This window comes from Phaseolus vulgaris, chromosome 10 (assembly GCF_000499845.2).
Source record: "Phaseolus vulgaris cultivar G19833 chromosome 10, P. vulgaris v2.0, whole genome shotgun sequence".
Lineage (NCBI taxonomy): Eukaryota > Viridiplantae > Streptophyta > Magnoliopsida > Fabales > Fabaceae > Phaseolus > Phaseolus vulgaris.
In genome coordinates this window covers 28955359-29027447 of record NC_023750.2, presented here as the reverse complement: position 1 = coordinate 29027447, position 72089 = coordinate 28955359, and the positions used below count along the sequence as shown (strand labels likewise).

General features: G+C 40.1%; 1 protein-coding gene and 1 long non-coding RNA gene across 10 annotated transcripts; both read right to left on the bottom strand.

Moving 5' to 3' along the window:
• Positions 1 to 47206: 47206 nt before the first annotated feature.
• Positions 47207 to 50715, bottom strand: LOC137819598 (uncharacterized). Of its 9 annotated transcripts, none has more exons than XR_011082350.1 (4): positions 49045 to 50153; positions 48781 to 48957; positions 48565 to 48663; positions 47207 to 48386 (listed from the first exon to the last, which is right to left on the bottom strand). It is a non-coding gene; the product is annotated as an uncharacterized lncRNA (long non-coding RNA). The 9 variants fall into 9 exon arrangements; XR_011082349.1 differs by having other exon boundaries at positions 47211 to 48390; positions 49045 to 50152; XR_011082344.1 differs by having other exon boundaries at positions 47219 to 48416; positions 48510 to 48957; positions 49045 to 50151.
• A 6919-nt stretch (positions 50716 to 57634) lies between these two features.
• On the bottom strand, positions 57635 to 59489 carry LOC137817854 (uncharacterized). Its single transcript, XM_068621080.1, has 3 exons — positions 58215 to 59489; positions 57936 to 58103; positions 57635 to 57763 (listed from the first exon to the last, which is right to left on the bottom strand). The coding sequence occupies exons 1-3, from the start codon at positions 59487 to 59489 to the stop codon at positions 57635 to 57637; spliced, it is 1572 nt and encodes a 523-aa protein (XP_068477181.1).
• Between the last annotated feature and the right edge of the window lie 12600 nt (positions 59490 to 72089).

Genomic DNA, 72089 nt, shown 5'->3' with positions numbered 1-72089 from the left:
GTGGTTAAAGAGTTTTACAAGAACAAGATGTCGGTCATCGAAGATATTGGAGTTAGGTTGGATAATGTGGAATTTAAGTAGATTTCTGAATCTGATAATAGACTCTTGACAGACCCGTTCGATGAAAAGGAAATAAAGGAAGCCACTTGGAATTGTGATAGTCATAAAAGTCTTGGCCCTGACGGAGTAACTTTTAGTTTCATTAAAAATAACTGGTGTCTACTAGAAAAGGATGTGTTGGGAGCAGTAAAATTCTTTCACAAAGAGGGGAAGATTCCGAAGGGTTGTAATGCTTCATTCTTAACGTTGATCCCGAAGTCTGAGAACCCTCAATCCCTTGAAGAATACAGACCTATATCACTCGTCGGTTGTCTGTACAAGATTTTGACAAAGGTGTTGTCTAATAGGATTAAAAAAGTAATTGAGAAGGTAATTGATGGTTCACAGTCAGCTTTTTTTGTCCAATAAAGGATTGTTAGACAGTGTTCTTGTTGTGAATGAGGTTGTGGATGATTTGAAAAGAAGGAAGTAAAGGGGGGTGATTGTGAAACTTGATTTTGAGAAGGCATACGATTCGATAAGTTGGGAGTTCTTATTTTACATGATGGGAAGACTAGGGTTTTGTGGAAAATGGGTTCAGTGGATTAGAGCTTGCCTTGAATCGGCTACTTTCTCGGTTTTGGTAAATGGTAGCCCGACAAAAGAATTCAAACCAACTAGAGGTCTTAGACAGGGGAATCCGATGGCACCGTTTTTGTTTCTGATTGTCGCACAAGGTTTATCCGGGCTTGTAAAACAAGCGACAAGAAAAAACTTGCTATCAGGAATTAAAATAGGGGATAAAAACGTGGAGGTGGATTTACTCCAATTTGCAGACGATACCCTCTTCTTATGTGAATCAAACGTGCAAAATATTAGGTGCATTAAGGCTATATTAAGATGTTTTGAATTAAGCTCGGGTCTCAGGGTAAACTTCTTTAAGAGTAAGATAGGCGCAATTGGAGTAGATAGTTACGAAGTGAATTTGTATTCAGAAATACTCCATTGTAGCATAATGGAGATACCTTTTTTCATACTTAGGTTTAACTATAGGTGGTAATCCATCTAGGTGTTCTATTTGGGAGCCTGTGGTATCAAAGATAAGGAATAAACTTTTTGTATGGAAGGGGAGGAACCTGTCATTCGCGGGAAGAGTGTGCCTTATAAAATCGGTTATCAAAGCTATACCACTATTCTACCTATCCTTTTTTAAAGCACCAATTGGAGTGTGCAAGGAGATTACAAAATTACAGAGAAAGTTCCTGTGGGGGTGGGGAACGGAAGGGAGGAAAATTGCTTGGACTAGTTGGGATAATATTTGTAAAGAGAAAGAGGAGGGAGGTCTTGCTATTAGACGTATTGAGCTGTTCAATAAGGCACTTTTGGCAAAATGGCTCTGGAGACTGGGTTCTACAGAATATGGTCTTTGGAAGGAGGTCTTAGAATCTAAGTATGGTTTGAGGTGGTTGTCAAATTCATATGTACCGAAAAAAAAACAGGCTTACGTCTAGATGGTGGTTAGATTTATTCAAAGCTAGTATTTCAAACCAAGGAGTTAATTGGTTCAATCAGAATATGGTCTGGAAAGTTGGATCAGGGGCAAAGGTCAAATTCTGGGAAGATGAATGGCTAACCAATGGTCAACTCAGAGTAAGATATGAAAGAATATACAATAACTCTGAGGTTAAATTCAAGACTATCGATAATTTTGGTAGTTGGAACGCAGATGGGTGGGAGTGGAAATTTAGTTGGAGAAGAGATTAGTTTGAATGGGAAAAAACTATGGTAGAGGATTTCATGTCAATAATATCATAGGTGTCACTACAACCTGATAAAGAGGATTCAAGGATATGGAACGATCCTCCATCTTATACTTTTTCGGTAAAATCCGCTTATAATAAGTTAGCTAACCACAGGTTTGGGGGGTATCTGTGTTTGGTTCTCTTTGGAATTTAAAGGTTATGCCCTCAGCCATGTTTTATGTGTGGAGGGCTTTCTCTAATAGGTTAGCGACAAAACAGAATCTGCACAAAAGGGGAGTGTTATTAAGAGATACTTTATGTGCATTATGTGGAACCGAAGAGGAGACAACTGCACACATCCTCCATTCATGTAGGGAATCAAGTAAGTTTGGAACATGTGCTTTAGTTGGTTGGGAATTAGTTTAGTGAACCACAAAGAATTGATTTATCATTTTGAACAATTCTCTTGTATCTGCTTTAACAAAGAAGGCAATAGGTTATGGAAAAGCCTTTGGGTCTCAATAGTATGGAGCATTTGGAAGCATAGAAACAGGGTTATCTTTAACCAAGCAAAGGTAGACGCAGAGGAGATTTTTATTATGACGTAAGTACAATCATGGGTATGGTTGAAACACAAAGAAAAGAAAGTTATCTTTTCCTTCTCTAATTGGATCTTATCATCATTAACCTTTGTTAACATGGTAACTAGGTAAGGGAATAAAAGTTTTTTTATTTTTTCATATGTTGATGCATGTATATTACAGGAGCTATCTTAACCCTCTTCATATTTTGCATGATTAGTTGTGTGTGGTAATAAATATGATATAATTTTTTCAAGAGCAAGGTTATGGTTTCGTATTGCTTCTTTGAGCCAGTTTGAGAGGTGGGAAAGGTTGTGTTGATGGTGCAGGTACAGCTGAAGGGGAGCAGAGTATTAATATTATAAAAGAAGAATGAAGTGTGAAAAGATGGTGGTCCGAAGATGCTTTTGTTTGATGAAGGTGGAGATTTAAACATGCTCAAAATCCCTCTGGAGCTAGATAAAACCAAGACAATCCTTGGTGGTCTTACGTATGGTTATTTCGCTGCTAATGATGGTGTTGTTCAAATAGGTGTTATGAGAGGTCTTGGTTATATATGGAAACTTTGGAGAATGTGTTCTGTTGTACAAAGCATGTCTTGTTGGAGTAAGTAAGAGCTAGAGCATATAGTAAATTACTTTTTGGCTATTAAAAGAAAGTTATAGCTGCTGGGATGTGAAAGTTTTTGTGACACTGTTTTAGAGTTTAGCTATTTTGCTGACATGATTCGATTTTGTTTAGAAGCATAGACTTTGTAAGGGATTTTAAACAGGTTTTTTTTACATGATGCCGTAAGGGGTATGTTTTTTATAGGTATCTTAGCCCAGCTTGGATGGGTTTGTATAAGGGTTGGGACACCCCTAAAGTGTCCCATTTAATTTAATTTTTTTAATTCTTTGCCGAAAAAAAAATTACAATATTAAAAAATAATATATATTATTATTATTATTATTGTTCTCTCTCTGGTGCTCAAATCACTTGTGCGTACAAGGTGTAAGCTAGCAAATGATTCAAGCGTGTGTAAAAATGTCAAAACGTACCTCACTAAGCTTTCAGAAAAGCTTATGTACCTTGGGTTTCAGTGCTACTGCCACGTGTCACTTATGACTTAAGCGCAACTCCACGTGGAAGGCCTTACAATGCTGTAACCCAACTTAGGGAAATCCTAGCGCATAAGTCTTCCCTCCTCGATGTGTATCCGGCACAGGGGATGACTACCTAGGTGCCAACTCATGCGCCCCAGCCTCTAGTCACTCGCCCTGTGAGTATCTCAGCCTTCCTCTCGCACCATGCATGTAGATTACCCCTGGGACGTGGCCCTCTCCCGGGTCGTGTCTGTCCCAGTGATTCTCCAAAGGTGGCGTGGATTGCCACGTCCCTACACCTCATGCAATGGTACTTCACGAGTCAGGTCACTCCCTACTGGTACCTGGAATATGGCCTTGAAGCCACCTTTCTCTTTTCTTTATTACTGTTCTGAGGTACCGAGGCCTGAGGCCTCCACGCCCGTACCGTGGCCTCTCACTGTGCCGCCCCCAACACGGTCTTCACTACCCGTGGGTATCGGGGGTGGCACCATCTGGGCCAAAGCACGCTCTGAGGACAACGGGTCACGCCTTTGAGGTGGTCGACGCCTAAACCTGGCGACGCATACCTGGCAACGCCTATACCTGGCGACGCCCACACCTGGCGACGCCCAAGGCGGTCAACACACTAACTTTCCTCCTTGGAGCCCCTTGGTGGGTCCCATCGTATGTTTGAATTTGGTCAACGTCCGAGGACGGGTCGGTACACAAGCCCCCCAGTCTTGAGCTGATAACTTGTTTTTAGTGAAAAGACTAAGGCCTCGCCCTACCGTCTACGTGGCACTCTGGTGATGGGACGTTCCTATGCTTGTGACGTGACAACTTAAGTGACGCATTAATCTCTCGACACGTGGCCCAATCCTGCGGCTGAGGCTGAGTGTCGCTAGCGCTTCTCAAGGTTTACGTTATACCTTTCAAAATCGCGCGCTCTGAGCACTGTTTCATCAATTACACCAATTTCTCCACTGTTCATCTTCTTGCGATTCCTTCCTTCTCGAAGCTTTTCTCTGCACTCTCTGCTCACACCCAAAATCTTCGTCACTTCGATCATCCAAAGGTATGATTTTTCTTCTTCGATAACTCTTTCTCTCGATTTTTTATACTGATATAACAGCTTGGGTCTGTTTATATTTCTCGCATTCGCGCTCTTCCTTCTCGTTTCTTCGTTCCCCTGTTTTCTGAACTTTCTTGCGTGGGGGTAGGGGTTTCTGGGTTTTCCTCCCATTTCGACACCATGGCCCTGACTAAGCCTTTACTCTTCTTTCTACTTCAGCTTTCTTTGTTGCACCATGGCGCGTACCAAAACCACCGCCAACCCTCCACCTGCCAGCGTCAACTACAAGTCTCAGTACCCTTGGGCTTTTGATGAGCTGCTTGCTGAGACTTCAACCTTAACCACCTTAGCTGATTGGAGGGCCCATGTAGGCGAACCAGGTGTTTACAAACACGGCGCCTTCTCCAAAAGGCATGATGCCTACATATCTGTGCGTCCTTGCACACCCGGGGAGCCCGTTTGTGTGGACGACCGGTCGAACAATGGGGAGGCTTTCTTCTTTTTCTACCAGACCGTGTTCAAACGCATAGGTCTGCGTCTGCCTTTCTCTGGGTTCGAGAGAGAGCTCCTGATTGAGATAAATGTTGCCCCTGCCCAGCTACACCCCAATAGTTGGGCCTTCATCAAAGCGTTTGGAATCCTCTATGGATATTTTGGCCAGCCCCCCTCTGTAGACATATTTCTTCATTTCTTCGAGGTCAAGAAACAAGGGAAAAGCCTCTGGGTCAACTTTAGCGGCATCGCCGGGAGGATCCTTCTGTCCTTGTTCCAACAATCCTACAAGGGATGGAGGGGTAAAATTTTCAGAGTGTGTTGTACTGATCATGACCGCACAGTGCTGGATGGCTTCCCCTTATACTGGGTGAAGAAACTGAAGTTGACCAAACCCAAGACCTTGGATGAACTACCCTCAACAAATCGAGAGGTGTGCTTGATTTTGGCCAGCGTGGGGGTCTTAGATACTGCTGAGATGATAGCACGTGAATACGACTCCACAGCCCTCACACAATACCTCAGTATGGGAACTACTCCCCACTCATCCTCTTTGATTCCTGTTTCTGCTAGTGTTTACCTTTGTTCATATGTGAATTGTCTGTTTGCTTTAAGTTTCCATAGTGTAGTTGATTATGCTTCATGCTTTGACATAGCTGGCGCCTAACCTCTGCTTTGTTTGCTTCCTTGGTGCAGATTCAAAAATGGATATGAACAAAAGGCTGAGGCTCGCCAAAGCTTTGGTAGCCCGACAAAACCACATCCAAAGGAGCTGACGCCTCCACGCACCCAGCCCATGAGCCTACTCCTCCAACCTCTCCATCATCTCACTCTCAAACCCTCCCAACAACAGCACCTACCCAAGACCTTCCTTCACCACTTGCCACCCACACCCCCAGCTCTCCACCTCCCATCGCGGTCGTGCCCCTCACTATGGTCGTCGAAACTGCAACCACACCAGCCCCCCTGGAGAAAGGCAAAGGGGTGGTGGTGATTCCTTCTGAGGATGATGAAGACACCGAGGATGGGCAAGTCTTCAAGAGGAGGAGGACCAACAAGGTCGTCACCTCCCACTATTCCTCCAACCATGGTGTTGAGTCCCTAAGGGAGCACCCTCCAAGTGCCACCTCACCACCCCATCAACTGGCTTTGGGGGCTGGGGTTGAGTCCGCGCCCACACCTGATCCTACGCCGGCCCCAGAGCTTCCCCAACCAGTCCAAGGCTTCATAAAAGGCTTTCTGCACCAGGCGACGCCGGGAGGTTCGATTGACACAACAACAGAAGAAGGTGTTGCCTACTGCATTGGGGAATACCTTTCCAACGCCCGCTCTTGGCGGGAGCAAGCTGAGGCCAAAGCCAACGATTGCCTAGCTCTTGAGAAAGAACTGGCCTTGCTGAAGGAGCAAACTCAGGCCCAAGAGCGTCGCTGGTTTCACCAAGAGGTCTCCTACAAAGAAACCCTGAAGGAAGCTCAACAAGCAAAGGATGCCGCCAACAAAAGACTCCACGAGGCTAGTCAAACCTACGCTGAGCTTCTTGGGCAAATTGTGCCTCTTCGTGTGAAGATCGATGAGCTCCAAGATGCTGCCGAAGCCTTCAAGATCCAAATGAAGAAACTTGAGGACCACTGTGTCTCTCGGGAGGTAAAACTGGGCGAGGTGGAGGGGGCACTCAATGCCAAAACTGAAGCCTTTGACCTGCTGCAAGCTGATTTCTCCAAACTGCAAGCGGAGAAGGACGAAGCTTTGGCAGCCAAAGGGAAAGAGATGGCCTCCCAAGCCGAGCGTTTGGAGAAGGCGGAGAAGGAGCTGGTTGAGGACGCCGTGGGCGCTTTTGCTGAGGGGTTCGCAGAGGCCCTAGCCCAGGCGGCATATGCAAATCTAGGGATCGACACCTCCAGCTGCGGCCCACTCAACCACATTGTTGAAGGAAAAATTGTTCCCTTAGTTATCCCTGAGGATTAGCCTCCCTTTTAATTTTGTACCTTCATAATTACCTATCACTTTGTACTGCCATACTCAATATAATCAATCATTTCATCTTCATATCTTTACTTATGCTTTTCTTCTTTTACTGCTTGGTAAACGTGTCTGCACTTTATCTTCGTATTGACCATTGTCTCCACTTGTTGTTCAAAGGCGTATCTTGTTACTTTACATTAGACTTACTTCGATCTTGTTCACTTACTTTGCAAACCATAGGCAGCATGTGCCTTTCTTTCTCGTCTTCTCAACCAAGGCGAGGTGCATACCTTTCTCCCCTTCTGCTTTCTAACTCGTGGGATTTTCTCAACCTTCGATCTCTGCTTCGACCTTCGTGGCCCTGAGGCATCCGTTTCTAAAGGTGTTTCTGGCCTCGACGTCGCTCAAAGGCGAAGGAGTGCTTATCTTGGCCGAAGCCTACTTGCTCGTACTGGGTGCCCAGACTCAAGGAGAGACCTGCTGAACACAAGGTCGTTTCGTCCTCAGCATGTCTAGACAGTTGGGACAAAGTTGCGCTTTGGTTCCCACGCCCAGCGCCATATCGTCCACGGGGTGTCTAAACACCAAGACAACTAGCCCTTATCTCTGCGCACTTGTTGCCCACGCCCGAGGAGAGGCCTGCCCGGAGGCAGCGCCGTTTCGTCATCGGTGTGTCTAAAAACACCAAGGCGATTAGTGCGCTTGGTGCCTACGCCCGGGGAGAGGCATGCTGAAAGCAGTGTCGTATCGTCCCCGGTGTATCTAAACACCAAGACGACCAGGGATTTGGTGATTACGCTTAAGGAGAAGGTTTCCCGAAGGATGGTGCTTCTCCTACCTGACGTGTATCTGCACCTAATCGCCTGGCTCTGCACTGCTCCAAACTACCTCACTGCCTGATGCCCACACCCGAAGGAGGTGCCCCCGCCACTTCCTTGCGAGGTGTCCAGACATCAGACACCGGGGCTAGCCGTTCTTACCTGGGGAGGGGCGACCCGAAGGAGTCCGTTAACCCCTACCTCAGGGACTAGACGCCCGGATTTTAACTACGTTGTACTTACCTCTTGCGCTCGTCGTCCACGCCCGTAGAGTGTGCTCCCGCCGCTCCCTTTAGGGTGTCTAAACGTCCGAGGCGGCTCACACTCTTGGTGTCCACGCCTAGAGGAGATATCCGCATCCCTCCTGCTGAGGTGTCTAAACACCATGGTGGTGGGTTCATTTCTTAATGAACCACGCCCTTTCTTTTAAACGTTTCCTTACATTGCAAGAAAAGAAAATTCAAGATAATGTATACTTAAACTGATTTTTTTACTTGGGTGACCTCATTAAAAAACCCCCGAAAGGGAAAAAGAGTGTCCCCTTTTAACTGTGTACTACATAAAGTCTTTAACTAAAGTAAAACTTCAAATTAGTTGCGTTCCAGGTGCGTGGAATGGGGCCTCCCTCCAGAGTTTCAAGACTGTACTACCCGTTCCCCTTAGCCTCGGTTATTCTAAAGTGCCCGGTCCACTTAGGAGACAGCTTGTTCTCCAACTCATACAGATGAGCCTTGCGAATGACGAGATCCGCCACCTGGAACTAGCGAGGCCTCACCTTGGAGCTGTACTGGTGCTCCACCCTTCTCTTCACTGCCTAAGCCTTTATTCTCGCCTCCTCCCTGGCCTCGTCCAACAGGTCCAAATTCACCCTCCTCTCCTTGTTGGACTCCTCTGCCACAAAGTTCTGGAAACGTGGTGATCTCTCATGAATCTCCATCGGGATCATCGCATCTGATCCGTACACGAGGCTGAAAGGCGTCTCCATGGTGGAGGTCTGGGGCGTGGTGTGATAAGCCCACACTATCCTTGGTACTTCCTCTGCCCAGATTCCTTTGGCTTTCTCAAGCCTCCTCTTCAATCCTCTCAACAAGATTCTATTTGCGGACTTCACCTGTCCGTTCGTCTAGGGGTGCTCGACTAATGCGAACACCTGTTTGATGCCTACCTCTGCACACAACTTCCTCAGTTGCTAGCTTGCAAACTGAGTACCGTTATCCGAGACCAGACGCCTCGGCACACCGAAACGACACACAATGTTCTTCCAAACAAAGTGATGTACCTTATGTGCAGTGATCTGTGCCACCGGTTCTGCTTCTATCCACTTTGTGAAGTACTCGATGGCTACTATCAAGTACTTCATCTGCCTTATCGCCAATGGAAAAGGCCCCAGAATGTCAATTCCCCAAGTATGGAAAGGCCACGGGCTGTAAATTGACCTCAGTTCTTCTGGCGGCGCCTGGTGCCAATCGGCGTGTTGTTAGCATTGCTTGCACCGCTGGGCGTACCCTACGCAATCTTGCCTTACGGTTGGCCAATAGAATCCTGCACTTACCACCTTGGATGTTAACGATCTCCCCCCCACATGGCTTCCACAAATTCCTTCGTGGAGTTCAGCCATTATCCTTGTGCACTCATCTCCACTTACACACGTCAAGATTGGGTGTGTGAACCCATGCCTGAATAACGTCCCGTCCACCAAGGTATACATTGCGGAATTTCTTCTCACCTTCTTGCCCTCTTCTGGCTCCGCTGGGAGGATCCCATCTGCAAGGTAGCGTCTGTAGGGGGTCATCCAGGTGTCTCCTTCTTCTAGGGTGCACACTTGCATGAGGTCCCCTTCTGTGGGTAAGGCTGAGTAGACACTTACGCTAGGGGTTCTTGCCGTCTCCTAAGTCAAAGACCGATGACTCTCCGGCTTTCCCTTGGATGAACTGATCTGGAGGACATCCACTCTGTTATCTGCCACGAACTTTCGCGACGCCTTGAGGGTCTCTTGGATGACCATCCTCTATCTTCCCCCCTTGCCTGAGCTGGCCAACTTGGCGAGCAGGTCAGCACGGGCATTTTGCTCTCTTGGAACGTGCACCAACTCAAACGCCGCGAATGCTCCCTTCAGCACCTGGACGTACCTTAAATACACAGCCATCTGCGGGTCCTTTGCTTGATACTCCCCGGTCACATGCCCCGTGACCAGCAGCGAGTCGCTCTTCGCCAAGAGGCTTTGCACGCCCATCTCCTTGGCTAAAAGCATTCCTGCGATCAGGGCCTCGTACTCTGCCTGGTTGTTGCTTGCCTTAAAGGCGAACCGCAGGGCTTGCTCAATCAATACCCTGTTGGGCCCCTCCAAGACTATCCCGGCGCCGCTTCCCTGCTGATTCGAGGATCCGTCCACTGACAACGACCACTGGGAATCAAACTCCACTTCCTGTGGGGCGTTTCCCGGTGAGAGTTCTGCGATGAAGTCTGCATAGATTTGTCCCTTGATGGATCCCCTGGGCTCGTATACTATATCAAACTCTGATAGCTCCACCGCCTAGCGAACCATCCTCCCAGCAACATCTGGCTTCTGCAACACCTTCTGGATGGGGAGATCCGTCATCACCACCACCGTAAAACTGTGGAAATAGTGGCGGAGCCTCCTGGCAGAGAATACCACTGCCAGGGCCACCTTCTCCAAAGATTGATACCTCGTCTCCGGGCCCTGCAAGGCCTTGCTCACGAAGTATATAGGCTTTTGCACCTGAGCTGATGGCCCACTCCGTCACTGCGAAATATAAGCGGAGGGGCACGCCCGTCTGTGGCTTGCATAACATAGGAGGCGTCGCCAGGTACTCCTCCAGCTTGAGGAAAGCTGTCTCACACTCCTCTGTCCACACGAAGCGACTGTTCCACTTTAGGCACTGGAAATATGGGTGACCCTTATCTCCACCAGCAGATACGAATCTCGACAAGGCCGCCATGCGCCCCGTCAACTGCTGCACTTCCTTTACCGAGGCTGGGCTCCTCATGGCGATGATTGATGCACACTTATCAGGGTTCGCCTCTATTTCCCGCTCAGTGAGCATGAATCCCAGGAACTTACCCTCCTCAACCCCAAAGACGCATTTCTCTAGGTTCAGCTTGAGGCGGTACTTGGCTATGGTGGCAAACAGCTCTTCCAGATCAGTTGTGTGTCGCTCCCTCTCATGCGAAGTCACCACCATGTCATCAACATAAGCCTGCACATTCCTGCCCAACATGGTCGCAGGGACCTTGTCAATCAGCCTTTGGTAGGTGGCGCCCGCGTTCTTCAGCCCAAACGGCACAACCTTATAGCAGTAACAGCATGTCTCGGTCATGAATGACGTTTTGCACTCGTCACAGGGATGCATCTTGCTCTGATTGTACCCTGAAAAAGGATCCAAGAAACTCAGCATTTTGCACCCCGAAGAACTATCGACCAACGCGTCGATGCTGGGTAAAGGATATGAGTCTTTAGGGCACGCCTTATTGAGGTCCGTGAAATCCACACACATCCTCCACTTCCCATTCGCCTTCTTCACCAGGACCACGTTGGCCAACCACTCAGGGTACTGGATCTCTCTGATGTGTCCGGTGTTCAACAACTTCCTCGTTTCCTCCTGCACAACGAGGCGCCTCTCCTCATTAAACTTTCTTCGTCTCTGTCGTATCGGACGAACCTTGGGGTCCATGGTCAGATGATGGCATATGAAATCCGGGTCGATACCGGGATGTCTGAGGCGGACCATGCAAAGGCGTCCAGGTGGCACGAGATGACGGCCGCCACCTGGTCCTGCTCCTCTTGGCTTAGGCATCGCCCTAAGCGAAAGGTTCTGCCACCTATCTGTCTCTCGACGACGTTCTCCACCGGCTCCGGTCGTCTCTCCCAGGCGTCCTCCGCACGGGCCACGCCACTCCCGGCATCTCTTCTCGCCACGCCACCTACCGGCGCCTCCTTCCCAGGCTCCGCCCCAGCGGGTGTCTCCTCTATCGGTTCCACCTCGATAGGCGTTCGCCCCACATGTATGTATTCCTTGGGCGACGCCTCCAAGGGTTCAACATCCATGGGCGTCTCTTCTTGGCCCGGGCATTCCGTCACCGCGAAGTCGCCCCTCTTTGTTTTTAAACTATTTTCATAGCACTTCCGGGCTTCCTCCTGATCCGACTTGATCACGATCACCCGGCCACTAAGATCTGGCAACTTCATCTTCATGTGGCGCGTGCAGGCCTTCCCAACAAGATGTTGTAGGCTGAATTGGCGTTTACCACCAAGTACCTGATGCTCTCGGTGCAAGATGCGGTGCCATCTGTGAACGTCGTTCTCAGGTCCAAGTACCACTAGTGCAGAAAAGTAAAATAAATGTGGCTATTTTACATTTACAAATGTGGCTATAGAACCGCATTTGATCAGCACGCATTCGTAAATCAGAGAGATACAAATGCGGCCATAGAGTCGCATTTGTAAATTAGATTTACAAATGCGGTTATTTAAAATAACCGCATTTGTATCTTCTTCTAAATGAGGGTTTAGGGTTTAGGGGTTTAAGATTTACGAATTCGGCTCTGGTAATAACCGCATTCATAAATCAAATTTACAAATGCAGCTTTGGTAATAGCCGCATTTGTAAATCTTAGTTTTTGATTTACAAATGCGGCTTTGGTAAATAACCGCATTTGTAAATAGTGTTTTTTTTTTAAAGTGCAATTTGTATTGTCCCTAAACCATATAAATTAACCTGCATAAATGATCAAACCCAGCCAGACAAATACAAAAATATAGATATAAATTGAGAGCATCAAAATGTACATTTACAAGTAATCAAATTACATATAATAAAACCACTATTGATTACCTATGCTAGAGTTATAAAAATTTATGAAATATGTGGACCAAGATTCTCTAACATATGAAATGCCTTCCGAATTCATTGGTGTTTCTTCTATGAATAACTACATTGCAAAATATAGTTGACATAAATTAGTTTTTAGATAGATATATATATATATATATGTTCAAGAATTATAAAAATAATTTAACATATAGTACCTCTTTCCAACCAGTTTTAACACCTAGTCTTATAATGGTAATCATCCATTGCATAATGTAATAGCCACTCTCATAGCTTCCTGGTTGTTTATTACACTATAATTCAATAAAAAGTAATATGTTAGTATATTGATAAACAATGATAATAGAGAAAGAAAAAAATTACAAACCTTTATTGTTATCCAATTCAAATTATTTGAACTAGATCGACCTTTTAGGATGTCATATCCACGCCATGAACTGGTTAATACAAAAAACCTCGTTAGTAGATGGTTAATTAGTAACATATACAAAGTTAAGTTTATAATGTACTTACATATTAATGATATCCTTAAATTTTGTGGGAATCTTCTTGTGTAGGGAACAGAACCACACAACAGTCTTATCAACCATTGATAAGACAAGTAACTGCCAATGATGCCTATATCATCCATGAAAAGAGTTAGTAAATATTTAAAACATGAAATAATAATAATTGATGACATATAATTAAACTTACTCATTAATATAAGGGCATAAATAAATTTGTTTTCCCTCTTTTTCCAGGGTGTTAGTGATGTATGCTTGAAACTCAGATGATTTTGGTCCAACGGGATTAGTATATGCAGGATCTAAGAATCCATACATATTTTCCTTCCCCTTAGTGATACAGACTCTATGCAAAAACCTACAAGTTTTTAGTTAAAGCATAATCAATAATAATTTAACATAAAGTAAATTGAATAATAGGTAAAGATACTTACATCATAAAAAATTGAATTATACTTATATTGAGCTCCTGATTCCCATATATAAATTCTGATAAATCTGTGTTGTACATCATCAGTGGCAGTTCAGTGTTTATTTTAAAAAATGTATCATCCCACGGAACTGGAAAAGGTTCATTGCCAATCTGACTAGCAATGAGATGTAAGGAAGCTATAGGATCGTCAACTGGAACCTCACGCTTCTTTTCCGGACTTGGTGGCCGAAAAGGTTTCTACAAGATAAACAACATTTGTATTAAATTATATGTAATATATAAATATAATTAAAAAATAATATAATGAAATGAAATTATTACATGAGGTTCGGGCATAAATTGAATGAGCTCTCTGGGCCAGGCAACGAATGTCTGAAATGCATCGGCCACAGTGGTTACCTCATCTGAAGGTAGTGGAACACGAGCATCAGGAAATCGTACTTTTTCAACTGTTACCTTTGCCACATCAAGGGAGAGAGGAACGTTATGTAAGGTGGTGGCGTCTTGATAGACTTTTCCAAGGGCCACCACCCGAGGAAGTTTCCCGCCCACTACCAGTAGCTCACAATCCTTCGTCTGCCCATTGATATCATCCCCTGATGTTGGAGGAGCCGCACAACTCCCCTTTGTTCTCTTGGGAGTGGGACTAACAAGGGTTTCAACACAAAGTTGTTGCGATAGAAACTCTTGTCGCATTAGATCATTCTCCTTTTTCATCTCTAGCCGCATCAAATCAGTCTCCTTTCTCATCTCCTCCATTAATTCTTCACGTATCTTAGTCTTCATTTGAGTTTCGTTCTCTTTGGAGGAGGAGGATGACTGTCGTTCTGAAACTCCAAAATATAGTTTAATTCCGACCCCTTGTCCAGTTGCACAAACACGACCAGAGTTCTCAAGTCGTCCAATTGCTTCAATCAGGATATCGTGACGACCTTCAACAACAAATTTACCGTCGGATTCCAAGGAATCCTGCAAGAGTACACAAAAATCATATTTTCAAGTATTAATATAATTAATGCTTAAAATAAATGAAAATAACAAAAATAACTTACAATTTTTTCGATGATAACCTCGGATTGCTCAGAACTTGGTGCACCCGACTTTTTAATTCGGGCCCTCTTCCATTTTACATGGCGAAAAGGTGGTGATGGAGGAGAAGTGACCCCTGTTTCCACTTTCTCAGACAACGTCCCCTGTTTAGATTTCTCCTTTTCCACCATCAGTGCTTGCTCAAGTTTTCGATACCCCGAACGAGACATAACGTGCGGGGTAAGATTCTTCAAAGCTGTCTCTTGAGCTTTCTTCCGACGATCCTGTCATAATTGAAATAAACAAACTGAAGTAAATAAGATAAACTTATTAATGTTATATAAACAAAAAAAGTTAAGTTACTTCACTTACCATCCAAGCCTCATTTTGACGGCTTTCTTTAAAAAGACGCCATGTCTCTTCATCAATATGTTTGTACTTTAAACATGGATTTTCGTCTTTAAGGTCGCCAAAAATGTATCTCGAAGTCAGTCTTGACTTAAAGGTACGAAATTTGAGTCCGATATTGGATATAATCTTTGATCGAAGTGGTTCCACATCAGGAATTTCAAAGTATGCCTGCAAAATAACATCAGCAAATTAAAATTAATCAATGAATATTAAAAAGCATTATATCAAAATGTAAAGCTTACCAGGACATCCTCCCAGATCATGTTCCGGTCGACTTCTGACACCTCATCCCATGAATTAATCAGAATGGAGAGCCTCTCACGAGAAACAACTCTAAGATAGCTCATAAACTCATCTGCTTTAGGACCAAAAGCCACTCCAGTGTTGACGTCAATGTCAACACGTGTCTTCTCACCAGCAGCACGTCTCAATGCGAGACGCTTCAATCTAGTAGGTCCTCTGCTACCTCGTCCGGATCGAGGTCTGAGTGGGGTATGATCGTCATCCATGTCTCTGTTAAAAAAAAAAGGTAACAAACATTAGTTAATCTGCATCGAATTAAAATCTTATAAAAATAATACATAAAAATCTAAATCTAAAATGCTTATTTACAGGTTGCATGGGGGTTGAAAGTTCATATGTAAATTCCTTTACTGTGGTCTTTACGGGTTGCATGTACATCATCAACTACATCGTCATCTTTATTAATTATCATTGGTGTGAATGAACAGGGGTCACCATTTTCAATATCATCTATGGTCTCCCCTTGTTCTTTGCCGTGTAAAACGACATACCAATGTTCTGACGTAGGATCTTTCACGTAGAAAACTTGAGATGCTTGTTGAACCATTATAAATGGCTCATCTCGATACCCTATCTTTCGAAAGTCCACTAGTGTGAATCCTGAATCATCAATTTTAACCCCACTTTTATTGTCAACCCATTTACACTTGAAAACTGGAACGGAAAACTTAGTGTAGTAAATCTCCCATATCTTTTCTATAAACCCATAGTATGCCATCTATCCAAGTACTGGATTTGTATCTTTCGAAGTCGAAAACTGCATTGACTCGGCTTCAAGAGTAACACCAGAATTTTGAACTGTACTCTTTTCATCCATGGACCTCGTGTAAAATATACAATTATTCACTTCGTACGCTGTACATGAGATGACATCAAACTTCAATCCAGCAGCCAACCAGGTCAAGGTCTCTGATGCCATTGAATCCTTGAACACCTTGTCTTTAAACCAAGGCATGAAAGTTCTATTATGTTCCATCAAGACCCATTTCTCTGCTTGTCTTGGGTTATTTTCCTTCACAATGGCTTTATGAGCTTCTATGTAAGGTACAACTTCATCTGTGTTAATCAATATGTACAAATGTGCTTGCAAGACTTCTGATCAAGATTTGCTTACAATATTCACACCACGTAAACATTTACTTGTAGAACGCCTGTGGTGCCATGAATTAGCTGGAACACCTATTGGATTTGCTTTTGTCATGTACTCTGAACAAAATTCAATACTTTCTTCAGCTATGTACCTTTCAATCATTGAAGCCTCTGGACGATAATGATTTTTCACATAACCTTTCAAAATTTTCATATACCGCTCAACAGGATACATCCATCTTAAGTACACTGGTCCACACAATCTAACCTCTCTTACCAGATGCACCACTAGATGAACCATGATGTCAAAAAAAGACGGAGGAAAAAACATCTCCAATTCACACAAGATAACAACAATTTCATTTTGAAGTTCATCTAGTTTTGAGGGATCAATGACTTTACAACAGATGGAAGAGAAGAATGAGCACAAACGGGTTATGGTATGTCTAACATTTTTTGGTAGGATCCCACGGATAGCTACCGGCAACAACTGTTGCATCAAGATGTGACAATCATGAGACTTCAACCCAATTAACTTCAAATCTTGCATTGACACTAGGCTCTTCACATTTGAGGAATGTCCTTGTGGCACTTTCACACCCTTTAGACATTGACAAAAACTAATTTTTTCATCTTTTGACATTGTGTAACAGGCTGGGGGCAAATATGTACGCTTACCCATTTCTATGGGTGCCAACTCGCCGCGTATGTTCATCTCAATCAAATCTAAACGAGCATTTAGACCATCCTTCGTCTTCCTGTTAATGTTAAGAAGTGTACCAATTAAGCTATCACACACATTCTTCTCAACATGCATTACATATATACAATGTCTGACTTCTAACCTCGACCAGTACAGAAGATCAAAGAAGATTGATTTCTTCTTCCAAATATTTGTCACAGATGACTTTTTTTTGGACTTACCGAAGGTGTGGTCTATGTTATTTACCTTTTCGTAAACCTCAACATCGGTTAATGGAGTTGGTGGACCACTACCCTCTTGGTGTCCATTAAAGACTTTTTTCAACCTCCGGTAAGGATGATGACTTCTAAGAAACCTCTGATGCCGAAGATATACTGTTTTCCTTCCATGTTTCAATTGTTGAGAAGCAGTGTCTTCTTCGAATATTGGACACGGTTTATGACCCTTAACACTAGAACCTGATAAGTTACCATATGCCGGAAAGTCATTGATGGTGCAAAATAACATGGCATGAAGCTTGAAAGTTTCATTAGCAAATCCGTCAAATACTTCAACACCCTGGTCCCACATTAACTTCAAATCTTCAATTAGGGGACTTCGATAAACATCAATATCATTCCCTGGCTGTTTCGGACAGGATATCATCATAGACAACATCATGTATTTTCGCTTCATGCACAATCCAGGAGGTAAGTTGTCAATAACTAGTAATACATGCCATGAACTGTGATTTGTACTCATATTACCAAACGGATTCATTCCGACTGTAGCTAAACCAAGTCGGATATTTCTTTATTCTTTACCAAACTCTGGAAAGTCATCATCAAATTTCTTCCACTGAATAGAATCAGCTGGATGTCGGTACATGCCATCGCATTTCCTCTCATTTGCATGCCATCTAAGATTCTTAGCATCGTCTGGGTTTGCAAACAAACGCTTCATCCTTGGAATGATGGGAAGATACCACATAACCTTCATTGGGGGTCCATGCTTTTCCATCTCATCAATAGAATCATCATCTTTTTGTTTCAACTTATAACGTGATAACCCACACCTCAGACAACTTTTCAAGAATTCAAAATCTTTCCAGTATAATATACAATCATTAGGACATGTATGTATCTTTTTGTACTCCATATCCATTGGACAAAGAATCTTTTTGGCCTCGTAATTACGATTAAGTAGAGTATTTCCCTTTGGAAGCATATCCTTCAATAGCCGGAGCAATTCCGTGAAGCTTTTATCAGTCCATCCGTTTATTGCCTTCAAATTCATCAATCTTAACACCGCCGACAACCGTGTGAAGTTAGTTGATCCAGGATACAAAGGAGTCTCTGCATCTCTTGACATACTTCCATATCCATGCGCTTTTGCAAAACACTCAGCTCCCACATCACGAATCATGTCCTCCAATCGATCATCATCTTCATCATCGTGTACTGCTTCATCCATGCTAGAACCCACACATTCTTCAGTTACGGAAACACGTGGTAAATTTAATAATTCACCATGCCATGTCCAAGTTGTATAAGATCGAAGAAACCCATCACATAGTAGGTGTTCCCTCAAGATATTCACATCCAGTATCCTTCCATTCAAACAGTTAACGCACGGACACCTGATCTTTGCTCCATCATGACCACTAATAATCGCGTTACGCTGCGCAAATTGTATAAATTCTTCTACTCCCCTTTCGTACTCATCACTTATACGAACAACATTAATCCAACCTCGATCCATTATATATTTTGGAATAGTTAGGATTTTCTAATAATTAGTATTCTATCTCACACATTTGCCGAGGGTCGAACACCCCCGGACTCAATCCAAACACGATAATTTTATTCTAAAAGTAACAACTAACATAACATAAAACTTTTATTAAAATGTAATTAACAACTAACTAAATATATAATATAAATTTAAGAAAATACAAATTATATAATACAAATTTATATATAATAATATATAAATTATAATACACAAAAATAAAAATTCAAAATATTAAATAAAAATTCAAAATTTTTTAAAGAGAACACCAACCTTTCCGTGAACCAAGGTTGCTGGTGATCAGAGTGGCAGAGGCACGCGACAACGGCGACGGCGGAAGCGGTGGCGGAGCAGCGACAGACCAGCGAAGAGCAAATATGAAGGAGCAATTCCAATGGAACAGTAACCTAAAATGCCAATGCCAACGAAAACTCGTAAGGAAAACGAAAAACATGCCAATGCCAATGAAGGGATTCGCGAAACTTACAATGGCAAAAAGGAACGAAGATGCAGAGAAGAGTTGAACTCAAACGCGAGCGCAAGAACAGTGAAAACGAAGGCCAGAGTGGAGAAGAAAGTGAAAGTGTGAAACTGGAGTGGCGCGCTTCAAATTTTTAGTGTAAAAAGCATTTACAAGTGCGGTTGTAAAGTAAAACCACACTTGTAAATCAATGCCCAATGATTTACAATTGCGGGTAAAGTAAAACCGCACTTGTAAATCAAATTAATTTCAAAAATGCCACCGAGTTTTTTACAAATGCGTTTAAGCGCGAACCCGCACTTAATAAGGAGTATTCTTTTAATCTTTTTGCACTAGTGTACCCCCGCACCTCGACCTGATCCCCAGCGAAACCATATAGGCACCCTGTATACGACCTCAGCAGATCAGGGGACAACTACAGCTTATTGAATGTGGATAGGAACATCACATCCGCAGAGCTCCCTTTGGTCCACAAGCACTCTGTGCACTTTCCTACCCGCAGTCACAACCGAAATCACTACGGGGTCGTTGTCGTGGGGGACGACGTCGTGAAGGTTAGCCCTCGTAAAGGTGAGGTCAACGTCCACCGGGTCGTCCCCCGCCACTTGCCCAGCCACGGACATCACGGAGCGTGCATACCTCTTACGCTGTGACGCTGTGCACCCCCCCCCCCCACCTGAGAATCCACTAGAGATGGTGAGGATTTCTCCGTGGATGGGCATCTCATGAGCCTGATCCTCTTTAGGTATCGCCAGTGTCGCGGCCGTAGAGGACCCGACCAGATAATCCTTCAGAAACCCACTTTTCACCAGCTCATCCAACTGATGGATCAGTGCCAAGCAGTTGTTGATGTGATGACCGAAGGCTTGGTGGAACTCACACCATGCGTCCTTGTGAGGTCCCAGCACTTTATCAGTCTTCACTGGGTGATGGAGATCACATTGGAGAGGCTTTTATTAATGAAGGAAGAGGTTATTCACCCACACATTTGAAGTTCTTCCTTCTAGTCTTCTCAAAATTCAAAGAAGACATAAAATAAAGAGAGGACCAAGCCTAAAGCCAAAGAAGTCTACAAGCTTTCAAGAATAGGCTTCAATTAATGTCTCTCTTTATAGTTTCTTTTTGTATAAATTTGTAAATAATATAGAATAGTGTTTAGGTAGGTGTTAAGAGGGAAACCTAAAGAAACCTCTTTTTGTAAAGCATTATTAGGCATTAGTTTAGAATTTTCTAGAAGGTGACTCTTCATGTCTCACTTGAGGCGCTAGAGTGGGTAGCATGCAAGGGACTTTTGGTTAGCTTGCTTTGTAAGTTTCATGACCGGTTCTCCACCTATAAAAGGAGGGCTTAGGTCCTTCAAATGGGAGAATTGATTTTTGAAGTAATGAAACTCTCCCAATTTGGTGATTGAGTGAGTGAGAACTTGCCTTCTCCTCTTCCTAGTCTCATCTTGAGTGCCTTGGTTCCTCAAGTGGCGGCAATTCACACTTATCTTGGAGCATTCACACTTCAAGTGGCGTGTTCATCAACCAAGTTCTTCAACCACATAAGTCTTCTCTCTTTTCCATCTTTTCCTTTCATCTCCATGTCCGTATGAACTCATAAACATGTCTTAGGTCCTTTCTTGCAAATTCTATTCAGTGTTTTAGCTTTAATTCATATTTTGTTCGGTTCATCTTCTTCCTTGCTAAGTTTAATCGGTTCATCTTCATTCTTTCTTGCTTTTGTTCGGTGCATTTCAATTGATAAGTATTTTAATCAGTTCATTTCAATTCTTATGTCTTTTAACCGATTCAATTGACAAGAAAAGGACTTCCATATGAGTTTTGGCTTGGTTACTTAAGTTTTGGTGAGTTCTTGAATGATAGAACATTGATCCAATTCTAGAAAAGTGCCTAATCATATTCCAGCTCAAGTTGATTCCATAAAATGTCAAAGGATCATCTATATCTTGCTATTGGAATCATATCATGTGGTATCTAGAGTTTAGGTTTCTTCTTGTTTGTGTTTTTAGTTGTTTGTAGGCTCTTTAATTCAAGAACTTTACATTCTTGTAATTTCCTTTCTGTTTTTAGGTTATTTTTTAGTTTTCTTGCTGTTTTCTTTTTGTTATTATATTATGTTTGTGTCATTTTAATTTTTGAATCCTTATAAGTTTTGTCATAGTCATGTTTTTCCAAGAATGTTATCAATTCTTTGTAGTCCTTTTGTTGTAATTTTTGTTTCTTGATTTTGTGTTAAGAACAGTGTTATGTGTTTGTTTCTTGATCCTTTGGTGCATTTTCATTTTAGTATTGAGTTCATACTTGTATTTTAGACCTATACAAGTTCTTACACATCATTTCCATTATGTCTTTGCTAGTTCTTAATTCTGTTTTTCATTCCTGTTAGGATTCCTCTGTTTTCCTACAAATGTGCTGACTGTTTCGCCTTATTGCAATTGATTTACTTACTGGAAATTTCTGAAATTCTGGATTTGTGTTCGTCAAAGTGTTGTAAAAAAGTAGAAAAAAGCAGTACTTTAAAATTCAAAGTACAAAAAAAATGATAAATAAAATACAAACAGTGTGTAATTCTGCCGAAAAAAATACGGTAATCTGGCAGTGATTTTAGAAAATTTATCACAATTAATTGGCTTACTGTTTTTGAGTAATTTCAATGCATTGTTGAGCTAAGATCTTGAACTTTCTGTGGTTACAATTTCATATTCCAGTTCGCTTTATATCATTCCAGATAAATCTGTAAACATTACGCACAGTTTGCACAAAAATATTTTCCAGTAGTTCTGTTTTTGTTTTCTTCATCTACTCTAGTACTTTTCTTTAGGTCTCTTTTGTGTGCCTTCTTTTTCATTGAGTACCTTATTTTCTTGCTTGTCTTTTATTCACTAATCTTTGAGTTTGTCATATATCTTGTATTCCTTTTGTTATAGCCGTTTCTTGTTTATACCTTTTTTTGATTGTCTTTCATTGTTTCTTTGGTTTTGTGGTGTTTAGCTTTGAGATTGTGTGCTATTGCTTTGACATCTTTCATTTGAGGTTACTAAAGGCCTCAAGATCAGTTTGGTAAAGGGGAGTATTCTTTCTTTGGAGTGCTTTGAGTGATTCTTCCCTTCGGCATTTTGTTCTAATTGTTGCTAACTTTGTTTTCTTAACATTGTTTGTTCTTGTGTTTGCTGTTTTTCTTTTCTAATGGATACCTATTCAAGTGCTGAATCTTCAAAGCCACGCTCTACTCATAGAGCTTATGTTCTTAATGAATTGAAAGAAGCAAGGAAGGCTCTTGCTCAAAAGGATGAAGAATTGCAAAAATTAGAAGCACGTTTGGCCAAAATTGAATTGAAGCAAGAAGGAGTTGCCCATTCTTTGCATAGTAGACACATTTCTCCTCGGCATTCTTCCAAGAGCTCTTCAAATGCTCACGGCAATGGAGAGGATACTAGAAGGAGGAGGCATCATCATCCTTCCAATGGGGGAGGCCACCACCGTGAACAAAGACATCAACAAGAGACCAAGCCCCAAGTTCCTTTTATGAAAATCCCTAGCTTTAATGGGGATAGTGATCCAAATATGTATTTAGATTGGGAGGCTAAATGTGAACAAATTTTTAACACCTTTGAGGTTGAGGAGGACCAAAAGGTGACGCTAGCCGTTCTAGAATTTGTTGATTATGCCATGAAATGGTGGCATGGCTATGTAACGGACATTTGTTATAACAAGAGACCTCCCATGATCTCTTGGAACAATTTGGTTGAGTGTATGCGCTTTAGATTTGTGCTACCACACTTTAGGAAAGACCTCGTGTTGAAGCTTCAACGGTTTCAACAAGGCACGCTAAGTGTGGATGCCTATTTTAAGGAGTTAGAAACGCTTTTACTTAAAGTTAATTTGAAAGAAAGTGAGGAAGCTATGATAGCTAGGTTTGTAAGTGGCCTAAGAAGGGATATTCAAGATGTTGTTGAACTTCAAGAGTATTCATCTTTGGGATCTTTGGTTCACCTTGCAATGAAGGTTGAAGCTCAAATTGCTAAGAAAAATGCTTTTAAAAACTCTCCCAATGATGGTTACTACAACAACTCTTGGAAAAATAAGAAGTCTTTTTCAAACCTTCCTTCTAAGGATTCTTCTTTCACACCTAAAGAGTCTAAGCCTTGTACTTCTACTCATATATCACCCATCAAATCGTCTAGTAAAAAATGTTTTAAATGTTTGGGATATGGTCACATAGCTTCTAATTGCCCTTCTAAAAGGAATATGTTTGTGCATAATAGGGTAGTAATTAGTGAGCATGATTCCAATTCATCTAGGCATTCTTCACCTTCTAAGCCATCAAGTGAGATTGAGAGAGAAAGTCCTTGTGAAGGTGACTTATTGATGATAAGGTGTATGTTGAGCACAATTCCAAAATCTTTGAATGATACCCAAAGGGAAAATATTTTTCACACCCGCTGTCTTATCAACAACAAGTTATGTTCCTTGATTATTGATGGGGTAGTTGCACTAATGTGGCTAGTACAAGAGTTGTGGAGAAGTTAGCCTTACCCACTATCTCTCATACCAAGCCTTATAAGTTGCAATGGTTAAGTAACGAAGGTGAAATAATGGTTAACAAACAAGTCCTTATTAACTTTGCAATAGGAAAGTATAAAGATGAGGTTTTATGTAATGTTGTACCCATGGAAGCAACTCATCTTCTTTTAGGAAGGCCTTGGCAATTTGATAGACATGTTTTACATGATGGCCTATCCAATACAATGTCTTTTTCCTTCCAAGGGCGCAAGGTTATCTTAAAACATTCTCTCCCAAAGAGGTTCATAAGGACCAAATAAAAATGAAAACTAAAAGAGAAAATGAGAAAGAAAAAGAAGTAAGTACTACACCGAGTCACACCACTTTATCCACAAAATCCATCATGTTGACTCGTGCTATGCCTCACATGGAACCTCCAAGGTCTTTTTCTTCTTTATCTTTTTCATCACCCAAGGTTCCTATTTCAACACCAACTTGGTTAAAAAATTTTAGGGATGATTTTTTCATACCTCCTAATGGGTTTCACCATTTAAGAGGTCTTTTTCCAAAACATATCATCCTTCCCAAACAAATTTTTCCAACTTGGTTTGTTTATAGAACCTCCTTTTCTGAACTCCCACTGTTTACTAATGCTAAGTCATGTTTGCATTTTTCTTCCACTTTTAATTGTAAAAATAAACTGACTTTGTTATATGCAAGGATTCAGAATTCGTGGTCGAATTCTCTCCAACTCGAGGAGTATGATGGAGATCACATAGGAGAGGCTTTTATTAATGAAGGAAGAGGTTATTCACCCACACATTTGAAGTTCTTCCTTCTAGTCTTCTCAAAATTCATAGAAGACATAAAATAAAGAGAGGACCAAGCCTAAAGCCAAAGAAGTCTACAAGCTTTCAAGAATAGGCTTCAATTAATGTCCCTCTTTATAGTTTCTTTTGTATAAATTTGTAAATAATATAGAATAGTGTTTAGGTAGGTGCTAAGAGGGAAACCTAAAGAAACCTCTTTTTGTAAAGCATTATTAGGCATTAGTTTAGAATTTTCTAGAAGGTGACTCTTCATGTCTCACTTTAGGCGCTAGAGTGGGTAGCATGCAAGGGACTTTTGGTTAGCTTGCTTTGTAAGTTTCCTGACCGGTTCTCCACCTATAAAAGGAGGGCTAAGGTCCTTCAAATGGGAGAATTGATTTTTGAAGTAATGAAACTCTCCCAATTTGGTGATTGAGTGAGTGAGAACTTGCCTTCTCCTCTTCCTAGTCTCATCTTGAGTGCCTTGGTTCCTCAAGTGGCGGCAATTCACACTTATCTTGGAGCATTCACACTTCAAGTGGCGTGTTCATCAACCAAGTTCTTCAACCACATAAGTCTTCTCTCTTTTCCATCTTTTCCTTTCATCTCCATGTCCGTATGAACTCATAAACTTGTCTTAGGTCCTTTCTTGCAAATTCTATACGGTGTTTTAGCTTTAATTCATGTTTTGTTCGGTTCATCTTCTTCCTTGCTGAGTTTAATCGGTTCATCTTCATTCTTTCTTGCTTTTGTTCGGTGCATTTCAATTGATAAGTATTTTAATCAGTTCATTTCAATTCTTATGTCTTTTAACCGATTCAATTGACAAGAAAAGGACTTCCATATGAGTTTTGGCTTGGTTACTTAAGTTTTGGTGAGTTCTTGAATGATAGAACATTGATCCAATTCTAGAAAAGTGCCTAATCATATTCCAGCTCAAGTTGATTCCATAAAATGTCAAAGAATCATCTATATCTTGCTATTGGAATCATATCATTGGGGCCCTCAGCCTGTCTGCAATGATAGGCACGACGATTAAGTCCTTCAACTCTACCACAAAGTTATGCCTCACCGGCTTGTTTCCTTTTGCGCGCCCCCTCGCCTGGGGCTTCCTCGCCTCGTAAGGGCGCCTTTTGTCCTGACCCCTCTTTCCAATCGTGGCCTCGTTCACCCTGGCGGGCTGGGCACGCGACTGCGCTCTTGGGCGTGCTGGTGCAACACTTGTACGCTTCTCGCACACCTCGCCCTCAATTGCTATGTGCTCCACCGCGCGACGCCTAATCTCTGCAAAGGTTCGGGGGCGGCTTCTGATGATTGATTCGCAGAAAGGTCTAGGACACATCCCCTTCCTAAACGCATAGACAATCGTCGATTCCTCGATGGTGCCAACCTTCACCACCTGTGCCCCGAACCGGTTGATATACTCTTTCAACGTCTCTCCTTGATACTGCTCCACATCAAAGAGATCGTACGACACCGGTGGAGGAGCTCGGTTCGCTATGTACTGCTCCCGGAACAGCTGTGCAAAGGAGGTTATGTGGCCATCTGTGATGGAAGAGGGCCAAGCTCAACCTCCCATGAAAGACAAGAGCCAAGCCAAAAGCGTCTAGAGCCAAGACGTGAGCATCCAAAAGCAAACGAAGAACGTCTAGTGCAAAGGGAAGAGCGTTTAGGACCAATTACTAGGTCCATGGCCAAGCGAATCCATGAAGACTTGGACCAAGCTACGGATGGAAGAGAGAGCTATTTGTATATGCTACATGAAGACCCATCAAGAGTAGCTTAGTATTAGTTGTAGTGTAAATAGCACAAACTTGATTCCATGAGGATTTGACCTAGATTTGCTAGATTTGCTATGTTTCTAGAAGGATTCTTTCACTAGGACCGGCCATGTGCCATGAGTTCCTTGTGATGTCATTTACATTTTATTTAGATTGCATTTTCTTATCATTAGGTTAACCTTTATGGTCCTCCTTAGCCTATAAAAGGGGGAGCCAACATCATGTATTTTCAAGATTGAATAAAGTATTGTTATGCTGCCAATTTTGTGTCATACACTACTCTTTGCCTAGCATCTAGGTTTTAATCTTCACTTCATCACCTTCAAAGGGGCTGGCCGAACCTCCCCAATTCCCCACTCTCATGCACCTTCAAGGCACCCATACTTCTTAGGAAGGCCTTGCTCATCTCCTCCACAAGCTTCCGCAAGTTTCATCACCAAAAAGCAAAGAAGAGCTCATAGGAATCCATCAATCTGGAAGGCTGATAAACCAATCCATTGCCATTCCTGTTAAGGTGCTCATGAAGAGCTTGCATCCAACGGCGTCAGAGCCGCCAACTAACATCATCTGCGTGTGGAACGCAGTGAGGTGTGCCTCGGGGTCTTACATCCCCATGAACGTCACCTTCGGACCTACGAACGTGTGGGGAATTACCGCCTCCATGATCGACTGCGAGAACGGCATGGGAAACTCCCTAGGTGGCGTGAAACACTCACGGTCTTCTGCTTCACGACTTCCCGGGTGATTGCGTAACCCACGGCGCAACTCCTCGTTCGCATGACATAAATCTTCATTCCTCGCCTGCGACGCCGCCAGATCCACCTGTATGCGTTCTTGCTCAGCCTTTGATGCCGCCATCGCTTCCTGTAGGCCTTGCATCATCTCCATGACCTGTTGCATGGTCATGTCATCACTCTCAGCGCGCGTCGAACTATGCCTTGTCGTCCTCATTCTGCGTAATTTCTTGGAGAACTTCGAATTGTAACTGTGATTCTTGGACAATCCTTCGGTGAAAACTGAGCGGGAACGCAAACGAACGGTAGAAACTTAGGAAAACAGGGAAACCAATCGGTGAAAATGAGCAAAACCGCGAACAAACGGTGGAACTAAACGAAACTTCAAAGACGAACGGTGAAAACTGAACGAAAACAAAAACAATCGATGAAACTTCGTGCAACTTCAAGATGAACGGTGAATCTCGCAAGATTCTTGAAAAACCTACACAGAGCTCGCTACTGAACCTCCAACTACATGCGGTGGGACAATCGTTTTAGAACGTGCCCCACGGTGGACGCCAAATGTTCCTGCCGGTTGACGAGATCGTGCTTCGTCCGCAGCTAAGACTCGCGTATCAAGGACTCCTTCATCTTTGTTCCAGATCACCACCCTTCGCCGCCGTAAGTACCTGAAACAAAGAGAACAAAGGGCGCCCTCGCGGTCGTTTGCACTCCGACGCTCAAGTCAATAAGGCAGTAAACACCGTGCACCTCCGTATCGGAACATTGTGACTCAGGTGTTCTGAAGGTGCGTAACCGTTTTCTAACTAACTTCTCTCTCTGGTGCTGAAATCACTCGTGCGTACAAGGTGTAAGCTAGCAAATGATTCAAGCGTGTGTAAAAATGTCAAAACGTACCTCACTAAGCTTTCAGAAAAGCTTATGTACCTTGGGTTTCAGTGCTACTGCCACGTGTCACTTATGACTTAAGCGCAACTCCACGTGGAAGGCCTTACGATGCTGTAACCCAACTTAGGGAAATCCTAGCGCGTAAGTCTTCCATCCTCAAAGTGTATCCGGCACAGGGGATGACTACCTGGGTGCCAACTCATGCGCCCCAGCCTCTAGTCAGTCGCCCTGGGAGTATCTCAGCCTTCCTCTCGCACCATGCATGTAGATTACCCCTGGGACGTGGCCCTCTCCCGGGTCGTTTTTGTCCCAACGATTCTCCAAAGGTGGCGTGGATTGCCACGTCCCTACACCTCATGCAATGGTACTTCACGAGTCAGGTCACTACCTGCTGGTACTGGGAATATGGCCTTGAAGCCACCTTTCTTTTTTCTTTATTACTGTTCTGAGGTACCGAGGCCTGAGGCCTCCACGCCCGTACCGTGACCTCTCACTGTGCCGCCCCCTCCACGGTCTTCCCTACCTGTGGGTATCGGGGGATGGCACCATCTGGGCCAAAGCACGCTCTGAGGACAACGGGTCACGCCTTTAAGGTGGTCGACGTCTAAACTTGTCGACGCATACCTGGCGACGTCCACACCCGGCGACGCCCAAGGCGGTCAACACACTAACTTTCCTCCTTGGAGCCCCTTGGTGAGTCCCAACGTATGTTTGACTTTGGTCAACGCCCGAGGACGAGTCAGTACAATTATAAATAGTATTTTTATTATCATATTGTTTATTAGTATGAATATTAATATAATAACATTAATAATATTATTATTCTTTTTCTTTTTCATCTTTCTCTAAACAAGTATTTTTTAGTTAGTTATAGTATAATGATTTAAAATAAAAATCACAAGAAACGATTTCAATTAAAATTTTATATTGCAAATAAATATTGTACCGCCCTGGTAGTCGGGAGTGATGACGTGGCATCCTGCTACAGTATAGGCGTGTTGACAAGGCGCCAGGTTGGCAGAAGGGAAGGAAGTCGGGGGGCTCGCGTAGTCGCCAGTTGTTAAATTGGCGTGTTCCGATCTCCAGCTTACCAGAATCGGCGATCACCAGGTTAAAGATGAAGTCGCCAAATGTAGATTCAGACGACCTAGTCATTGGAGATCGCCAGAACGAGCACATCGCCGAAGATGAAGGAGAAGCAGATTATGAAGGCGGCCGGCGAGACCACAGGGAAGGTGTATGAAGGCCCCTAACTCGCCAGTTCCAGTAGAGATCGCACTCCCAAGTTAGCTATGCACTGGGCAGTACCATGCATAAGTAACTTAGCCAAAATGAGAGTAGAAGCAGCGCCAAGTCAAGGAGGCTCCAGATGATGGCACGTGTACGACTGGATGCGAGCCACGTGTCCAGAACTGTAACTGCCAGGAGAGAGAAAACGACCAGGTATATAAGGGTTCTCAACGAACTTTCTGAGGTACGCACGTTCAGATTATACTCTTTACGCTTGCGAGTTATAGAGCTTACTGTGAGAGAGGATTTGCACGGTTTTTGTTCTCTTAGTATTTGGTGATTCAGTCACTGACTTGGGCGTTGGAGTGCGATCGGCCGCAGCGGCGCCGCTCTGTTTCTTTGCAGGTTCTTGAGGTGGATCTCGAAGAGGAACGGAGGTTCGAAGCGGTGCACACGTCGATCCTTTGACGAGGCAGTTTCCAGCGTTCCGGTCAACAGGCAGGATCATCAGGCGCCCACCGTGGGGCCATGTAAAATTTGCTCCCATCCACAGCGTGAGTTCTTGGAGGTTTTCGAAGTTTTTGCGTGGTTGTGTGCTGGTGCAACCATCGTTCGCTGTTTGTCTGAGTTTTGTTCAGTGAATTCGCATTTTTCCACCGTTCGTTTCGAGTTTTGTTCGGTGAAGTGAGGTTTTCTGCTGTTTATGCGTGATTTGTTCGGTAGAGTTTGAGTCCTTTCGCTCGTTTGGTTGTCCGTGGGGAAGCAGTGGTTTCTGGTGAAGTTGTATTTTCCTTTGAAGGTTTACGGTGTTCTTGAGTTTTCTTGCGCAGTTTCGCACAGTTTTCCCCGTTTGATCGCTGAGTCGATCGTAGCTGAAGTAAGTGTCGTCCGCTGCATTCTGTGATTCGCTGAGTTTCATGAGAAAAATGAGAAGCAATCGCTCAAGTCCAGTTGCGCCCGTCGCTGCTGAAGGCGCCGCTGCCATGACCATGGCACAGATGGCAGAGATGATGCGTTCGTTGCAGGCAACTGTGGAGGCCTCGCGCATCGAACAGGCGAGAATGCATGAGGACCTGGTCGCCTCTCGCGCCAGGAATGAGGAGCTCAGCAAGGTGACTGAGGAGTTGCGTCAAGCTCTTCAGGAGCAGCAAGGGCGTTCTTCCGCTGAAGAGGTTGTGCCATCGTCGCCACCTCGTGTTTTTCCCATGCCTTTTATTCAGGCGATCACTGACACGCCCATTCCCGCGAGTGTGGTTCCGGTTAAGGCTGTTTTCACCGGCGTGGAGGATCCTGAGGCTCATCTCACCACGTTCCATACGCAGATGATGCTGTCAGGAGGGTTAGACGCCGTCTACTGCAAGATGTTCGTGAGTACGCTCCAAGGAACGGCGTTGGAGTGGTTTGTGAGCCTGCCTAACGGCCACATAACCAACTTTCAACAGTTCTCGAAGATTTTCGTCGAGCAGTACATCGTGAATAAGGCACCGCCCAGGGTGTCTTATGATCTGTTTGACATAAGGCAGTACCAGGGAGAGTCCCTCAGAGACTACCTGAATCGCTTTGGAGCGCAGATGGTCAGATCGCCGGCTAAAGATGAAGAAATGTTGGTTTATGCATTCAAGAAGGGCGTGCTGCCGGGACCATTTTGTGAGGCCTTGATCAGGGCTCACCCTGCGACGTTTGCTGAAGTCAGGCGACTTGCGGTGGCTCACATCGCCGACGAGAGTGAAGTCGCCGAGAAGAGAGGAAGCGTGGCTCCCGCTAGGCCACGCGCCCATACCAGGATCCATCCGCAGAGGGTGCTGGAGACAGCGGCGGCGGCCAGGAAGGACCAGAGGACTCGCCATCCTTATGATAGGAGGAACAAGGGGAGGGGCCAGGGACGCCAGCAACCAGCACGCCGGGAATACAATCGCCCGCCTAAGCACAAGTTTGTCATGGGATTGGCGGATCTGATCGCCATTCCCAATATATCTGCTAGGTTGAAAGCGCCTGAGAAGGTGGGCGACAAGGTGCTGGGACCAAAGCCAGACGCCTGGTGCGAGTTTCACCAGGGCTTTGGCCACACTTTGGACTCGTGTTTGTCCTTAGGGTATCAGCTCGATGATCTGGTTAAGAGCGGATTCCTAAATGACTATCTGCTGGATAGGAGGACCGGGGGAGCGTCGAGTTCCCAGCCAGTGGGTGGAGAAGCCCAGCAACACGAGATGCCTATCCACGGGGAAATCCACACCATTGCAGGAGGCTTCTCAGGTGGTGGATGCACCGCATCGCAGAGGAAGAAGTACGCGCGGTCGGTGATGTCAGTAGATATGTTTGAAGATCACTCGCCGGAGGTAGACATTACGTTTACCAAGCAGGATCTTAGGGACGTTGTGCCCCATGACAACGATCCCATAGTCATTTCGTTGGTTACGGCGGGCAGGAAGGTCCACAGAGTTCTGGTGGACCAGGAAAGCTCGGCAGACGTGATGTTCTGGCCGACCTTCACGCAGCTGGAGTTGCCCCTTGACCAGCTAAGGCCCTATGGGGGGTGCCTGTATGGGTTCGCTGGTGACCAGGTGGAGGTCAGGGGGTACATTGAGTTAAGAACCACGTTTACAGATGAGGCTGGTTCGAGGACGGAGAAAATCAAGTACCTCATTGTAAACGCCCCTTCAGCATACAACATCCTGTTGGGAAGGCCCACGCTTAACAGGATAGGCGCTATACCGTCGACTCGGCACATGAAGGTGAAGTTGCCATCTATGGAAGGGGTGGTGATCACGATCAAGTCTGATCAGAAAGAAGCAAAAAAGTGCTATGAGAATAGCCTGAAAAACAAGAGATCAGTGAGCTATGTAACAACCACCCCACCTCCCGGTGTGAAGCCCAGACCGACGGCACCAGCAGAGACCGCCGGAAGAGACGTGGAGATGGTGGACGCTGAGCTGAGGGAGGGGAACCCTGGTCTAGAGGAGGAAGAGGCGCGGAATCGCCCTGAGGAAGCGAGAGAGCAGGGAATCACCAGGGCGGTGATCGCCAGAGAATCCAGGCCAAAACCTGTCGAGCAGTGGCTCGAAAAGGAGATCGGAGGAAAGATCTTCAAGCTGGGAAGCTCTCTAGAGGTCGAGCTCCAGGACCAGATCGCCAAGGTGATTGAGCGGCATCTGGACGCGTTTGCATGGTCCGCTTCGGACATGCCCGGGATTGATCCCGACTTCTTGTGCCATCATCTGGCGATGGACAATTTGGTGAAACCAGTGCGACAAAGGAGAAGAAAGTTCAACGAGGAGAGGAGGCAGGCGATCAGGGAAGAAACACAGAAACTCCTCGCTGCAGGCCACATCAGGGAAGTCCAGTACCCTGAATGGCTGGCAAATGTCGTGCTGGTAAAGAAGAGTAACGGGAAATGGCGCATGTGCGTCGATTTCACCGACCTGAACAAAGCTTGCCCAAAGGATTCGTATCCTTTACCAAGCATTGATGCCCTGGTCGATAGTGCTGCAGGGTGCAAGTTGCTGAGTTTCCTGGATGCCTTCTCGGGATACAATCAGATCAAGATGCATCCCATGGATGAAGAGAAGACAGCCTTCATGACGGAGAGATCGTGCTACTGCTATAAGGTGATGCCGTTTGGGCTGAAGAACGCGGGGGCCACGTACCAGAGGCTGATGGATCGAGTACTTGCACCAATGCTGGGAAGGAACGTGCAAGCTTACGTCAATGACATGGTCGTGACCTCGCCGGAAAAAAGCAAGCACGTTGCAGACTTGGAAGAGTTGTTCACGACGATCGCCAAGTTCAGATTGAAGCTGAATCCGGAGAAATGTATTTTCGGCGTGGAGGCTGGAAAGTTTTTGGGTTTCCTCTTGACTGAAAGAGGAATAGAAGCCAACCCAGACAAGTGTGCCGCCATCTTGGCGATGAGGAGCCCAGCTACGGTGAAAGAAGTCCAGCAGCTAACAGGTCGGATGGCGGCCCTATCTCGCTTCGTGTCGGCTAGCGGAGAAAAGGGGCATCCCTATTTTCAGTGTCTGCGGCGCAATAATAAGTTCGTTTGGACGAAAGAGTGCGAGGAAGCTTTCGTCAAACTGAAGGAGTATCTGGCGAGCCCGCCGGTTCTATGCAAACCGCTGGTGGGAATCCCTCTCAGGTTGTATTTTGCTGTAACTGAGAGGGCGGTGAGTGCGGTGCTCGCCCAGGATCAAGATCAGGCTCAGAAGCCTATTTATTTTGTGAGCAAGGTGTTGCAGGGCCCAGAAACGAGATATCAGGCCCTGGAGAAGGCTGCACTGGCTGTGGTATTTTCGGCGAGGAGGTTGCGCCACTACTTCCATAGCTTCACAGTACTGGTGATGACTGACCTGCCCATCCAGAAGGTCTTGAAGAAACCTGACGTTGCGGGAAGGATGGTGAAGTGGGCCGTAGAGTTGTCAGAGTTTGATATTAAATATGAGCCCCGAGGCCCGATCAAGGGGCAAATCTTTGCAGATTTCGTGGTTGAGCTCTCATCAGAGGCGACGCGAGTTGAAGGAGACGATTTCCGTTGGGTACTCTCAGTGGACGGATCGTCGAACCAGCAGGGTAGCGGTGCTGGAGTCATTTTGGAAGGACCCAACGGCGTGCTGATCGAACAATCTTTGAGATTTGCCTTCAAAGCCAGCAACAATCAAGCAGAGTATGAGGCGCTGATCGCCGGAATTTTGCTGGCCAAGGAGATGGGAGCTAGGGTGCTGATGGCTAAGAGTGACTCGCTGCTGGTCACGGGGCAAGTAACAGGCGAGTTCTAGGCCAAAGATCCACAAATGGCGGCTTACTTGGCGTATGTGCAGGAATTGAAGAGTTCCTTTGCCTCCTTTGAAGTAGTACATGTGCCCAGAGAGCAGAATGCCCGAGCTGACTTGCTTGCTAAGCTCGCCAGCTCAGGCAAAGGGGGTAGGCAGAGGACGGTGATTCAAGAAACTCTGAAGACGCCAAGGGCATTTGTAGCAGATCACCTGGTCCTTCAGATAAGCAAGTCGACGAAGAAAGCAGCGAGAAGCCATAAGTCCTTGACGCAAGAAACTCTGAGATCGCCGAGAATTAGAGCATGTCGAGGAGAGAAGGTGAATATGGCGCAGGTATGTGCCATCCATGAGCCAGACACCTGGATAACCCAGTACAAGCGGTGCCTGGCAGATGGCCTCCTCCCACTGGATCCGACAGAAGCTAGGAAGGTAAAGAAAAATTCCAGCAAGTACACATTGATTGATGGCGATCTGTACAGGTTTGGGTTCACTCACCCACTCCTGGAATGCGTACACGACGAGAAGTGCACGAGGATCATGGCAGAGCTCCACGAGGGTATATGCGGAAGCCACGTTGGGGGTCGAGCTCTGGCCGCGAGGACTCTCCGTGCAGGCTACTACTGGCCATCGATGAGAGAAGATTGCAAGAAATATGCCCAGTGTTGCAAACAATGCCAACAGCACGCCGATTGGCACAAGGCACCTCCCGAGGAGTTGAAGTCGATCTATAGCCCTTGGCCGTTTCATACTTGGGGAATCGACATCCTGGGACCTTTCCCGCTGGCGATCAGGCAGATGAAGTACTTGGTGGTGGCGATTGAATATTTCACCAAGTGGATCGAGGCAGAACCGGTGGCCCAGATCACCGCACACAAGATCGAAGGTTTCGTGTGGAAGAACATCGTGTGTCGGTTCGGAGTGCCTAAACGCCTGGTGTCGGATAATGGGACTCAGTTTGCAAGCCACCTGTTGAAGAAGCTTTGCGAAGGAGTGGGAATTCAACAAGTGTTTGCATCCGTCGAGCACCCTCAGACAAATGGCCAGGTGGAGTCAGCTAATCGGGTGTTGCTGAGAGGTTTGAAGAGAAGGCTAGAGAAAGCCAAGGGAAGCTGGGCTGAGGAAGTGCCCCGTATAGTCTGGGCGTACCACACCACCGAGCAGTCAGGAACCCATGAGACCCCGTTCAGCTTGGTCTACGGGTGTGATGCCATGATTCCAGTGGAGATCCAGGAGAGCTCGCCGAGATTCCAGAACTTCGTAGAGGAAGACTCGAATGAAGAGAGAAGGCTGAACCTGGATCTACTGGATGAGGTCAGGGAAGAGGCGAGGTTGAAGGCTGAAGCCGTGAAGAGAAGGATTGAACGAAGATACAACTCGAAGGTGATGCCAAGGCAGTTTAGAGAAGGCGACTTGGTGATGAGGAAGGCCCACCAGTACGAGATGGAGAATAAACTGTCGCCCAAGTGGACTAGACCGTTCAGAATAACCGAGGCGCTCGGGAACGGCGCCTACCGCTTAGAGACGCTGGAAGGGGGGGCGATTCCTCGCACCTGGAACGCCACGCACCTGAAGTTGTACTATAGTTAAGAGCTTTGTAAGTAAAGACAAACACAAAGTTATATTACAATGTCTCTGATGAAACAGTTTGAAGGGGGCACTCTTTTTTCCCTAAGGAGGGTTTTTAACGAGGCCACCCAATAAAGAAGAGTTTTGAAGTATAAGGCGTTTTCAGATTGCATGCTTGCTATTTTTCAAAAAGTTTGAAGAAAGACCTTGTCACTTATACGTGACTTAAGGCAAGTAAAGATATATTGTACGCTTTCTGAAAAAGTTTTTAAGTCCTCATCGTTTTTCGGCGATTGGAGGCACCAGTTAAGTTTTTTAAGTCCTCATCGTTTTTCGGCGATTGGAGGCACCGGTTAAAGTTTTAAGTCCTCATCGTCTTTCGGCGATTGGGGGCATCAGTTAAAAGTTTTTCAAGTCCTCATCGTTTTTCGGCGATCGGAGGCACCAGTTAAAAGACCTCAACGCCCTCGCGCGTCCTGAGGCAAGTTAAAGACCTCCTTGTTGTCAAGCGAGTGCAGGCAAGGAAGAGTGAAAAGTCCTCAGTGTTTCTGGGCGAGAAGATGAAAGGCAAGAGAAGTGAAAAGTCCTCAGTGTTTCTGGGGGCGAGAAGATGTAACCCCTGGGCAATGTAGAGGCGAGTCAAAGTCCTCAGTGTTTCTGGGGGCGAGAAGATGTAACCCCTGGGGCAATGTAGAGGCAAGCAAAAGTCCTCCGTGTTTCTGGGGGCGAGAAGATGTAACCCCTGGGGCAATGTAGAGGCACGTTTCAAAGACCTTCTCGCCTGTGAGCGAGTTCAGGCGAGTAAAAGACCTTCTCGCCTGTGAGCGAGTTCAGGCGAGTTAAAGACCTTCTCGCCTACATGCGAGCTTGGGCAAGATAAAATCCTTCTCGTCTCGAACGAGTTCAGGTATGGTGCAGAGGGTGGAAGAAGTTTGGAAGGTGGCTAAGGTAGGTTCGAAGAGAACGCCTAGTCACCCGGTCTTTCGTTCTGAAGTTCAGGGAGGCAAAGAAGGATCCCAAAAGGCGTTTCTACCCCCAGATAAAGAAACAATGGCCAAAGCATGAGGCTAGAAAGAAGCTGATATCACCAGGAGTCTTTGGCGATCAGGAAGAGTTCGAACAGCGGCGGGAAGGTTAAAAGACCTGTTTGATGAAGCAGGTCGAGTGGAGCGGCGTTTAAGCCAGCAACTGAGTTACAGTTCATTGCTTGAGGGATATTTTTACGATAAGGTTAATTGCCTTAAGATTACGAATTGTTAAGTGTTTGTTGCTTAGGGCTGAAGTGATCCGAAGCAGTTAAGTCAAAGGTTGTACCTACAGTTTTCCTAAGTCATTTCTTTGAAATTAAACAAGCAAGGAAAGTTGAAGCGAGTGAAGAAGTTATAAAAGGAAAAACGTAAACCTTTGTCATTAACAGATAGCAGTGAATAACAGTTCAGAACATATATACGAGGGACATAAAAGTTTATTACAAGTTATAATACAAGGGAAAGCACGAAGGTAGTAGATGGAGAAGGGTTGATTAATCTTCAGCAGGAACGACTTTTCCATCCACCACTTCATTGTTCAGCGACACCATTCTGAGATCCAGGTCGGGGAATAGGCAAGCAAATTGTTCCCGCGCGGCTTCGAATCCAGCAGCCAGAATTTGAGCAGAGTTTAGCTTGAGTTCTTCAATTTGCTTCTGAAGTTCCTCAATCCGCTTCTTGAGGTCTTCAGTTTGCTCTTTCAGCTCTTTATTCTGTTGCTCCAGCTCTTCAACCTGTTTTTTGAGTTGTTCGTTGGTCTCTTGAGCCTGGAGAAGGTCTTCAGTAACCTTCTTGGATTCAGCTTGTGCTTGGGCCAATTCAGCAGCCACCTTTCCCTTCTCTTTGTTGGCCTCGGCAAGATCAGCTATGGCGTCGTCCCTCGCCTTTTCCACTTGCCCAAGAAATTTCTCTCGGTCGACTGACCTCTGCTCCAATTTTTGCACCTTGGCGGCGTCAGCTTTCATGAGAGCCTCCAGGTCAACCACCCTGACGCGAAGAGGCACGATCTTGCTCTCCAGTTCGACCTTTTCTTGAGCAAGTTGATGCACCTTATGGCAGAGATCAGTGGCCTCCTTGCGTGCCAATCTGAGCTCGGTGCTCATCGCGTCTTCTACTCGGGAGTGTTCAATCTCCACGAGTGTCAGGTTGAAAGACAACTTCTCCACCTCGACCCTCATAGTGTTGTTTTCAGTTTTGAGGTTGAAGAGATCGTCTTGGAGCCTTCTGGTGGAGCCCTCCACAGCTCTGGCGATGATGGCAGGGATGTCTTCTGCTATCGTTTTTAGCTTAGCAGTTAGAGGCTCCCACATCCTCGTGACCTCAAGGGGAAGGTTTGCTGCTTGTAGAGGCACTAGAGGCGCTGTGGGAGCCTGTTGTTGGTTCTCGTCGCCACCTTCCTTAGCAGGTTCTTCAGTAGGCGCTTGTTGGCGTGGCGACGGAATCGGGGATTCGGTGATCAGAATTGGCGAAGTATGGGCAACCTCATCCCCGATTGGTTCAACCTCTGCAGCTGAGGCGTTTGAAAGAGGACCCCCTCCAGCTGATACGTATGGCGTGGAGGCGCTCGGGGGGTCCTCCATGAAGTTTGGCTCTTGGGCCTCCACTGCAGGTGGCGCAGTGGCCAGTGGGATTGCTTGGACTGGTGAGGCAGGAGCCTGTGGGGGTGGCGATGATGGAGGAGGAGCAGGCATCGATGGTGGTGTTGAGGTTGGAAGAGGGGGTGGAGCAGGTGGTGAAGAAGGTGCCACCCTCTTCCTCTTTGTAACGAGGCCATCCTCGGTGACCTCGTCATCCTCTTCTTCCTCCTCATGGATGACTTGAGGGGCTTTCCTTTTAGGCCTTTTAAGAACCATTTTCTTGCGTTGGGCGGGTTCCTTAGGTGGCGATCGCCCGTGGACGATAGCTTTCTCCACCACCGAGTTGGGCACTGTTTGCGAGCCCGTCACCAACCCGTGGTTTCGGGCGAGCGCCTTCAGTTCAGCGAGCATGCCTTTTCCCAACATGTTGTCTGCATGGAACGAAAATGCATGGGTTAACTCAGGGAAAAAACAAATGCATAAGGTAGTACACAGCAAAGCAGATGATATGTGCAGGGAAAGATAAAATCAAAGTCTTGCGCATAACGCGCAAGACGCCTAGAAACAGCTAAACAGAAGCAATATTAAAACAACAGTTTTTAATGTTCTAACCTATTCGAATTTCTAGCTGGTCTTCGTAGAATTCGAAGCAGATCAAGGTGGTGGTAAGGAAAGTGATGTTGGCGTCCGCCACCCTTTTCCAGAAGAGACAGAGATCTCTGTCCAATGCTCCCATGCTGTCAGGACTTCTGGGTCTCCTGAAGCAGCTCTTGGACTCTTTCTTCCCCTTGTCCACCCAGTACAAGGGGAAGTCTTCGAGAAGGGAGGCGTCCTTGTCATTCGCGCGCACTTGAACGAATCTCCCTTTCCAGTCTTTATAAGACTGCTGGAAGATGGCAAAGATGGACCTCCCAGCGATCGCGTTCAAGCTAACCCACAGGCGGTCTCCTGGGTGCTTGGCTTCGAAGAGGAATAGGAACACGTCCACCGATGCGGGCAACCCCAGATGGTCGCACATCACTTCGAACGCTCGCACAAACGCCCAGCTGTTGGGATGGAGCTGGGCGGCGGCGATGTTGAGCTCGGTAAGGAGCTCCCTTTCGAAACGGGTGAAAGGGAACTTGAGCTTCACCTTCTTGAATAAGGTTGTGTAGACGAAGCAGAAGGGCCCGTCGGCACTCACTTTCTCATCAGCGCAAACAGGCAGCTCGGGGGGGCAGGGTAGCACTATCATCTTTTCGTCGTGCTCCTTATGAAACGATTGATGAGGCTCATCCCCCTTGGTCAGCCGCAAAACTGCTCCCGCAGTATTCACAGAAGATGTCTCCCTCAGAAGGGTCGAGTTGGCCCAGGGATACAAGGTTTTGAAGTCTGGCAAGGGAGCAGGGGCTCCTCCGGCGATGGGTGGAGTCGCCTGGGCCAGATTAGGACGGGAAGACGCAGGCCTCTCAGCCTGCGAAGATGAAGCGCCACGAGCTCGTGGTGGGTCGTGTGCTTGTTAAGGGGGGTTTCGTGATGAAGGAGGAGGATTCGGGGTGATCTTTGTGCGAGTCATGGTAGCAGCTGCAAAGGAAGAAGAAAGGAAAAATGATCAGGGGTTACAGAGGCTGACTCGATCATAGAAGGAAGGTGAAAAACGAACGAATGTAGGTTCGTTGCGACGATTGACGAAGCCCTAAGTTACGCAGAAGGAGAAATGGAAAAACAACCCACAGCGTATGCACCAGGCAGTTACAGGATGATGCGAATCGGTTAAAATGCAAGGAAAACCAGCAAAAGAAGGAAAGTAGGTACCTTTTGATGATCAGGAAGACGATGAAGGTTGATGGTGATTTGGAATGCTGGAGAGCGCTGAGAGTTTTTCGCAGAAGAAAGTTAGAGCGTTCGTGAATGCGAGGGAAAGTGATGGAACAGTGTTGAGTGAAAATGGGTTTAAGGGTTTTTTCGAAATGGGTTTAGGAAGCGCAAACGGCAACTGAAGAGAGCCGTTGATGAAGCCACGTGTCGAGCGATGAGTGAGGGGTTTGGTGGAGCGTCAGAGCAGCAGAAGGTACAACCGCTTGGAATTCTGCGTCAGTGCCACGTAGATCGGTGTTGACGTGGCTCTTTCAGTCTTTTCGCTAGACAAGTCTTCGCTTAAGACTGGGGGGCTTGTGTACCGCCCTGGTAGTCGGGAGTGATGACGTGGCATCCTGCTACAGTATAGGCGTGTTGACAAGGCGCCAGGTTGGCAGAAGGGAAGGAAGTCGGGGGGCTCGCGTAGTCGCCAGTTGTTAAATTGGCGTGTTCCGATCTCCAGCTTACCAGAATCGGCGATCACCAGGTTAAAGATGAAGTCGCCAAATGTAGATTCAGACGACCTAGTCATTGGAGATCGCCAGAACGAGCACATCGCCGAAGATGAAGGAGAAGCAGATTATGAAGGCGGCCGGCGAGACCACAGGGAAGGTGTATGAAGGCCCCTAACTCGCCAGTTCCAGTAGAGATCGCACTCCCAAGTTAGCTATGCACTGGGCAGTACCATGCATAAGTAACTTAGCCAAAATGAGAGTAGAAGCAGCGCCAAGTCAAGGAGGCTCCAGATGATGGCACGTGTACGACTGGATGCGAGCCACGTGTCCAGGACTGTAACTGCCAGGAGAGAGAAAATGACCAGGTATATAAGGGTTCTCAACGAACTTTCTGAGGTACGCACGTTCAGATTATACTCTTTACGCTTGCGAGTTATAGAGCTTACTGTGAGAGAGGATTTGCACGGTTCTTGTTCTCTTAGTATTTGGTGATTCAGTCACTGACTTGGGCGTTGGAGTGCGATCGGCCGCAGCGGCGCCGCTCTGTTTCTTTGCAGGTTCTTGAGGTGGATCTTGAAGAGGAACGGAGGTTCGAAGCGGTGCACACGTCGATCCTTTGACGAGGTAGTTTCCAGCGTTCCGGTCAACAGGCAGGATCAAATATGTATACTGATTTTGCTCGGTATATCAAGTATTAATTAAAACAATAATAATCCTTCAATTCACTTATAATTAGTTTAATAATTAAACTGTTTTAATTATATTTAATTCACTTCAGTTTATCATAATTAAAAACGTATGAAAAAAATTAAATAAAATTATAACACTATATCGGACACTACTAAAAAAAAGAAAGGAATTATAAATAAAAGAAAAACGCAATGGCAAAAAAATATGAATTAAACACTATAATAAAATAAATAAAAAAGGTACATAAACAAATAAAATTATGTGTTGATGCAGGCAACACTAATCTCTTTAATTATTTAAAAATTCATTTTATTTGTATCGATCTAGTTGACACTTAACATCGATTTAGTCCATTATTTACGTCTTACATGAAATCAACGCTTAATCTAGCTTAATCTAGCTACTAGTCGTGTTTTTTTTAATATATAAATTTAATAAATTTTTAATTACTACTTTTTTTTAGAAAGTGTTTTAGTTTTAATTTTATATTGCGAAAATCTTCATTAGATTGGAAAACCTAATGATCAACATAAAAAAGTTGAGATGAACTTTTTTAAAAAAAAATTGAGTTAAATTCAGTAATAACTGTTGCACACATGGTAAACTTGAGACTTAGTTCAACCCATTATCACAATTTAACTTTATTCATACTTTTTATTATTATTTTTAACTAATTTGTTATGGTACGTAAAACAAATGACACTTTTATTTCATAATGTTAAAAATATGGAGATTCATCATATGTTGTATTAATTGTGATACTCCATGAAAGATTTCACAAAGTCAACTTGACTTTTTAATGTATGAATAAAGGAAAAATTAAATAAGAGACTTCTCAAAATACTCCCTAGTAAGGAGAAATGGAGAAGATTATATAAGCTTAAACTTGTTTTCCTGCAAGAATGGTTCAAATTCATAATGAGATATGTGTTTGAAAATTTCATATTGATAATACTTCGCATGAACTCATGGAGTTTAACGATATTTTTTCAATACATTTAAGGTTAGAACATTAGTATTGTCTATGAAAATGTAAAAGTGATTCCAAAGATAAATCCCTAAATAGAAAGAATAAAAAGGTGATTTCAAAGACAAATCATCTTCCCTTAAACATCGATCACGAAAGAGTTTGTTCTAGTACACTGACATATTATTGTTTACAAATTGAAACCAGAGACAATTTATAATATATATTTACGAATATATATCTCTTCATAAATCAATTTTATGAAACATAAAAAAAAAATATTTTAATGAGATATTAAAGGATATGGATACAAGACTTCTAGAAGAAGCTAATATCAATTGTATCTTTTCTAATTCTTAGTTGTTTCTCTTTGTAGAGGTGTATAATCTTTATTTTGTCTTTTCTAATTCTAGTATTTATTGATTGACTCTTTGTTTTCCATTCTCTCTTTAGCGCTAAACCTAGAATGAGTGTACTGTTTGTATATATTCAAACCATTTGTCTTGATTTCAATAGAAAAATAGAAGAGATATTCTTTCTCATATCATTTGTCTTCTTTTTTCTTTTTTCTTCATCTCTATTCTATTTTATATTATGTTATAAGAGCTCTTATCAGAGCTCTGGTTACTACATTTACCCATCGGTGAAGTTGTTGATCCCTGGCAAGATGTTTGTTCACCTTACCATGTTAATTCATTAGATAATTATTCTTTTTCTCATTGTCCATATTATTCTTGAGGGACCAAACTATCATCATTGGTCTTGTTCATTTCAAATGAACCTCATTTCAAATAACAAGACAAGTTTCATTATGGAACCATAGAAGCTCCCAATCATACTGATAGAAGGCCCAGAATAGCAAGGCCCTTTAGAAATATAAGAAAATCCATAAGGATTAGAAATTTTATCTAGAAACAATGAGCTATCACTTTTGAGTAGGAAAAATATATTTATGTTATGTTTTTTGTTACAAGGGGTACAACTGTCTCTTAAAGACTAGCTAGCAAAAACAATATAATGCCTTTTGGGTAATGAAGAGGTAGAGAATGATATTATAGAAATTTTCCTTATCCTGGTTAGTTCTTCTCATAGTTTATTCCTTTTCCCCTCTTATCACTCAACGTAACATTTTGTTTCATTGAGCCCTCTACATGTCTACCAAACCAACCAAAGATATGGAGGATACCCTCCAAGCCATCCTTGACAAATTAGCCAACCTTTAAGCTCAACTATACACCACACAAGAAAACCATGAGGACCTTTACTTGGGTTTCCAAAACGATATGGAATCCCGACAAGATGCTTTCGAATCCAAACACGATACACTCACTAATACCTTCATTGGCCTTTTACCTACCTTGTCCTCACAAACCACCAGACTTCCACCCCATATGACCCCCGCTTCTCCTTTTCATCATTTTTCCATGGATGCCACTTCCTCTATCCCACCCCCGGTTGTGAACAACACTCACACTACTTACACTACTACAAAAACTACAACCATTCCACCCCTTCTGATGTGAGTTGATTTTAGATTCATTAATATTGTGACACTTTTTAAGAATTAGGATCAAGATTCTTATCAATTTAAGGTGAGTCACCTAAGGAAAATCCCCACTGGACATTAACTTAACAAATGTTAAGTAGATGTGAAGGTTCATTTCCAAAGGTCCAAGGTAAAAACACAATTAAAGGTGAAGAATGATGAAAAATATAGGTAAACAATTCGGTACAAGTGGAGGAATTTAAGGAAACATTAATGGAGTTCAATGTCTTCCAAATGATGAACCAAACTCATGAATGGGTGTCATTCCACAAAAATTGATTCACAAACTCAATATAAAATGGAACCGAATTCAAATACAAGAAAAGAAACACAATTACCGAATAGAATCAAGCTACAAGTGCAGAATTGAAAAGGAAACACAAGATGAACAAGATTAACCGATTGAAATGAAAGAACAAGACAAAGGAACACAAAACTACCGACTGGAATTACTAAACATGATTCGGAAATGGAAATGGAGATGGAATAAGAAAGACTTATTATGTTGAAGCCATGGAAGGGAAGAACACGCCACTTGGATGGTGATTGATCCAAGATAAGTGCAAGATGCCGCAACTTGACATCTTCACAAACACTCACAAGATGAGACTAGCTAGGAGAAAGCAATTCTCACAACTCACACAAATTTGTGTATAGTAACTTTACTCCAATTCATTCATTCTTTTAGAAGAGCCAAGCACCTCTACTTATAGTGTTTAGAGATCTTCAAAAGAGAGGGAAAATTCAAACATATACCATTCATTTGGGCGGCAATCAAGTCACATGGGAGGTGTGACTTGATTTTTTACTTTGGCACTTGCTAAAACTACATCTACACCTACTCTTTATGTCACATGGAAGGTGTAACTTGTTTTTGTACATTAGCACCCCTTATTTTATATCTACACCTTCCTTTAATGTTCTCCTAGAAACTACACAAAAATAAATTACAAAAAGAGATATCCATTGATGCTCTTCTCCCAAAGCTTTAGCCTTGCTCCTAGTAATCCTTTGAGGCATGAAGGATGTTGAGCTAATAGGTTGGGCTTGGGCTCCAACTTAGGCTTGGGCTTTTTGGGCTTGGGCATCAGGCGCCTCCTCTACTTGGTCATCATCACCTTCCCTCCTTTCTTATACAACCACCAAAAATACAACTCTCTTTCTTTGATAACACTGAGTCGTTAGACTGGTTATTCCAAGTTGATCAATTTTTTAAGTTTTGTAATATTCCTTGGTATTCTCGTTTAACTATGGCTGCCTTTTATAGGTGAGGTGATGCACTTAGTTGGTTTAAATGGATATACCAAAAGCATCAACTTAGTGACCAGATCTCTTTTAGTCGCGCCCTTGAACTTTGTTTTGGTGCCTCAACATATGCCAATCATCAGGCCGAATTGTTTAAATTGCGTCAAAACATAGTTGCAGAATATCAAAAAACTTTTGAAAAACTTTGCAATCGAGTGTTTGGCTTAAATCCTGAGATGATACTTAATTGTTTTATATTTGGCCTACTTTCGGAGATTTGAAGAGAAATAGTTGTTTTGCAACCCACTTCCATCACCCAAGCCATGGGCCTTGCCAAGCTTTTGGAATCTAAAATCAATGATTCTAAACAGTCTTTCTGTTTTTTCCATACTTTACCCTAACCATCCAACCATTTATTACCCCCACCACGTCCCTCTACTACCAACCCTACACCCCCACATGCACTCCCTTCCATCCCTATAAAAGAACTAACAGTGGTTTGAGTTATAACTATGATGAAAAATTCTTTCTAGGCCATAAATGCACAACTCATCATTTTCTTCTCTTACTAAGTGAAGATTTCCCAGTAGACAACTCTACAAAGGACTACCTTAGCACTTTCCATCACACGACCACATATACACTTACACACATTTACCTCTCCTTCCAAGCCTTATCCGGAGCTCCCTCAGCCCACACTTTTACCTTTGATGGCTACATTACCCATCTTCCAGTTACCATTCTAATAGACACGGGTTGTTCCCATAACATTGTCCAACCATGTATTTCCCATCACCTCCAACTTTGCACCATTCCTATCAACCCTTTCTCTATTATGGTTGGCAATGGAAATCGAATTTAATGTTCCTCCTTTTTCCCATATATCCCAGTTTATATACATACCCATATTTTTCCCATTTCCTTTTACCTCCTCCCTATCGAAGGTGTTGACGTTGTCCTTGGTGTGGACTGGTTACACTCATGGGGCCCCTTAAGTTGATTTCTCTAAACCGCAACTATCGTTTACCCACAATGAGTTACCCATTACCTTACATGACACCACCAATCTTCTACGCCGTCAGGCTTCTGTCACTCATTTTTGCCACCTTTTACACGCAGATGCCATTTCTTCTTTAGACCACCTCACTATTGACACACTGCCATCATCTCCTTCCCACACAAATTATCCAACCACCCAAATATCTCTACACTTTTAAACACATACATTTTAGTTTTCTCTTCCCCCCCATGGATTACCCCTCTTAGACCTCACAACCATCATATTCCCCTTCTTCCTCAACCTACCTTAGTTAACATTAAACCCTACCGCTACCCACACGCTCACAAGCATACATGACTTCCCTCATTCAAGAAATGCTCAAAGAAGGCATTATTCGCCCCAACACTAGTCCTTTTTCATCCCCAATTATCCTCATAAAAAAATATGGAACTTGGCGTTTTTGTGTGGATTATAGAGGTCTAAACACTATTACAGTCAAAGACCATTTTCCTATCGTAACTATTGATGAATTGTTAGACGAATTGACCACTACCAAGGTTTTTACCAAACTTGATTTATGTTGAGGCTACCATCAGATACGAGTTAATCCTACAGATTGCCAATAGACAACATTGAGAACTTTTGATGGTCATTACAAATTCCTAGTTATACCATTCAGTTTTTCTAATGCCCCTTCTACCTTCCAAGTAGCCATGAATGATTTACTCAGGCCACACCTACGACACTTTTGTCCGAGTTTTTTTTATGACATTCTCATCTACAACAAGTCCATGCAAGAACATATTCAACACCTCACATTGATCCTACGATTATTAGACATTCATAAATTCTTTGTTAAGAAATCAAAAGGTGTGTTTGCTACCACCAGAGTCTCATATTTAGGTCATCTATTGCAAGGTAGCAGAGTTGCTGCAAATCTAGATAAAATTCAAGCTATCTTACTTTGGCCTAAACCTACATCCTATTAGAATATGTGGCCTTAAACAAGAGGGGGGTGAATTGTTTATGAAAGATTTTCCCAAACTTAGAAGGTATAATGAATTCAAAGCAGAATCACAGATATAGAAATCTAGAAAACAATCAATTAAAACTATTTAAGTTGATTAACAGAAAATCAACCGGTTATTTCTACGATTCAACCGGTTGTTTATATCAGCAGAATTAAAAAACAACTTAAAAAGATAAATTACATGAGTTAAGGGTAAGAGAAAAGCACACAAGCAATTTATACTCCTTTACTTTTATCCCAGGAGCTACAAAGTCCCCAAAAACCACTGGGTATCTACTATGCAACCAAAATCCAGATTACAAACACACCACCAAAGAAGTGACCTTGAACCCCACAAGAAACACACTACCTTTGGCAAACCACACCAAGATTGTTGATCTTGAACACCTCAAGAACACACAACACTCCTTGGCAACACAAATACAAAAATACAGTAATCAAGGAAGAAGAGAATAGAATACACCTGGTATTACAAAGCTTAAAGTTCAGGAATACAACCCAATCATATTCCACTTCTTTAAGAAAACCCAAAAGCTTGAATGAAAATCTTGAAAACTCAAATCTTTTTTCACACTTTCACAAATGTCTCAAAACTGTTATTAAACTTTAAGAGAGTATTACAACCTCTTTAAATACTCCAAAAGTTGTTAAAACCATTTGAAGTAGGAGCCTATTCAGTTAGAAAACATTTAAAGCTCATTTGCAAACATAACATAAATTTTGTTATTGATTTTCAACAAACAATCGGTTGAATTCTTGAAACAACCGATTGAATTGGTTTGACAGCAAAGTCAACCAAGTCAAACAGTTTCAAACCCTTTTCAAAAACCTCTAAGTGATAAACAACCGATTGAAACGACAAAACAACAGGTTGTTTTTCCACTTCTTTATAAAATAATCTTTTTCAAAAAGGTTTTTATTCCAAACTGTTTTAGATTCAAACAAAAAGTGGATTACACAATATTCTACCCAAAACCCACCCACACACACAGCAACTCCAGCCTTCCATCAAACACCATGGATTTGGAGACATCAAAGCTTCAAGATCATCATTGATCAACACATCCCTTACTACCCACGTGCGTTTTTGGGAATTACGAGATTTTATTAGAAGTTCATCCGCGGTGATGCCACTCTTGCCTCGCCACTCACGAATTTACTTAAATAATCAATGTTTACATGGGATACAAAAGCACACGAGGCTTTTACAAAACTGAAAAATATCCTAACTACAACTCTTGTGTTGAGTCTTCCAAATTTCTCCATACCATTTATGGTTGAGACTGATGCTTCCAACATAGCCATTGGCATAATGCCATCCCAAGAACGTCACCCCATTGCTTTCTTCAGTAAGAAACTTTGTCCAAAAGTGCAAGCTAACTCAGTATATGTCAAGGAAATGCTAGCTATAACAGAAACAGTCAAAAATTGGCGTCATTATCTCATAGGTATTCATTTCACAATATAACATATAAAAAAAGCCTAAATGGATTAGTCACCAATGCATGCCATACGCCGAAACAACAAAAGTGGGCCACCAAGATATTAGGATACAATTTTTTATATCTGATACCGCCCAAGTCGCCAAAATCAAGCTAGAGATTTTTGTCCTGACCACCACAATCTTTTTTTTTTTTCATATCCTTGTTGATTCTGGACATGTTCAAGGAATTACAAGATTATTACAACAAGAAAAAGGGATTAAAAGAGGTTCACAGATTAACTTCATTACTTGACACCAACTACAATTTTCAATGTGACCTTCTATACCATGGTCAACGCTTGTATGTTCCATCCAATGAACAAATTCGTTCCACCATACTCCATGAATTCCATGCTTCTCGCACGACACTTAGGCATCAAGCCCATAATGGCTAGGCTTGCAGCATCCTTTTTCTAGCCCGACATGTACCGCGACACCAAAACGTATATATAAGAATGCCTCCCCTGCCAACAAAACAAATTCATACATCAAAAACCTTTTGGTATACTCCAACCCATATCCATACCAACCAAATTGTGGGAAGAACTAACTACTGATTTCATCACGCATCTTCCTTCTTCTCTTGGGCACATGTCATATGGGTTGTTTGTGACAAGTTATCCTAATCAGTCCACTTCATCCCCCTTCCCACGTCCTGCAGCGCCAACCATTTAGTTATTCGTTTCTCTGTTGAAATTTGCAGGTTACATGGAGTCCCCAAATCCATCATTTCAGATCATGGTCCAATGTTCCAAAGCCGTTTTCGGAAGGAGTTGTTCCACCTAAAAGGCATGAAATTGAAGTTCAATACCGCTTATCATCCACAAATTGACGGTCAAAAGTCATAAATCGCAGTTTAGAAGCTTACCTCAAATGCTTCACCGGCGAAAATCCCCGAACATGGTATCGCTAACTACACCTCGCGGAGTTCTGATACAACTTCCCATACCACTCGACCATCAAAACTACACCCTTCCAGGCTCTGTATGGACGACCACCACCCTCTATTCCAAATTATGTCCCAGGCACAGCCGCAGAATCCACTTTTGACATCATATTACAAGACAGCATGCAAATGCTCCACCAATTGAAAGCCACACTGAAAAGAAAAACACAACAGCGAATGGCGAAAATAGAAAACAGATCAAAACACAACCACAACTTCAAGGAAAACGACAGGGTTCCTCTCCGGCATCAAGCTTACCGCCAAACATCACTCACCTACAAAGCTCACAACAAGCTCGCACATAGATTTTATTGTCCCTGTCCTATTGAACACAACATCAGCGAAGTGGCCTATGAACTCCTCCTCCCACCTTTATCACATATTTATCTACTCTTTCACATTTTTCTACTAAAACCTTATCTTGGTCCAAAACCCGCTTCACATTTTAACTTCCTTCTTGAACCAGAAAACCCATCTTCCCCAACACACGACCTCTCAACTCTCTTTCCAAACCTTACACACCCAATTTTATATTCTAAGACTTCAAATATATCTTGTAACTCATTAAACACAAACCCACCTAACACACCCAAAGAATCTGCATCCGCAAACATGCGACACCCATCTATGGCTCATCTTCCACCTAAACTGCCACCAATCACATCAGCATGTGGCCTTGCTTTTCCAAATTTCCATCCAGTTGTAACCCACTCACCTAACCCTCCCATCAGCTAGAAGGTTCTAGATCCACACCTCACTCACAGTACCGAGCCCACTCCACCAAAGCCCAACTTTACCATATAACTCTAGCCCAAAATTTTGCTCTCAACTCACATAACAAACCCAATTCCAAATCAGCAAACCATAACCGAAACTCACCCTACCCATTATGCGACACAATCCAAATTACCTTTCACAACCAAAGATACACCATCCACTTCGATAATTCAAAGCATCGACCTTGATGACAAGGTTCTCTCAGAGGAAGAGACAATTGATAGAAGGCCTACGATACCAAGGCCCATTAGAAACAGAGAAAAACCCAGAAGGTTTACAGAATTTATCTAGAAGCAATGAGTTGTCACTTTTGAGTAGGAAGAATATATTTCTGTTATGTTTATGTTTCAATGGGTACAACTGTATCTTAAAGAATAGCTAGCAAAAACAATATAATGCCTTTTGGGCAGTGAAGAGACAGAGAATGATATTGTAGAAATTTTCCTTATCTTGGTTAGTTCTTCTCATAGTTTATTCCTTTTCCCTTTGTGTTCCCTCTCCTATCACTCAACGTAACACATACCAACTCGGTACTTTCAACATGGAAGAGAACCAATATGTTGGTTATTTCTTGGTTTCTCAAGGATGTTTCTCAATCTATCCCACACAGGATCATTTGTGTGGACAATTCCTTTGACATATGGAATGATTTAAAGGAAAGGTTCTCACAAGGAGACATGATTCATATTTCTGATCTTCAAGAGATTATTTCTTCTTTCAAACGAGATGAGTTGACTGTTACAAACTATTTCACTAAGCTAAAAATTCTTTGGGATGAACTTGATCTTTTCCACCCGCTACCTGCTTGTTCATGTGCCTCTAAATGCACCTGCAATGCTCTTGTGAATGTTTCTAAATATAAAACAAAAGATCAGATTATTATAATTATTTAACTGTGAAAATTCAAATCATATTGATGGACCCTTTGCCATCCTTGAATAGAGTTTGCTCTCTCGTTACATAACAAGAGAGAAAAAAAAATTGGTGATCAATCCAAGGAAATGTACTAGCAAATAAGGTTATAAAAACAATGTTACAACCTATGGAAGAGGTGTTGGTTATGGAAAAGGAAGCTATGGAATAGGATATACTTCTAAAATCTATAGTAATTGTGGAAGGACAGGCATACCATTGATACATGTTATAGAAAGCATGGCTTTCCACATCAATTCAAGTTTAAAAATCAGAACCATCATTAGAGTCATACTAATGCAGTTTTTCAGAATACAAATTTTAGTAATGATGAGTAAAATCATGAAGGTTCAAAGTCAAAAGTACAGTATCAACAAATTGATCAATCCAGATATATAGGGACCATACTCAATACCATCAATTCATGGTCATAAATATTTATTGACCATAGTTGATGACTATTCGAGGCACACATGGATTTTTCTTTTAAAACAAAAATCTGAAGTTTTCAAGATTTTGGAAAGCTATGTTATGTTTTTGTTCTAACACAATTTGAGACAGCAGTAAAAATAATAAGAAGTGATAATGGGGCTGAATTTTTCATGATTAATTTATTTGTCAATAAAGTAATAATACATCATATGTCAATATTGTTGGGTTCAATAGTGTCAAAGTTCAAAAGGGGGGGGGGGGGTGAATTGACCTTTTAAAACTTTCGCGCAGAATCAGATTTTATCACAGTACACAGAAAATAAATCGATTTATTTGGCAATGAATAGATTTATTTTGACATTGTTTATGTTTGAAAACGTTTGTATCAGCCAAGTTATTCTTGAGGTTATGCAGATTAATTTGCAAGCCACACACACTAATATTTAAAGAGAAATCAGTGAACAACAAAAACAGTGACCTTCAATTTTTAAGCAAGTGAACTGATTTTCCAGAAAATAAGTACTGTATGAACAAGCCCAGAAAGAACAGATTTATTTTTAATTGAACAGATTCAATTTCTGGCAGATTAGCAGATAAGCAAGAATTCGAGTGCAGGGATGAAGAGAAATGAACACACAACAGTTATACTGGTTCACTCAAATGAGCTACATCCAGTCTCACATAATCCAAGGTGAAATCCACTAAACAAAATGTACCAAACACACTTACACAGCCACTGTTCTTGAACCCTACAAGAAACTTGGCACACTTGCTGAAAAACCCTATTTCAGCACACACACTCTTCAAGAAACCCTATCAAGAAGAGTTTACAATCACACTTTTACAAGAAAAGAAATATGAAACGAATACACCTGATAGAGGATGCAGAAATCTGCCTTAGACCAGTAGAACAGATTGCTCACACAGTAGCAGCACCTCTCACCAAGCCTTGGAACCAAACAAGAACAAACACACTTTTGATTTTTGAAATCTTTCAAGAACACATGCTAATTCTCTGTAAATCCTTAATTCTCTGATGTAAAACTTGTTTTCTCAAATGTATGATTCTTATCTAAACGCAGGAACAAGTTTTCTTTTTATAGAAAAACAACTTATAACAGATTTTCAAAAAACAGTTAAAGCTGTTATAAAAAGAACAGATTGAAAATAAAATGAACAAATTTATTTTCAAAAGCAGTTAGAGAATTTGTTATGTGAAGGAGACTCAGTCAACCATTCTGGTGCAGGAACAAAACGAAAAAACCGTTTAAGATAAACATGGGACCAGAATAAAAAGAATCTATTCATTTACAGATGAACAAATTTATTTTTCAAAACGATAACATAAAATACTTAACTATTGAAACACAGTCGTTTTGAAAGAGAGAAGACTTAGTTAAAATACTTGATGCACAAAACCTGATTTTCAAAAGCCTTAGTCAATGCATCAGTTTAAAAAAGAATCTGTTTATTTAGAAAAGAACAGATTTATTTTTATGCAGTAAAGGTGTTTTTGCAAAACATGTGAAAAACAGTTTCAGAAAATTTGTGTTTGATCTTATCACATGGTCAGGGGTTAAGAGGTGAGTTACCCAGCAAAAAGCCTACTCTTAAACAACCTCTAACCTATACCTAAGACATTCTTAAAGCAAATACAACTATACATGAAATGTACACAAAACACTTCATCAAACACATGTCTTGAAGGGGCAGCAACCATCTTCAACCAGCAGATGGTTCTTGCCCGTAGGAGTGATTGATAACATAACATGAGTGTTCTGCAGCTTGAACCGTGTCATCTTCCATGGGAACAACCTCATCTCCATCTTCATTGTTGAGGTTTGAGGCTCCACGTTCTTCTTGAGGATCCTTACCTTTGAGAATCACCCAGCTATCCTCCACTTTATGAAATCCCATTTTTGTGAGAATTGAGTTTTCAATCTCACTCACAACTTTGATGGTTTCATTTCTCTCATTGGAAGTGTCAATGCCAAAGTGGTCAATCAATTTTGAAACAAGTATAGCATAAAGAAAGCGATAATCAATTAATCTTTTGGATTTCAGCATATGCTCATTGATGATATACACCTAGTTAACCTTGATCAGATTCATGATGCAGTATAAAAGGATTAAATCCTCTTCATGTAAAACAGCATGATTTGTACCTCTTGGGATGAGCTGCCATGCTATAATGTAGGCAACAAGACGTGGTGTTAGGTTCAAATGACCTGCATGGAATCTGCTTATGCTCTGGGCAGGGGTCCTTATACAGCTTCTGTAATATTGAAGTTTGTTGAACTCCTGAATCCCACTTGTGTTCCCTTACCAACCTTTAGACCAGAATACTTGATTTCAGCCACTGAATTCCATACATCACTTATGACCTTCATTTTGATCCCTTTCACATAGAAAACAATGTTCTTTCCATCCAAGGTTAGATTAGTGTAAAACACCTTAACTAAATCAGGATACACATTACCAGTTAATTCCAGCAGCTTTTTCAATTTCTGGTGCTTCAATGGAGACCTTGTTTAAGCCAATTTCTCTGATTTCAGCCAGTTGAAATCCAACACTTTGGGTATGTTAATTTGTTTTCTGCTCATTTCGTGAATGTAGGCATTGATACCCTCTTCATCTCCAGCGAACCAGCCTTCCAGCACACCTTGAAAGGTGCTTTGCTTGTCCTGATTTTTCTTTTTCTGTCTTGAAGAAAAAGCCATGATTGAACCAGAATTCTCTTGTGTTTCAAATGGTGAGAACCGAAAATGGGCAACCAATGTGGGTAGCAGTTCTTCACACAGACTTATATTGTAAAATGAATGAGATGATGGAGCAGTTATGAATGGATATGCACGAAGATTTTATGCTCTGAAATTGTGCAGATAATCTTTGAAAATATGCAGCAAATATTTAGGGTCACGATGCACACATACCATACCTTCATTGAGCAGCCAATGCATCAAATCGGTTACATAACCATGACCAACACCGTCAAAGGTACAGTGGTTAATGCCCACTAAGTCAGTCAATCAGTCAAAGATCAGAATTTCTCTTTCCTAGTCATCAAATCATATCAGTACCAAAAATAAACACATTTAATTGCAAATAAACAGATTTAATTTTTCACTACGAGGTACAATTGACATTTATAATTCCCAATTCATTAAGCAGAAAATTAAACCTATCTTTAGCCAATGGTTTTGTGAACAAATCTGCAAGTTGTAAATTTGTACCAATGAACTTAATCTCACATGTTCCATTAGATATGTGTTCCCTTAGAAAGTGATGCCTAATTTCAATGTGTTTGGTTCTTGAATGCATGACAGGATTTTTGGTTAAGTTGATTGCACTTGTGTTATCACACAACAAAGGTATATGGGTAAGTAAGATACCAAAGTCATTCAATTGCTGTCTTAGCCATATGGTTTGAGCACAGCAACTCCCTATTGCAATGTACTCTGCTTCAGCAGTGGAGAGAGCAACACATGCCTGTTTTTTGCATTGCCATGAGATCAAGCTTGATCCAAGCAAGTGACAGGTACCACTAGTGCTCTTCCTATCAATTTTGCAACCTGCAAAGTCTGAATCATAATATCCAGTTAAACTCAATGAAATGTTACCTAGATACCACAAGCCAACTTCTTTAGTTCCTTGTAAATATTTCAGAATCCTTTTGGCAGCATTGAAGTGTGATTCTTTAGGAGCAGATTGAAACCGAGCACACATGCCCACTGCAAACATTATGTCAGGCCTGCTGGCAGTGAGATACAATAGAGATCCTATGAGTCCTTTGTATTTGGTTTCATCAACAGAAATTCTAGCTTCATCATGATCCAAGTGACAGCTAGTTGAGAAGGGTGTGCTGATTGGTTTGCACTTGTCCATTTCAAATTTCCTCAGCAGATCTTTGCAATACTTAGCTTCATTTAAGAAAATGCCATCCTTGAGTTGTTTGACCTGCAAACCTAGAAAATAGTTCAACTCACCCATCATTGACATTTCAAACTCACTCTTCATGATTTCCACAAAAGTTTCACACAAATCTCCATTGTTTGATCCAAAAATGATGTCATCCACATATACTTGTACTAGAATTGTGTCATCTCCTTTCTTCTTAATGAACAAGGTCTTATCTGATGTGCCTTTGTCATAGCCTTGTGAGGTGAGGAAATCACTTAGCCTCTCATACCATTGCCTAGGAGCTTGCTTGAGCCCATAGAGAGCCTTTTTCAGTTTGAAAACGTGTCCTGGATGTTGATGGTCTTCAAAACCTGGTGGCTATGAAACGAATACCTCTTCATTTATATAACCATTCAAGAAGACACTATTCACATCCATTTGGAATAGCTTGAACCCTTTGATGCAGGAGAAGGCAAGCAGCAATCTAACAGCTTCTAGCCGAGCCACTGGTGCATATGTCTCATCATAGTCTATTCCTTCTTCTTGATTATACCCTTTAGCCACTAGCCTAGCCTTATTTCTGGTAATCACCCCATGCTCATCCATCTTGTTTCTGAATACCCATTTTGTTCCAATTATATTCATCTCAGGTATTCTAGGAACAAGATTCTAGACCTCATTAAGAGAAAATTGATTCAGTTCCTCTTGCATGGCCAGAATCCAGTTGTTGTCCTTGAGGGCTTCATTTAGCTTTTTAGGTTCCACTTGAGATACAAAGGCCATTGTTTCACAAAAGTTATTCAAGGATTTTCTAGTTGACACTCCTTTCTCAATGTTCCCAAAGACATTATCAAGGGTTAGGTCTCTCGGGGTTTTCCATTCTTTTGGCAAACCTGCAGACACAGTAGGTTCTTGCATAGCATGTGTATCAGTAGTATCAATATGAATCGATTCATTTTGATTTAAAACATATTTAAATTCATTACAGTCAAGGTCATCAACAGCAGTTTTAGATATGCTATGATCAGCTTCATCAAATACAACATGCATTGATTCTCTACTATGAGCAACCTTTTATTGAAGACTTTATATGCATGACCATTCAAGGCATAACCAATGTGCACACCTTCATCAGATTTAGCATCAAACTTACCTAGATTTTCTTTGCCATTATTCAATACAAAGCATTTACACCCAAAACACTCTAAGGTGACTCACACTAGGTTTTCTGCCCTTATACAATTCATATGGAGTTTTCTTAAGAATGGGTCTAATTAAGGTTCTATTTAACACATAAGTTGTAGTATAGACTACATCTTCCCAAAAATACTTAGGAAGCTTAGATTCATTTAACATAGTTCTAGCTAGTTCCTCTAATGATCTGTTTTTCCTTTCAACTACACCGTTTTGTTGGGGAGTCCTAGGGGCTGAAAAGGTATGTGATATATCCCATGCTTCTCACAGAACCTCTCAAATCTAGCATTATGAAACTCTCCCCATGATCACTTCGAATTGATTTTATGCAGCAACCATTTTCATTCTGCAGAACCTTTGCTAATTTCTTAAAAGCATTGTAAGCATCATTTTTATGTGCAAGAAACAAAGTCCATGTAAATCTAGAGTAGTCATCCACAACAACTAAAGCATACAAATTTCCAACTAAGCCAACAACTCTAGAGGGTCCAAATAAGTCCATATGCAATACATCCAATGGATTTTTTTGTAGAAACAATGTCTTTTGAATTGAAAGAGGATCTGATTTGTTTACCTTTCACACAAGCATCACAGAGCCTGTTATCCTGAAATTTAATGTTAAGTAAACCAGAAACAAGATCTTTAGATTTCAGTTTATTTAAGTGATTAGTGTGTATGTGAGCTAACCTCTTGTGCCACAGCCAAGACTCATCACTTCTATACAGTAAACACTCATTTGAAGAGATATTTTCCATGATATCCAAGATGTATATGTTATTCACTCTCTTACCAGTAAACAACACCTTACCAGAGGAGTCACTTGAGATTGTGCAGCCCTTTGACTTGAAGTTCACCTTGTATCCTTTGTCACAAAGTTGACTGATACTGAGAAGACTATGCTTAAGTCCTTCTATATAAAGCACATTCTCAATAGTGGTTGAATTCCCTGTTCCAACAGTGCCTCTGCACAAAATCCTTCCTCAGTTAATATCACCATAGGTTACATGTCCCTCTGCTTTGAGCTTCAAGCTAGTGAATTTTGTAAGATCTCCAGTAATATGTTTGGAACAACCACTATCCAAGTACCATTGATTTTTCTTGCTGCCTTTCTGCAAAACAGAACAAAGATGATACAAATGGTACCATTTTCAGTATAGGGTGGAGCACAGATTAAAACCTTCCCTTTGGTAGCCATTTTGCTAAATTCTTAGGAACAAGATGCTTTCTAGCAATGCATGACCTAGAGATATGACCAGATTTCAAGCAGTAAAAATAGGTTACATGAGATGCCTTTTTGCCACTATTAAAAGCTGAAAAACCTGATTTTGCTGGAACAAAAACACTTGAAAGCTTTTTGACATTGGTTACACTTCCAGGGTTATAACCAATACCATTCTTATTGAAAACAACATTCTGTGAGCCAAGGAGAGACTCAAGGTTCTCTCTTCCCTTGGTGAAATTGGAAAGGGTTTTTAGCAAATACTCCACTTGTTTTTCCAATTTTTTGCAGTTTTCACAGGTTTTAATACAGGCATGCAAGCATGTTAGTTCAAGGCTTACCAAATCTGTTTTGGCCTTATGCAGTTCTTCCTCAAGTGTTTCTACTTTAAGTGCAAGCACATTATTTACCTTTTGCAACTTACTGCATATTACAGCTAGCCTATTTGCTTCATCATGTGTTTCCTTGAAAGCAGCAAGCAATTGATCATAGTTATCAGATTCCATAGAGAAATCACTTACTGAATCAGAGATTAACCCTTCATCTTTCACCATGAAGCACAGATTGTTTTCCTCACTCTCAGTTGAAGAGCTGCTGGTTGAAGATACTTCATTCTCTTCCCATGAAATGTAAGCTCTTCTCCCCTTGCTCCTTTCAACCTTCTTGCTGGCAGATTTGTCCTTTGATTGATTGTTTGGACAATCCATTTTGATGTGCCATGTTTTGCCACAGCCAAAGCAAGTATAGTTAGAGGAATTTGAGTCATTAGGTTTAGGATACCTTCTTTTCTGCTGGTTCCTATCTCTGCTTTTCTTCTTCAGGAATCTGCTAAATCTCTTTGTAAATAGGCTGATTGCATCATCATGTTCAACATCTTCTTTTTCCTTATTGATCTCATTCTGCTTACTTGCTTTCAGTGCAAGTCTTTTGGGTTTTCTTTCCACTGTTTCCTGCTCTTTGAGTCTCTTGAGCTCCAGCTCATGCTCCATTAATTTCCCAAAGAGTGCAGCAGTTGACAGCTTTGACAAATCACGACTTTCTGATATGGCAGTCACCTTGGGTTGCCATCTTCTATCGAGGCACTTCAACACTTTTATGTTGAGTTCCTCTCTGTCAAATTCCTTTCCCAAACCTGTAAGGTGATTCACAATATGAGTGAACCTTTTCTGCACATCAGCAATGCTCTCCTCGGGTTGCATTCTAAACAATTCATATTTTTGGATGAGAGAATGTTTTCTTGACCTCTTCACATCTTCAATACCCTCGTGAGTGACTTCCAAGACCTCCCACATCTCCTTAGCTGAACTGCATTGGGATATCCTGAAAAACTCATCCATTGTTAATGATGAGGTTATGATGTTCTTGGCCACAAGATCATATTCAGCCTTCTTCCTTTCGGTCTCATTCCATTCAGATCTTGCCTTTACCACTTCTTCATCCTTAACCACCTGCATTGACACATAGGGTCCATAGACCACAGCCTCCCAAATAAACGAGTCAATAGATTCCATGAAAATTTTCATTCTAATTTTCCAAAAGGCATAATTCATTCCATTGAACATAGGTGGTCTACTAACAGAAGATCCCTCAGCAAAAAGCACTTTAAGCTCAGACATTATTGCAAACAAACTTGATTAAAATACAAGTCCTAGCTTTTGATACCAAATGTTGGGTTCAACAGTGTCAAAATTCAAGAGGGTGGGTGAATTGACCTTTTAAAACTTTCGTGCAGAATCAGATTTTATCATAGTACACAGAAAATAAATCGATTTATTTGGCAATGAATAGATTTATTTTGACATTGTTTATGTTTGAAAATGTTTGTATCAGCCAAGTTATTCTTGAGGATATGCAGATTAATTTGCAAGCCACACACACACAAACAGTGACCTTCAATTTTTAAGCAAGTGATTAAGGTTCAATTATTAGCTTGACAATCAATTGGGTAACCTATCACAATCAACCTGTTCCAGTTGTGTTTAACAGATCATATATCTTCTTCACAGAACCAAACTGATTTTCCAGAAAATAAGAATTGTATGAACAAGCCCAGAAAGAACAAATTTATTTTTAATTGAACAGATTCAATTTCTGGTAGATTAGCAGATAAACAAGAATTCGAGTGCATGGATGAAGAGAAATGAACACACAACAGTTATACTGGTTCACTCAAATGAGCTACATCCAGTCTCACCTAATCCAAGGTGAAACCCACTAAACAAAACGTACCAAACACACTTACACATCCACTGTTCTTGAACCCTACAAGAAACTTGACACACTTGCTGAAAAACCCTATTTCAGCACACACACTCTTCAAGAAACCCTATCAAGAAGAGTTTACAATCACAATTTTACAAGAAAAGAACTATGAAACGAATACACCTGATAGAGGATGCAGAAATTTGCCTTAGACCAGTAGAACAGATTGCTCACATAGTAGCAGCACCTCTCACCAAGGCTTGGAACCAAACAAGAACAAGCACACTTTTGATTTTTGAAATCTTTCAAAAACAGATTTATTTTTATGCAGTAAGGGTGTTTTTGCAAAACATGTGAAAAATAGTTTCAGAAAATTTGTGTTTGATCTTATCACATGGTCAGGGGTTAAAAGGTGAGTTACCCAGCAAAACGCCTACTCTTAAACAACCTCTAACCTATACCTAAGACATTCTTAAAGCAAATATAACTATACATGAAATGTACACAAAAGGCTTCATCAAACACATGTCTTGAAGGGGCAGCAACCATCTTCAACAAATACTACACAAGAAAATAGTATAGTTGAAAGGAAACATAGTCATTTATTAGATGTAGTAACTGTTAAAATGTATGGCTTTAAACTAGAGGGGGGTGAATGGTTTAAAGAGGTTTTTTGCAAACTTTTTAGTCTAGAATGAAATTCCTTTGAGAAAACTTGATTCAGAATTCAGTTTAGCCAAAAACACAAAACAATTCAATACCGCACCAGAAAAACAATCGGTTGTTTCGCAGAAACACTCGACTGTTTATACCAGTTGAAAAAATACAAACTGAAATTAAAGAGTTTAAGGGATAGAGAGATCCACTACTGGTTATACATAGTTTATACATAGTTTATACTGGTTCACTCTTAAACCAAGAGCTACATCCAGTCTTCCCAGAAACCACTGGGGAATCCACTAAGCAATCAAACCTAGATTACTTACACACACCACCAAAGAAGTGACCTTGATCCCCTCAAGACACACACTTCCTTTGGCTCAGCACATACACCACTAAGAATGCTGATCTTGACAACCTCAAGAACACACAACACTTCTCAGCCTTACACAATAGAGTTTACACAAAGTACAGAAGGATTACACTTGTTACAGAATTATATGAAATCAATACAAGATAAAAATCCTATTCCACTCTCTCTTGATCAAAGCAATCTCAAAGCAATCTTTCAACTCTTCAAAAGCAAAATTAGTGAAAAAATCAAATCTATTTTTCTATGATTTAATCTTAGTTGTTTGTTACAAAAGCTTAACAAACTATTTATTGCTTACAAAGACTGGTCAAAGCATTTAAAATTGGAGTATATTCAGTTATAAAATCATTTAAAGGTTAGTCAAAGCACAAAACAGTTTTCTGTTATGGTCCCAAAACAAACAATCGGTTGAATGCTCGAATCAATCGGTTGTTTTGGTTTGACAGCAAATTAACCATCAAAAACAGTTTTCAACCTTTCTCAAAACACCTAAGTATAAAACAATTGGTTGTTTCGACAAAACAACAGGTTGTTTTTCACTTAGTTTGAAAAACACTTTCAATTAAAAAGGTTTGTGAATGCTTAAGCTTTGGATTCAATCAGGAGTGGATTAACACAAATAATCTACCCCAGATCCTATTATAATACACATCAGCAACAGCAAGCACCTTCAGCCTTCCATCAAACACAAAGGGTTTGGATTCTTCAAAGCTTGAACACACTTGATTCAACAATAAGAGCTCTCATGATACAATCTCATTTACCCAAAATTTATTGGTCATATCATGTGATACATGTTGCACATATTATAAACATGCTTCCCACACTTGTTTTAAACTATTTTTCTTCTCATGAAATGCTTTACAAAATTGCAACAAATTTTAATATATTAAACGTATTTCGATCTTTATGTTATGCTAGCACTTTGTCAAAAAATAGAAGAAAATTTGATCCAATGGCATCAAAATGTGTTTTTATTGGTTTTGAAAGGGGGACAAGAGGATATGTTTTGTTGAATATTCAATCAAGAGAAATTTTCAAAGTTTGTTTTCCTGAAGATCAACCTATTTTGAGTCAGCCATCACAAGTCATTCTTGCACCTTTTGATAATGTTGAAAATAATAGTAATAATAACTATTAATCAAACATTGAGATTCTAGAAGTTTGTTCTCTTATAAACCAAAACCTCATTGAAGATCATGACATAGAACAAAATTTTGAATCAAATCAGTCAGTCCAATAAGTACAAGAATAAAATAACTACCTGAGTATCTAAAGGATTATTATTGTAATCTTAATGTTTCCAATACATTTTCAAGAGTTGAATATACTTTGCAATTTGTTTTTTGTAACCATTTATCACCTTACTCATATTTTTTTATGTTTCTTTCTTCACATGTTGAATCAAACATTTATTCTAAAGTCGTGAAACATGACTTTTGGAGAAAAGCTATATAATGTAAGATATCTGCTTTAGAGTCAAATCAAACTTGGGAGATTTCTTTTTTGCCTAAGGACAAAGCTGCCATAGGTTGCAAATAGGTATTCAAAATAAAATATAAGGCTAATGGGATAGTTGAAAGGTATAAAGCAACATTAGTGGCAAAGCTACACATAAACAAAAGGCATTGACTACCTTGGTACTTTCTCTCCAGTAGTAAAGATGACCATTATAAGGTTGTTTCTTTCTCTAGCTTCTATCTATTGAAAGTTAGACATTACATGGAGATTTGAAAGAAGATGTATACATGGTTGTTCCTCCTGGATTGACTTCTATTCAACCACGATAATTTTGTAAATTAAAAAATGCTTTATACGGTCTTAAGCAAGCCAACAGAGAGTGGTTTTCCAAACTGTCATCATTTTTGCTTTCTGTGTGATATTCTTAATCTATGAATGATCATTCCTTGTTCATTAATTCTTTTGAAGGATCTTTTACAACATTATTGGTGTATGTGGATGATACAATATTGGTAGGAAATGATAAAGAAGATATTGCTCGAATCAAACAAGCTTTGAATCAGACATTCAAGATTAAAGATCTTGGGAAGTTAAGACATTTTCTTGGTATAGAAGTAACAACAGTCTTGTTCATCTAAAAGCCTTTTGTGATAGTGATTGGGGCACCTGGAGTGATTCAAGACAATCAGTGACTAGTTTTAGTGTGTACCTTGGAAATTCTCTCATATCCTAGAAATCAAATAAGCAAGGAACAATATCAAAGAGTTCTTATGAAGCTGAATATTGGGCAATGACCATTGTTACATGTGAAATTCAATGGCTAACTTATCTTCTTCAAGATTTCAAAGGTCATTTTGAGCAAACATGTCTTTTATACTATGACAATGACTCCCCAAACAAGATACATTGCAGCAAATTCAATTTTTCACAAGCGTATAAAACACATACAAATATATTGTCACGTTGTCAAGGAAAAATTGAAGAAGAGTTCCATCTATTTGTTTTCCATTTCCACCATAGAGCAACTGGTTGACATTTATACCAAAGTTTTAAGTCTTCAATCTTTCAAGAGTATTTGTTCCAAGTTGGGTCTCATCAATATTTGTTTCCCAACTTGTGAAGGGATATTAAAGGATATGGATACAAGACTTCTAGAAGGAAGCTTACCAATTGTGTATTTTACAATTCTTAGTTGTTTCTCTCTATAGAGGTGTGTAACCTTTATTTTGTCATTTTTTATTCTAATATTTATTGATTGACTCTTTGTTTCCATTCTCTCTCTTTAACTAGACTTATAAAGAGTGTATTGTTTGTATTTATTTAAACCATTTTCTTTTATTCCAATAAAAAAATAGAATAGATATTTTTTCTCATATCCAATCTTTTTTCTCTCTTTTGTTCTTCTTTGTTCTATTTTATATTATGAGATTCCAATAAATCGTAATTAATTAAATCAAAATGTCAAACATTATTAAATTTAATAACTATATTCAACTTTAGTGGGAAAACGAATAAATTGCCACCTTTTTACTCAAATGACAAAGTTATATCTTCAAGAACTGTGAATGCCAATCTGTAAACAATTTGGTTTATCCAAAATTTCTTTTATCAAGTAATGTAAATTTGAAAGAAATTAAACATTTTGTAATTTAAAAATGATAGACCAAACATTGTGGTGATTTTTATTTTAGTTATTACTGTTATTTTTTTTACGTGTTTTATATGATATTTAATTCAATAAACTAATAAATTTTGTATTACTTTATCAATAGGAATGGAAATATGAGTCTATGATAACGTGTCACTCCTAAATCCATATATTTAAAAAAAAAATTACATAACTTTTTATAATCAATATTAATGGGTTATATATTTACATAACATGTATAATATATAAATTCCAACTATTTTTTGGTTAAAAGGCATTTTTGAAATGTTTAAGGCAGTTTCTTCCTGCACTCCTATATTTTTCTTTCTGCACCCCATAATTTTATAAATACCGAAACGGGATTGGAAGTGTGCTAAGAATTCATCAATTCGGATTATGGATGTTCTGCATTTTTTTATTTTGGATTAAATCTGTCATTCATATACTAACGGAAGCACCGATCTGGGAGATTACCGGACGTGCCAATCCGAAAATTTAATGGAAGTGTCAATCCAAAAATTTACCGGATTTCGTACTCTGGAATGCAAAAAAAAATGTACAATTTTTATAGAGGGACGATTTTGTCTTTGCGCGACATTGTGGGAGTGCGGAAAGAAAAATGTAGGAGTGCAGGAATAAACTACCAATGTCTAAACATAGCCTTTTTAAAAAGGTTGCTTCTTCTTACACCCCAACAAAGTTCTCCCGACACCCCTTCACTTTTGGAAAATACTATTTTATCCTTTTTAAAATTTATTTTCAAATTGTTCTTTTTGAAATGTTTCCAAAACCTACTTTCTTAAACACATTTTATTAATTCCAGATTTACTAGAAGTCAAAAAATATGTTCCAGAAAAAATATTCTAAAATTCTTTTCTTTTTATTTTTTGAATTTGTTATTCTGAAAACACCTTTTACTTAAAATTATCCAAAATTATTAAAGATATTTAAGATATTTTGAAGAATGTAGTGGTGCAAAAAGAAAAAATGTAGCATTATAGGAACAAACACCCTTTTAAAAATGAGCAAAGCCTTTAGAGAGTAGGCAAATGCTCCCTGCAACCAACACTTTTGAACCTGCACCCAACATAATTTTTGAAATTTTGAAAATACCCTTTGTTTCGAAAATGAAAATCTGGAATTAAAAATAATGCATTCTGGAAAAATAAATCCATAAGAGAATTTTGTGTTTCGGATATAAAAATCCGGAAAAAAATCAAAATCTCATTCTGGATAAAAAAATCCAGAACTGAAAATAATATATTCCGAAAAATTTTATCCAGAAGAGATTATTGTGTTCTGGAAAATGGGGTATGGAATGTAATTTTATAAGTACCCCATTTTTTAAGGGTATTTTCGGTTTTTCCCCTGTGATTGGGTGCAGTGATATGGTGCTGGAAGCAATTACCTAGAGAGTAAGGTCGTAGGCCTCAAATAAGCTGCCTAAGCTCTTTTTAGTCCTAAATGTGATATACGAAATATCAATTTGACTAATGCTTTGTTTGGATTAGGGAGTGGCTTTGAAGTTGTGGATTTGAGATGATTTGAAGGGAAATCTGTGTGAAGAAAGTGAGGTTGTTTGGATTAAGGTAAATATAGTAGAAAGTGTAAAAAAAGTTTATGAAGATGTGTGACTGATGTGATATGTGTGATTGAAATAATATTTTTTAATTGATAAAAATATAAATTTACAAATTTATCCTTGTATTTAAAAATTGTTAAAAAATTAATTGGATTAATTAATTTATGAATTAAATAACATTATTCTTTTATCTTTATTTTTTATAATTAATATAATTATTATTATATAAATTTATTTTTTATTAAAAATATATTTATTATTATTATTATTTATAATTTACTATATATATAATATGATTAATTATGTTATTTTATAATAATAATTTTTGTACAATTTTAATTATATTTTATATTTTAATTGTAATCCTATTTTAAATAAAAATAATAATAATTTTAGTTTAAAATAATGATTAATATAAATTATAAAGCAACTTTCTTCACTATTCTTTCTTAAGGAAAGTTGTACGTATCGTTTTTCGTGATTTGTATTATTTGTTATCTCATTTTTCATGTTTTATTCATGTACAGAAAACTTTTTCATTTTCTTGCTTAGAAACAAACAGCACCTAAATACGAACTAATTTTAAAATTTAAATATAAATTGATTCTAATAGATTAATTAATTAGCTATTTTGAAAATACACGATTTATTACCAACTATGTCAATTTTGGGACAATTCTCTTTAATATGAAGATACATGACTTTTATAAATTTCAAAACATTTACTCTTCTCTCTTAAAGGAATATTTATAAAAATATTTATTTAGGTTTCACAAAGTATTTATACTAGAAAATCAATGTTACGAAACTCTTAAAAAAGAAGTTTGTGTTTTGATTTTCTTTAAATTTTAATATTTTAGTTAGTTGAATATTACATTATAAGAAAAAATAGTTTAAAACTAACTTATTAGACTTTAAAATAATAAAATTAGTCAATAATTTAATTACAAACTAATTTAAAATCTAATAATAGTAAATAACTAAATTTTGGTAAATAATATTCTAATTCAAAAACCAATTTAACTATTCTAAACAGAAACCAATTTAGATAGAAATGTTACCAAATAAATAAAAACTATTTTACCAACCAATTATATAAAACTAATTTAGTGACCAATTATATAAAAATTAACTTAACAATCAATTTAGAAACTAAATATATAAAAACTCATTTAGTGGCCAAATATATAAATACCAAAAGATGGTCATTATAGTGGTATCTAAATAATGATAATCTATGTTTGTTTTTTTTAGCTTCTCATCTTTGTGCTTTATTGTAAGATTTACTATGAGTTCCTAAATCTATCCAGTTTGGATTGGAAAACAATGTGATATTTCTTGAGTTATTGTTATTTTTTAATACATGTTTTTTTTTAGATTTAAATTCTATTGGTTTGATAGTATACTTACTGCTTAATGCTGAGGAACGACCATTGATGTCCTTGGAGCATGAATGGGATCGAAAGGTGAGTTCATGTACACGAATGAAGTTGAGTATTTGACTTGAATTGTTGCATCTTAATGTAAAAGTAAGTTATTATGATGCAAAGAACTGATTATGATAGTTTATGGTTATGTATAACCTTGATGCAAGAAATTGATTTGGTTTGGCTATAATAGTGAACTTGAATAAATATATAATTTGTAAGTAACAATACCAAAAGAGATTTGCAAAGCTATTTCAATCCCAACACTTGTGTGTTGTATTGTTATCCTTCTACTTTATTTTTGTCAAAATTTCAATCTTGCTAAATATTTTATTAGGATTATTTAGTTATTTCACAAAATTTATGAAATCAGCTTTAATCATATTTTGAGAAAAAAAAATTAAATTCGTCCCCATGGGTGGCCTTTGGCAACTTTCCAAATAAAAGTCGGTTTTCCATATGGCATGAGCAATATGATATGGTTAGAGTAGCTCGTTGGATAACTAGATTATTGCTGATACAAAAATGGGAGTAGCTTACTAGACTTCTGCAATAAAACTTCATTTAGAAAAACAACACAAGAGTAACTTTTTGGTGTGTCCAATTTTAAATATTTTTATACATGGATTAGAACATCCTATAAACGACAGCATCGCTAGGGTCATCCGAGGTATTGTCCGCTTTGGAGGTCGGTGCTCCGTCACGATTTTGTCCTTAAACGGCGTCTCGAAGGATGAAGGATGAAGGGAGGAGGAGTATATAAACTGTCATTGGCCTCGATTCCTTAGCGATGTGGGACTGTATTGGCATATAGGAACAATAAAAAATAAATATATTTGTCATCCTCTTTCTCAAATGACATCAAATATATTTCTAAAAATAGTGAAAATGTAACCAGTTTGTTTTTTTCCATAAGTAATATAAATTTGAGAGAAATTAAATATTTTGTAATTTAAAGAGTGATAGACCGAACATTGTGTTTCTTTATTCCAGTTATTACTGTTATAATTTTTTACTTGTTATATATATATATATATGTGAGATATTTATATTTAATAAAGTAATAAATTTTGTATTACTTTATAAATATGAATCAATAATAACGTGACACTCCTGAATCCATATATTCTTAAAAATTTTAAATTTACAATTACTTTTTATTATTAATACTAATGGTTATATATATTTATATAATATGTATTATTATATAAAATCCAACTATTTTTTATTAAAAGGGATTTTTGAAATGCCTAAACCTTTTTAAAAATGGGCCAAGCCTTAAGGCCGTAGGCCTCCAACAGGCCATCTAACCTATTTTTGTCCTAAATGTAATATACAAAATTTAAATATAATTTAGTTAAATTGATTCCAATGAATTAATTAGATATTTTTTAAAATACACGATTTATCACCATAATTTATTAAAAAATTATAAAAATATTTTTTTAAAAATTGTTTGTTATAATTTTTTTTTTTAAAAAAAAACACCATAAACAAAATTTGATAAACGAAAAGATAATGATCACAAAAATTGGTGAAATTTTTATAAGATCACAAGATGTAAAAATGAACCTAAGATATTATCAATGTTATTTTGGCAAGATAATCATTTCTCGTTCTAAATTCCAAATAGTATAAAAACAAATTTAATTATAGATTTTGTTTGATTTGTAAGAAAGTTAAAAAATACAATCTTCATATTAAAAAAAGATAATTTGTCACATTGCTTAAATTAATACATTCTAACTAATTATGAGTATGAATCCCAAACTTTAAACAAAATATTAATAATTTTATGTTATCACTCCAAATATGTTATAGTTTATTGAGTTTAGTCTTTTTATTCTTTGAAATAGAAAGCAAAAGTACTTTAGGCATTGATATTTTCCGAACACTATAAAATATTTGTGGTGTAAAAGAATCAGTTTTAAATTTTTGTTACTTTCCCTAAATGGGTATATCTTTGGCTTTACTACACAATAGACATTGGATATTTTTGTACGTGCATAGTTTTGTCACAGAGTCACGATATTTAATTTATTTGTCCGTTCAAGGAATTGTCAAAATAAATAAATTTTTTTCCAAATGATATACTTCTACAACCTTGTTTAAATATGTGTTCCAAAAAATAAGTTCATAGATATCTTTATCTTATGTTTTTTTTTAACACATAAATTTTATAAGTATATCATTTAGAGAAATTTTTATTTATTTTGCCTTATATGTTATGGATTGTTTTTATCAATTGACATAAAACAATAGGCTGATTCTTTTTCCAAAAAATCTTGACTTTGGTAGCAACAAGAAGCAATGCTTATTTTTAAATCACGAACAAAGCCATAAAAGATATAAGAAAAATAAATAAATCCATCTGTCAATTAGATGGAATATTATCGTGTAGTTTACGGATTTTTTTTATTATCTTCATCTTTCTTAAATTTTTAGAATAATATAATAATAAATTATACAAAATTATCAGTGAGGACAGTATGACAGAGGTAATATTTCGGACTCTATATAATCAAGATCCACATCCGATGGACCGACCGACAACTCGAATCCATTTACGCTAAACCAAGGTCAGCAAAGTTAATCCGTGATTAAGAGTTAGGTAATGCAGCCCTAAGCACGGTCCAACCCTAATCCGACCCAACAAGGAAGGTCCACTAAAGGTAATATAAATAGCACATATTCCAAGAATTAGGTACGTCATTATTGACAGTACTTTGTCAACCGAGTACCGAACCTTTTTGCTGACTTGAACGTCGGAGTGCCTTCTGCGTATACCCTCATTCGGAAATGACTAGGAAAGCGAGAGTTGAGATTAGGAAAAAACAAGGGAAGAAGTTGAAGAGCAGTACACCGACCGATAGAAAGAAAGAAGACGAATCCTCTCAATAGTTTTCTAGACCCCTACCCCACACGAAAACACGAAAAAACTATTTTTTAATTATTTTATTTTTTTATTTTCGGATTAAGTTTATTTAAAGTGAACTTATCACTTTAGAGTAAAGTGACTATATAGTTACCATTTTAATCACTCAAAGGTTGAGATTAGTTTAAAATTAAAATTTTAAAACTTAAAATGCAAAAAAAAAATATAAATCTGAGCGAATATTCAGGAAAGTAGTGAGTGACTTGATTCAGGTAATAAAAGAAATCTATTCCTAAAATCAGAAAATCGGTGGTAGGGACCATGAGTCCTAACGGCATGAGATTATTTTTTATTTTAAGTTTTGAAAATATTAAATATAAAACTCATCTTATTGAAAAATATAAATATAAATTATTCGGAAAGCCAGCATAGGGAGAGGTTGATAGATTGAAAACTATTTTTATTGATTTAGCTCATAAAGTCTATGGTTCTGGGTCAAAGTTAAGATACAATTCTAGATTGAGACGAATTTTTATTGATCAGAGAGTTTGTTGGAACTATTTTAGATTGAGACAAATTTTTACAATTGAATTTTCTTGAAGTAGTTTATCTTCTCACCAAAATAACAACCTCTCAATAGGGATACGTACGGATGGCAAACCAGATGGATGTGAGCCGCTCTTCTTTATCTTTGTCATCTTTTAAAAAAAAATCTCATACTTTCCTATCCATACATACTTTTTCTTTAATTTCAATAATACCTTTCAATTGAAGCATAAACTAAAATTAATAAAACATCTAATCTATATTAATAAGGTTTTCTATAAAAAAAGACGAAGTTAGTAAAATGTCACATTTAAATTGATTCTCTTTTATTTTTTATTTTTTTTATGTTGTTTATTTTTAAATGTTAAAAAAAACTAAATAAGAATATTAAGTTATTTGAGTTAACTTGTGTCATAAAAATATAAGTTAATAATGATTAAATTATTTTTTTTAAAATAATGAAAAAAGTAAATAAAATAATACATAAAGATATTTAAAAAAATATGTTTATTTTTATTATTAGTTTGAGAAAAAGCAAAATTTTATTTTTCTATATTTTAAGTCATTCTTCTGGAAATCCCAAAACCTAGAAAAAAAAAACCAACGAGGTGCAAAAATTAAGTACACTAAACAAATTTATCTTTGCATGGGAGAACATTGAATACAAAGAATCTTCCCGTCATCCCTTTCACATGTGCTCAAATGATGAAAATGTTCTGTTAAACATTACAACTGGAGAAAAATGAAAGTGTTGTGGTTAAAAGGGATATAAAAGGCTACAACTGAGATTATTTAAAAAAGGTAAGGTTATGTTTCATTTAGGATTATAAATTTTTTAAAAATGTTAAATTTAACTTTTGACGATTAATATCAAGGTGCACTGGAAAAGTTCAGAGGTGGAGGAAGAATTTTTTTTTAAAAAAAAAGGAAGTTTTTGAGTTAGAGTTTGTAAATAAAACATTATTTTGGGGCTCAATTAATGATTATAGATATCGAAGAATCTTTATGACCCTTCATTATCATATGTGTTGGTTCACATAACTACTCCATTAAAAATTAAAGGGGACCATTAAACATTAAAGGAAAAATCTTATTATACTTTTATAGTTTTTTCTAACACCACATTTTCAAAAATATTAAAATTTCTTATTCTAAATTTTACAATTTGGAATAAAATATTTGTATTTTGAATTCTACCACCTGAAATAAAAAAATTTACATTTTGGATTAATTTGAAAAAAAAATCATTTTGAATTGTAGAATCCGAAATACAAATTTTTGTATTTTGAATTTTATAATCCGTAATAAAAACCATAATTATATTTTGAATTGTAAAATTTAAAATAAAATTTTGTATTTTGAATTATATAATTCAAAATAAAAAGTTTTTATTCTTAATTCTACAATATAAAATGTAAATTATTTTTTATTCTGAATTGTAC

Coding starts and splice junctions, on each gene's coding strand:
- LOC137817854 (XM_068621080.1), bottom strand. CDS start 59,489: ATGTCTGAGCTTAAAGTGCTTTTTGCTGAGGGATCTTCTGTTAGTAGA. Junction 58,104..58,214: donor ATAAGGCCAAAACAGATTTG/GTAAGCCTTGAA, acceptor AATTTCACCAAG/GGAAGAGAGAACCTTGAGTC. Junction 57,764..57,935: donor GTGGCAAAAAGGCATCTCAT/GTAACCTATTTT, acceptor TCTGTTTTGCAG/AAAGGCAGCAAGAAAAATCA.